This window comes from Rhipicephalus sanguineus, chromosome 2, assembly GCF_013339695.2.
Source record: "Rhipicephalus sanguineus isolate Rsan-2018 chromosome 2, BIME_Rsan_1.4, whole genome shotgun sequence".
NCBI classification, from domain to species: domain Eukaryota; kingdom Metazoa; phylum Arthropoda; class Arachnida; order Ixodida; family Ixodidae; genus Rhipicephalus; species Rhipicephalus sanguineus.
This window is the reverse complement of record NC_051177.1, coordinates 53188519-53260607: the sequence shown is the minus strand read 5'-3', so window position 1 is coordinate 53260607 and position 72089 is coordinate 53188519. Positions and strand designations below refer to the sequence as shown.

Below are 72089 nucleotides of genomic sequence, written 5' to 3'. Positions count from 1 at the left end.
ATGCTGGCGTCCGTTGCGGTACAGCACGCGAATATCGTAGTCCTGTAGGCGAAGTGCCCAGCGGGCGAGGCGGCCTGAGGGATCCTTCAATGACGACAACCAGCATAGTGCATGATGGTCGGTGATGACATCAAATGGGCGGCCATATAAATAGGGTCGGAACTTTGTAAGGGCCCATATGATCGCCAGGCATTCCTTTTCGGTGACGGTGTAATTGGTCTCGGCTTTAGTAAGCGTACGACTTGCATATGCCACGACATAATCAGGGAATCCTGGTTTGCGCTGCGCAAGGACAGCGCCAAGGCCAACACCGCTGGCGTCTGTGTGTACCTCTGTAGGGGCCGTAGGGTCATAGTGGCGTAGTATGGGAGGCGACGTCAACAAACGACGGAGCTTTGCGAAAGCGTCGTCGCACTCCGACGACCACGAATGGAGGGGCCCGTTACTTCCGAGGAGCTTCGTCAGCGGTGATATGATAGTCGCAAAGTTTCGAATGAAGCGCCGAAAGTAGGAACACAGCCCTACGAAACTGCGCAGTTCTTTGACTGACGTAGGTTTCGGGAACTCGGTCACGGCCCGAAGTTTGGCTGGATCGGGGAGAATTCCGTCCTTGGACACGACGTAGCCGAGTATTGTCAGCTGCCGTGCTGCAAATCGGCACTTCTTTAAATTCAGTGGCAGACCAGCGTCGCTCGAACGCGTCAACACATGCCGGAGGCGTTGAAGATGCGTGGCGAAGTCTGGAGCGAAAACGACGACGTCGTCGAGGTAGCACAAGCACGTGTGCCATTTCAGGTTGCGCAGAACAGTATCCATCATGCGCTCGAAGGTGGCGGGCGCATTACACAGCCCAAACGGCATGACGTTGAATTCGTACAAGCCGTCGGGCGTGACAAAGGCGGTCTTCGGTCGAGCGTCATCAGCCATAGGTACCTGCCAGTACCCTGAGCGCAAATCGATAGACGAAAAGAATTCGGCTCCTTGTAGGCTGTCGATCGCGTCGTCGATTCGCGGCAGCGGATAAACGTCCTTGCGAGTGATCTTATTGAGTCGTCGGTAGTCCACACAGAACCGCACAGAACCGTCCTTCTTCGCAACAAGTACGACAGGAGACGCCCAGGGGCTGTTAGATGGTCGAATAACATCGCGTCGAAGCATGTCGTCGACTTTCTCGTTGATTACGCGGCGTTCTGTGGGAGATACGCGATATGGACGTTGCCGCAGTGGTGGTTGGGCGCCAGTGTCGATGCGATGCGTAACGGTGGACGTGCGGCCGAGAGAAGTTTGAGCAATATCGAAAGAAGCGCGAAATTCTTCCAAGAGGTCTAGAAGCTGGGAACGCTGGTCTGGCGTAAGGTTGTCAGCAATGGAAGAAGCAAATACATCAGCGGGCGATGAACCAGACGTGGTAACAGAACTGAGCGTGCCGGAACTGGGGCTGTGCGTGCCATCTGGTTCGTCCATAACGTGTGCGTCTTCGAGGGGTTCCACGCTGCCGAGACATTCTCCTCGCACCAACGTAACACTGTACGGAGATGGGTTGATAACAAAAATTGACGTGCTGCCCTGAGTGACTTGCACGGTCGCGAAGGGCACCAGCAAGCCTTTCCTCGTGCAAACACGGTCGGATGGCGAGAGGAGGGCGACGGTGTCGGAGAGACTGGCGCAGTAGACGGACACGGCCGTTGACGAGTATGCAGGCAGTTTGGTGTCGTCTTTGACGAGTACCTTGCTCACAGACGATGGACTGTCAGCCGGCGTCAGATCAGAGAATGGTGAGAGCTCTATTTCGGCGGGTGCGCAATGAACCACGGCGTCGTGGTGGGAGAGAAAATCCCATCCTAGGATGACGTCGTGAGAGCATGCTGGAATTATAATCAATTCGACGGCGTACAGAGCATCCTCAATCATGACGCGGGCTGTGCACACCGCTGTAGGGTGAATACTTTGGGCGCTTGCTGTACGGAGGGAGAGCCCGGGAAGTGGCGTTGTCACTTTTCGCAGTAGTCGGCTAAGTTTGGCGTCAATAACGGATACGGCGGCTCCAGTGTCAATAAGGGCAGATGCGCGCACACCGTCCACAAACACGTCTAACACGTTTGATGGGCTTCGCTGAGGGCTTTCGCAGTTCGATAGCGTCGCAGCCCTTGCCTCGTGGACTGCGTCGACTAGTTTTCCTGGTCACGTGTGACCGGCCGTGGCCGCATCGGTGACAGTGATCGGCGTCGTGGTGACGGCGAACGGTGGGTAGATGGAGCTGGGCGAGACGACGGTGACATAGGCGGCGGTGAATCGTAATACGGGCGGCTTGACTGGCTGGGGATGGCTGAGGCTACACGAGGCGGCTGCACGCGATTGCAATAGCGGGCGACATGACCGGCGCAACCACACGCGAAGCAGATCGGGCGGTTGTCAGAAGTGCGCCATCGGTTCGCCGGAGTAGGTCCCATCCATGGAGCAGGACGCGGTGGACGAGGCGTCTGCTGATACGACTGCATGATGGGCTGCATCGGTGGCCTAGGTATGGCGTCGGCAAACGCAGCCGGCCCACTCGCTTCGAAGGCTTGAGGTCGGGCGACGGCTTCGGCGCAAGTAAGTGGGGCAGCCACAGGAATCGCTTGGGGTGGCCTGGCTACAACCTGCGCGTAACTGAGCGGCGCAGGTGCCGGAGGGGGCTGGTGGTATTCCGGCATGACCTCTGCGATTTCCTGCTGAATAGCGCGGCGTAAGGGAGCCAGCAGCGTGGTCGACGGCTGTTCAATATGCTGCGGGCGAGGGAAGGCCAGTAGGGAGAACTGGCGGGCAATTTCCTCGCGCACGAATGACTTGATCTCGGCGAGCAAGGCGGACTGATCAGAAATGGCCGACAAGCCTGCAAGATCGGCGTCGCGTGATGGAGGTCGACGGGTCAGCAGTCGCTGCCGGCGCAGCTCCTCGTAGCTTTGGCAGAGCGTAATCACCTCGGCCACAGTACGAGGGTTCTTGGCGAGCAGCATAGTGAAGGCATCGTCGTTGATGCCTTTCAGAACGTGGCGGATCTTGTCAGACTCAGGCATGGCCGCGTCAGCCTTCTTGCACAAGTCCAGGACGTCTTCAATGTAGCTCGTAAAGGACTCACCGGTCTGCTGAGCTCGTTCACGTAACCGTTGTTCGGCTTGCAGTTTACGAACGGCAGGGCGGCCAAACACATCGATGATGGCGGTCTTGAAAGCAGACCACGTGGGGAACTCGGTGGTGTGGTTGTTGTACCACAGGCCCGCCACACCCGCGAGGTAGAAAACCAGGTTGCTGAGTTTGCGTGCCTCGTCCCATTTGTTTGGTACGCTCACACGCTCGTACATCGCAAGCCAGTCCTCAACATCGGTTCCATCCGCGCCGGTGAAGATAGGAGGGTCGCGGATGCGGGGGACACCGGGGCATGCGGTCGTTGTGGAAGGAGACGTTTGCTGAGCAGCGTCTTGAGGCATGGTAGTTGGTAGGGTACGGGATCTCAGCTCCAGGGGCATCGAATAGGAGCACAGCACTCTCCACCAATTTGTTGAGGCGTTTATTGGACGGTAGTCGGCGACGATATGCGATGGCGACAGTCGAGACACAAACACGGACTCAAGAGCGCGAGCGCGAAGAGCCAAAGGCGACGACCCACTAGAAGGCTATAGATAGCGCAACCCATTACTCAATAAAGGCTTCGCTACAATATATATATATATATATATATATATATATATATATATATATATATATATATATATATATATATATATAGGGCGTTGGAGGTTTGCATTTCTTCCAAAATATGTTGCCCTTGCCGCTAGTGCAGGATTGTCTATGTGCAACGCAAGAAAAGACGAACCAAAAGCGCATCGTGACGATCCTTACTTTACGAGGTTCTCGACATGTCGTTTCCTGTGTAATGTTTATATGTCGCCACCTGCCGTGGTAGAGTGAAAGTCACATGCCAGGCATTGCTCGTCTGAACCGAATAACAGAGTCATGGTTCGGTGAAGTTCCACGATGGCTGACGTAAAAAAATAAAACCTTCATATATGTTATACACTGACATGAACCGATTATGGCGCGATGTAGATGTATAAACGATCTAACTCCGTTTGGCCGTCGCGTTGGCCTAGTGGTTACGGTGCTCGGCTGCTGAACCACAGGCGCGGGTTTGATCCCGGCCGCGTGATCTGTAGGACGTGTACTTTGCGATATCAGTGCACGTTGGAGAGCTCCGGGTGGCCGTAATTATCCAGAGCCCTCCATTACGGCCTCTGTCATAGCCCGAGCCGCTGTGGCGCGCGCGCGCGCGCGCGCGCACGCACACACACACACACACACACACACACACACACACACACACACACACACACACACACACACACACACACACACACACACACACACACACACACACACACACACACACACACACACACAAGTAATGCTGTTAAAATAAAGTTTATGATATTGCGCACCAAAGCCTCACGATATTACTGAGGCACGCAGTAATGTTGGACTCGGGAATAATCTCCGCCACATGGGGTCGCTTACGTGCGCCTAAATCTAATTTGGTTAGCTGATAAAATTTCTTATTTAATGTCCTGCGGTTTGGTGACCCATGCAGGGTCAGGTCTCCCACGTCGATACGTCCAAGCCTTCACTAGTCGTTCATTGGCGGCCCTGCTGGACGGCCCAGATTTGGTCGGCGAGCATGTACAGCTCAGAGCTGGCTTAAATCTTAGCGCAGAGATGTTTTAACACGAAAGTGGTTTATGCCGGGGTCCACCAAGACTTTGTCCACCATGACGTATTTCCGTCACGGAAATACGTCAGCAAAATGAACGCCATCAGATGACAAAGGAAAAAAAGACTAAGAAAAAATTGCGTCGACAGGAGTTGAACCCACGGCCTCTGTGTCGGCGACGATGGCTAGCGGGCGCTTAGCCCACTGAGCTACCACCGAACCCATTACAGAAGCTACGTGAACGCGCCTTTTATCTTTCACATATTCCTCTCACACTGCTCTTGGATGGATGGATGCTATAAGAGTCCCCTTTATAACGGGGCGGTCACATCTGTGCCACCAGGCACAAAAAAAATTGGCCGCGTATCTACGTGCTTCGCTGCAAATGTCGTGTAAAGACGATAGAAGAGGCGCTGTGTGAGATATGGACGCCATCTGGCAATACGTCGGGAAACATGAGTGCTGTGTTGCGTGCTGGTAGTCCCGGCGCAGCAGCAGGCGAAGACCGGCGGTGACCAACGCGACCGGCGGGGACGCCAGCCAACCAGAAAACGCGGTTTGGCGCGAAGCGCTGAAGCAGAGAAACGTCCGCACTCAACGAGTACTCTGCACACACTCTTTTATTTACACGTCGCCTGGGTAAAACAGGAACGCCAGAGCGGCGCCCACAACCGGCAGCCTGAAGGCCGCCCACAACGCTGCTTTTTCATTTTTTAAATATTTTTTTTTCACCTTCTTGGCCTTCTCAAAACTAAAGTTTTTCAACACCAACCCATGGCATTCGTACAGTGCAATGCAGAACCGAAACCGAAACACAACAATGAGCTCGTGCGAAGGGCACGGAGGAAGGCAAATTTCAGCGCAGTCGCATTTTCAGCTTTGTTGAAACAGCGCTCACTAGACGACGACGAAGTAAAAGAAGGCACAGGACAGGCAGCGCCTGTCCTGTGCCTTCTTTTACTTCGTCGTCGTCTAGTGAGCGCTGTTTCAACAAAGATGAACGCATACCAACTCGCTCAAGCTTCCATTCTTATGCATTTTCAGCGCAGCTTAAGAAAGTAGGGTCCTTAAAATTACGTATGTATGCATTTTCTATTAAAGGAACACGCCACCTAATACTTACCTAGTGATGTTGCACCTCAGATATGCATGATATTTACTTTTTGATCGACAACGTTCACAAGTATGAACAGCCGTACCAGTTCAAGACGGCTGGCCCTTGGGCAAGTGGTTCAACTTTGGCCTAGTGGCTGAATCGAGGGACGTGCCGACAAACAGAAAGACAGACAGAAAGACAGACCAAAATTTCTGCGTTTAAGTTCCCCAAGAAAGACTATCGTCTTTAAAAAAAAAACCCGCATTTCCCCGAAGGGGAGTATGAGGAAGTGCGAAGCACGGGGTGATGCTATGAGGGGGCGCGCGCGACTAAACTGCAGAGCCGAGCGAAGGAGACGGCAGCGAGAGAGCACGCGCCAGCCGACCCACGGAGGTCTGGCCGTTTTTAAGTGCAAAGCACTTTTACTGATGATGATGATCTGTCTTCCGAACTCGTTCCAAAGAACCCGCAACGCGTTCAACTTGTTGGCGGCGTTGCGCACGCCCGAGATGGGGCTCAGGTTGTTGTCGAACCACAGTCGATCGCACACCGCGCAGCTATATCCGAAGCTGCGGTCCAGGAAGTCTCGCTGGAAGCGCGCGTCCGGCCGATCGAATTCGAGGGCCCGCGCTCGCTCACGCATCGCGCGTCCCCGCGCCAGATCGGCTTCGGGGTGCTCGGCTCGCTTCGCACGCTTTCGTTCGGCGTCTCGCCGCCGGCCTTCATCACCACAGGCAATGTGCGGGGCGCGCGCAGTCACGGAGCGGAGGGCGGAGCGCGCGCAGTCACGTGGGGCGTGACGTCGCTGCGCCGTTGCTACTGACGCTCCTCCTCCTCTCCGCTCTCCGCGGCGTTGCTATGGGACGGCGGATTCAGGGTCGCTTATAAAGTGCATTCGCACTTAAAAAAGAACTTCGTTGCCTCCGCAGTTCGCTCCGGCAGCGCGCCGTTGCTACGTCGCGTTTCTAATGGGAGAAGTGTAATTTCGTCAACGCTTTAACACACCGCGATGTGGTGGCTTTAGCCCAAGCCTTGCTCATAGCATCCATCCATATCGAAAAACCACTAAGTGCATACTTATTAATGTGTATTGTTACACACACACGCACAGACACACACGCGCGCGCGCGCGAGAATGCTACATACATGTTTTTGATCTAAAGCAAGAGTCGCATAGCCTCCAAGATACACGCCGCGCGCTTGCCATCTCGGACGCCATGAAGAGTCTCACAATGCTTCACAGATGGCAGCACGTTATCTAGCGTTTGCTGTTTGCTTGATCAACGCCTCCTCTGGAAAGGCGACATTGGCTTGATATGTTTTCCGCTAGATGGACATAGCTGTCCATTTTCAGAGCAGTTTGAAAGTTCGTGTGTGTTTTTAGCGGCGATGGCCGCACTATCCCGGCCTTTTTCGACGTAGTTTGATGGCCTCCCAAATGCGCCTACAAATTGCCGAATGGGCTCGTTTTCGTCGTGACACCTGTCGAACAAAATGCGTTAAGGAGACTCCTTCCACTACATGGCATTTATGTAGTGTTTTTTTCCGAAGCAGCTGCAAGTAACATCATGGCTTTGTGGTAGGACACCTGCTTGCCACGCGAACGGCCCGGGTTCGATCCTCAGTGGGAGTGAAAACTTTGTTCTTCATTTTATTTGCTTCTTTCTCGATTTTTCGCTCACGGACGATTTTTCGATCACAACCAACGGTCCCGACGCCGACGACGGAATTTCTGCGACACGAGCTCTCTAACGCTATCGCGTTAAAATAGCTCTGTGACGCTTGCCTGGCTGTCGCGCCGCGTTCCCCTCTCGCCCTGCGAGGATTAACGGCCAGGCTAGAGGGAATACACGACGCTCGTCGCGTTTCTCTTCGCGTTTCACGACGCTTTAAAGGAGTGCATATCGAGGATCAGTGTTTACTACGTGCTTGTTTGTGCCATCTTTGCGCGGGATTCACCATATGCGGTGTCCAGATACGTAGTGACAACTTCAGCTACCGCAATTGTTAAGTCATGATCATGGGCGTTAGTCCTCGGGTACGGAGATGTGCCACTAGTCGTCAACGTGAATGCGTCCACATCAAGCGGTGCTATATCTGCCAAGCAACAATAGACATTGTACAATCTCTCATATACCTATGCACTACAAACACTCAACTACTTCTGTGACGACACGTTTCACTTTCGTGTTATACTGTCCGCATTTATTTTGCATTTCAACGTCACAGCTCTGGTCGGCCTGCGCATCACATAAGTACCTCGAGTGTCGCGGCTCCTGTCTGAGGCACGTGAAAGAAAGATATCTCGCTAATAACTCACTCCATTTGGGGGACGGTAATATCAGATGTGATCTTGCTTGCTGAGTTAGAAGAACTGCTTAACATGTCCATGACTTTAACCCCAACCTTTTTTTCACCTATTTGTGCTTTGAATCAGCGGGGCAGCGTATACGTATGAATTTTCTTATTACTAGAAGTCCTAAAAAAATATTGTATGCATGTTTCAACTCTGTCACGAAATAACTGCAACCACTAAGGGGGACTGCGTTTACAGCAAACTTACTGGGTAATTAGTTTAATTAGCGTTATGCGCTGGTAACTATTAAGCGTGTGAGTCAGTGGCGCAGCCAGAAATATTTTTCGTTGTGGGGAGGAGGTTAACCAACCTTTGTGTATGTTGATGCGTGTGTTTGTGTGCGTGTATGCAAACACATGCAAAATTGAAATATTTTGTTCGGGGGGGGGGGGGGGAGGGGTTAAACCCCCATACCCCCCCCCTTCCCCACTGGCTACGCCAGTGTCGTGGGTTAATAATGAATAAATAAATGTTTTGTAACTACCCTTTCCTGCCTATTTGAGGTGCTCTGTCAAGCGCTTAGTGTTTCGCCGCAACTGGGTAGTACGGGACTAGGTAGTACATACGCTGTTTATTTAGCTTGTTACTCGCATTGATTGACGTAGCAACTAACCCGCCCAGTTTTCAATATTGTTGCAATTTACACGGCACAGGCTAACTCAAGTATTTGAAGAATGTTTGTTATAAAAGCAGTTGATATAACTATTTACAACTGCGAACCACGTAGAAAGTTGGACAATTGTCCCGAAAGAATTCAACGCACTTCAAGCTACAATTTCGAGAGAATATGGGGAATACGATGGAAGATTTGGCGACACTTTCAGGAGTGTTAGCTAATCACAATATTTCGAGAGAGAAGCTTGACGGTGTTTTAAACCGTTATACGAGTTTGCGCGGTTATTATAGAGGATGCTTCTTAGAGCATCAGGTTAACTGTACGTAACATCAAAAGCGCATTCGATGTAAACAGGGTTATGTTAAGTAGGGTAAGGGGAGCAAGCTCCTGGCTGTAATATTTACGTCAGAAATAATTAATGAATACTAATTTGTTTCCCGTTGTCATGCGTAGGGAGGGGATTTAGCGTTGTAGGCTTTCCCTCAATTCGTCGGTCTAGTCCCTTTCATAACATATTATGGTAAGGTTTTTGGTTTACAAGGATAAGCTAGGGGTGTGCGAATAGTGAAATTTGGTCTCGAATCGAATAGCGCCGAATAGTGGCCAAAAATATCGAATATCGAATCGAATTTCGAATAGTACATTTACGTGAAATGTGCACCGCCAGTTACGGCAAGACAAAGGAAAAATCAGGGAGGCTACTGCTTGCCAGATTCAATACACACTTGTTCGAGAGTGGCTTTTGTTTCCACTTTTACGTGCGCGCAAGCATGTTGACACAAGAACAGCCATTCTAGTCAGCACCGCCACTCCTAACCTCCTAACGGCTATTAGAGGAGGTACGGCTACGGTAGGTAGCTTTCTTTGCCGTCTATGGTCGCGCAATACGGCTCATCTGACAACGGAAATGTTGTGCTTCATCACCATAGGTGCTCCGGGCCCAAAAATCTTCGGACACCCTTTCACAGCAGCGTTTTAAGTGCGCGCCGGAACGATGGGAGTTTCTGAACGAGCGGTGCGGTGCGGCAGTGGCGATGCCCAGCGTGAACACATTTTTATATGCAAGGCCAATCACCGAGGGTTTCACAGGCCAAAGTTAGGTCGTTTTATGGCGCTTGCGGCATATGCGACCGAACTACGCAAGAAGTCCGTGCCTTCGTTTCGGGAACGAAGTTGTGAAGGGCTTGACAGTTTTCCCATGTGTTTCTCTGCGTGCGGAAATGACATAATCTCCTTTAAGGTCAACATGCGCGCTCTTTTGAGTCAGGATGTCGGTGAAAGTTTAACGAAAGGCGAAGTAAGCGTTAGTTTTAGCCACCCCAGTTTAACCAAGTTGCACCATTGGCCTTTGGCGCGTTTTAAATATTCGTCCTATTGAATTATTCGAAACTTCGAATACATTATTTCTAGTGGGGTGTCCCTCATTTGCCAGTGGATACCTTCGCATGTGGGTATTGCTGGGAATGAAGAGGCCGATCACGTTGCTTCAAGTTGTGCCCACAACGAGTGCGACTGCCAAGAAATTTCATGCCTGATAGACAACGCTCGTCTGTTGATTCGCCGACATCTTTTAAAGCAGCACCCTGACCACCGTGTAGCAAGCCGCGGGTTGTTCCCTCCCCGTATTTGTGGTCGTGGATTGCCTCGTAGTGACAGAGCCCTCTTATATAAGCTAAGAGTTGGCTCTGTATTAGTGCGTGAGCGTTTATACCGACAAGGTCGTATAGACAATCCATCATGTACGTCGTGTGACTCCTGTGAGACACTAAAACACATAATTTTTGAGTGTCCCGCATTTGTTATGCAGCGAGCACTGCTCCTCAAGGAATATGGATTTATTTGTCTAAAGTGTACGAACCTTGATGATTGCCTGTTCCCGAGGGGTTGTGCTGCTCGGCGTGACCAGGCCGATCGAGCCCTACTTACTTTCTTAAAAAATACCGATTTGGCCTCGCGCGTATAGACATTTTTCCTTGTGACCACTTATTCGTGTTTACGTCTGTGTTATTTGTTTTTTTACCTACTTTCTTTCCTTTATAGCACACTGAAACGCGGTTCCGAAAACACAGCGCGGTTTATTATTGTATCTCCGCCATTGTTCCAACTACTTCTTCTTTCTCCACAGCAGACTACCCACTACTAGTTTATGTCCCAAGTGCGTCGTGCCAGAAGAAGAAGAAAAGTATGCCACAGATAGGCCCCCCCTGCAGACAAGTGGCCGTGGGCACTTGAAGAAAAAAGAATGGTCAGACTGAGCTTGTCAGAATGGGTGCCGGCTTGATCCTTTCAATGCTGACTGTGTCTTCATGCCCATTACGCAGGATTGTAAAATGATGTTCAGAACGCTTGATGACTGGGAAAGGACCGTCATAGCGAGGCTGAAGAGCACGGCGAGACGCATCGACACGAACAAAAACGTGTGAAGATGTCTGTAGGTTTGCCGGCAGAAAAACGTCGTTCTTAGTATGAGCTGAAGTTGGTGATGGGCGCAAGCTTTGCATGAAGACCCGCAGACGCTGGACGAAAGAAGATGGATCCGAAACACTCTGCGTAGTAACGGGGCTGACGAGGTCACCAGGCAAACGGAGTGTGCAGCCATAAACCATCTCGGCTACAGAGCAGGCAAGTTCTGGCCGAAGTGTTGAACGCAGGCCGAGAAGCACGATAGGGAGGTGTGATACCCAATCTTCGGCGTGAGGCTGCGAGGCGAGTGCTGCTTTTAGATGACGGTGGAGTCTCTCCACTAAGCCATTTGATGCTGGATGATACGCAGTTGTGCGAATACGCGCACAACCCAGTAGAGATGTGACAGAGGTGAAAAGCGCTGACTCAAACTGTCTGCCTCGATCGGTAGTCACCGTTGATGGTACACCGAAACGGCTAATCCAGGTAGCAAGAAAGGTACGAGCAACTGTTTCTGCCGTGATGTCAGGCATTGGAGCTGCTTCAGGCCACCTAGTGTACCTGTCAATACACGTAAGCAAATACGTATTTCCCCGACATGGAGGTAAAGGCCCGACAATGTCCAAATGAATGGTGTCGAAACGTGCATCAGGGAGAGGGAATTTTCCCCATGGAGGCTTGGTGTGCCGTTGTACCTTGATACGCTGACACGCTGTGCAAGTGCGAACCCAGTCACGAATGTTAGCGCGTATGCGCGGCCAGACATAGCGTTCAGTGACCAGGTGTTGCGTAGCTCTTACGCCTGGATGGCAGATGGAGTGGAGGGTGTCAAAAACAGCACGACGCAGCTGTGAAGGAACATAGATACGAGTGCAGTTGTGTGAAACATCGCACCAGAGCGTAACGTCGTCGTCGGGAAAGTTGACTTGTTCCAGTCGGAGGGAAGTAGAGTATCGGAGTCGTGGAAGCTCATCGTCTAATGCCTGTGCCTCCGCGAGCGAAGACAATGAAAGGTCGGTGGTGCCTGTCGTGGCATTGATGGTAATACGACTGAGAGCGTCCGCTGCACTGTTAAAACTGCCTTTTACATAACGTATGTCTGTGGTGAATTCGGCAATGAAAGCAAGGTGCCGAAGTTCTCTAGGAGTGTGCGTGGCACTGCAGGAACGTAAAGCCGAAACAAGTGGCTTGTGGTCGGTAAGAATGGCAAATTGTCGCCCTTCAAGGAAGTACCTGAAATGCTTCACCGCAAGGTAGGCTGCGAGGAGCTCCCGTCCGAAAGTACTGTATCGGCGCTCAGTGTCGCGTAACTTGCGGGAGAAGAAGGAAATTGGAGCCCATGCACCATTGATCCATTGATGAAGAGCGGCTCCAACTGCTTCTGAAGAAGCGTCCACCATGAGGCTAGTGGGAGCAGTTGGTGAAGGGTGATGCAGGAGGGTGGCCTGGGCGAGTTTGGTCTTAACGGCGGAAAAAGCTTGATCCGCGACCGTGTCCCAGGGAAGTGCGGCTGACTCGGCTTGCGAAGTCGAGAGTAGTGCTTCCAGAGGCTGCAGCAGTGTAGAGCATGAAGGGATGAAGCGGCGATAAAAATTGACGAGTCCGAGAAAACGTCGCAGACTACGTATGGACGTGGGAGGCGGGTACTCGAGGATAGCTTGAACCTTGTCAGGTAGAGGAGTGATGCCATCTTTAGTGATCTGATGTCCGAGGAATGCTATCTCCGAGACTCCAAACTGACACTTTTCTACATTGATGACAAGGTCGTAATCACGCAGTCGAGTGAAAAGCTCACGTAGATGTGCCTTGTGCGTTTCAGCGTCCTTGCTGGCAACGAGAAGATCGTCGATATAGGCGAATCAAAACGGCAAGCCTCTTGTGACTTCGTCTATAAAACGCTGAAATGTCTGAGCTGCGTTTCTCAAACCGAAGGGCATTCGTAAATACTCATAGAGCCCAAATGGGGTAATTATTGCAGTTTTGGGAATGTCAGAAGGCTCAACGGGGATCTGGTGATAAGCTTTCACGAGATCAATCTTCGAGTATACTGTTGTGCCGGTTAAAAAGGCAGTACAGTCCTGAATATTGGGTAACGGGTATCGATCTGGAACGGTGACTGCATTGAGAGCCCGATAATCACCACAGGGCCGCCAGTCATTGTTCTTCTTGGGAACCATGTGTAGCGCCGACGACCACGAGCTTGATGACGGACGAATGATCTGCAGCTGTAACATATGCTCAAACTCGTTGCGAGCAATGCGAAGTTTATCAGGGCCAAGTCGGCGAGGGCGGCAGTGAACCGGTGGGCCTGTGGTTACGATGCAGTGGGTCACAGTGTGCTTGGGGGTCTTATCCATTGGAGACTGCGTTGTAATCTCCGGAAACTCGTTGAGCAGAGCTGTATATGGTGACGTAGGCGGTTTCACGAAAGTGGGGTTTAGGGCCGTAGCGCGTGACAGAAAACCATTGACCGATAAGCCGGTATAGCTATCCACCAGGCGACAGCGGTTCATATCCACGAGCAGATGAAAATGCCTTAAGAAATCGGCGCCTAAGATTGCGTAGCGTACGTCTGCTATCCAAAATAACCACTGCAGTTTCCTTTTGAGACCGAGATCAAGGGTCAGAGACTTCTGTCCGTAAGTTGCGATGACCGAAGAATTGATCGCTTGTAAAGGAGTAGACTTCTCGCGGAGACGCCGGTCAGTTTTGGACGCTGGAATTATGCTGACTTCTGCTCCAGTGTCCACCAGCAAGCGAAGACCTGTGGTTCTGTCGGTGATGTGGAAGAGGCGGCTTGATGCTTGGCCTTGATCGCCCGCCGCTGTTACTGACGATCGGCCGGAGCGTTTCCCATGCGCCATGAGCAGGGTGGCACACATCTGCGAGCCGCGGCACGAAAACGCCGGTGATAGTAGCATGTGTTCTGCGGTGAAAAGCGGTGCTCGGGCTGGTGGAGGGGCCGTTGCGGAGCAGGCGACGTGAGAGATGGTCGGTGTGGACGAGGATGGTTATTTAAGTTATGAATGCTCAGCAATTGCAGACGCAAGTTAGCGACTTCAGCTGCGAGATCTTTTACCGTTTCTCGAAGGGAATCTCCCCCCTATCATCCTTTCCCCAATGTTTCCCCTTTCCTAAATGAGCAGGCAGGCGTTGTGCCCCTTTAGGTGGCAGTTGTCAGCCTGTTCCCTCCCCATTTCCTCTGTGTCTTCGTGTTTTCTGTGTACTCAAACCAAATAATAAATACTAGCTATTCGAAAGTCGAATCGAATTATTCCATTAGGAACTATTCGATTCGAATTCGAAACTCGAATATTCGCACACCCCTACTTTAAGCCTTATAAACCTACTACCTTACCATGATATTGTTACGGGGAAGAAACTATATACACAGGGTATATTTGACAACAAAAGCGTACAACGCTGTCGCAGTCCAAGCGCGTTCCGCCCAGCACTTCGTCGTAGTCATTCGCTGCCCTTCTCCGCCCGTGACATTACATTACCCGCCGGCGGCAGAAGCACCGTCCCGGTGCTATCAGTTCTCGGGGCGAGAGTGGTACGGTTTAAGTCGCGAGACATGAACTATATCGCTCGTGGCTGAAGCTGTCGCTGACGTAGGATTGAGTGGAGCGATCTCGTAGGTCACGCTAGTGACCTTTCGTATGACGCGGTAAGGGCCAAAACAACGGGACATCAGTTTTTCGCATAGACCAACACGTCGCGATGGTAACCACAGCAATACCAGCAACCCCGGAGAGTACTGCACATCGCGGTGTCGGCGTTCGTAACCACACTTTTGGTTATCCTGCGAGGCGCATAAACGATCCCGGGTAACCTGGCGGGCGATGTCAGCACGGGCCAGTGCATCACGAGCATAGGCAGTCGATGAGTCGGCGTCAGAATGCAACATGGTGTACATGCGTAAAGGCGAGTCGCAGCCAAACAACAGGTAAGAAGGTGAAAATCCAGCTGTGTCGTGACGCGAAGAGTTGTATGCGAAGGTTACAAAAGGTAGGTTGATGTCCCAATCGCGGTGGTCCTCAGAGACGTACATTCCAAGCATGTCTGTCAGGGTATGGTGAGGCCGTTCGTTTGTGGGTGGTACGCTGTAGTGAACTTGTGGTGGGTCGAGCAGGGTCGCAGGAGATCGTCGACTACTTTAGATAGGAAACAGCGGCCGCGGTCAGTGATCAACTGACGAGGAGCACCATGACGCAGAGTGATGTCATGAAGAATGAAATCGGCTACATCAGTAGCGCAGCTGGTGGGAAGTGCTCGTGTGACGCCATACCGCGTTGCGTAGTCGGTAGCGACGGCAATCCACCTGTTACCGGTGGCCGACACGGGAAAATGTCCTAGAAGGTCGAGGCCGACTGGAAAAAATGGCTCATCTGGGACTTCAATGGGTTGAAGACCGCCAGCGGGCAATAGCGCAGGTGTCTTGCGCCTCTGACAGAGGTCGCACGCCGCAACGTACTGTCGCAAAGAACGGTAGAGGCCAGGCCAAAAGAATCGCCGTCGAATGCGGTCATACGTGCGCGACACCCCTAGATGGCCGGCGGTGGGTGCATCATGAAGCTGGGCCAAAACATCCGAGCGGAGATGCGCAGAAACAACGAGCAAAAGCTCAGCACCGTCAGGGCGGGCGTTGTAGCGGTGCAAGATGTCGTTGCGAAGGACGAACATCTGTAGGGAACGGTCAGGCTGTGGAGATTGTAGACCATCTATAATAGGCCGCAGATATGAGTCGCGGCGTTGTTCAGCAGCTATGTTGACGAAGTCGGTAATGGAGAGAACGAGTGGTGTTTGTTCATGTTATAAACGAGATGCCTGCTACGTTATAGCCTTATAGCGTTCTAGCCTTATTACAGACTTATCAGGGCTAAGTTCCATGGGAGCAGAGGTTGTGGCCGTTGTGCAAGCATTGTTCGACATTGCGGTTTGGTGTAAAACATGATTTTATTGAAAGAAACACGCACCACTACGGTTTTTCACAGGTGCACATCTACACAGGAACAAACATCAGTTTTTAATGCGGTAGCTATTACGTTCAGGGCAGGCACATCTATCGGGGCACGAATCTGAGCTTGTAATGGTCAAGTTCCTCGATGACCGCATCGACGGAGTTAAGGCCTTTAATTTCGCCTTCTGGCAGAATGCGGTACTTCTGAAGTACGTTCGTGATGTACAGAAATATCTCCACGAAGGAAAGGCTCTCGCCAGGACACATGCGTTTGCCTGAAAAAAAGAAAGGAGAGACAGCCGACAATTTCAGTATCAGGGTAGCCTGCCAAATGTAATTTGAAGTAATCGTAAACAATACGAGTAAAGACTGGCATTGTTTACGCTCGGTGGCCTGTGGAGTTTATATATATATATATATATATATATATATATATATATATATATATATATATGGCGCTGTTAGGTGTCTGTGATCGCTCGCGCCTAATATAGCGTGGCTCCAGAGTTCAACGGCGCTATTTCAGATGCCTGATGAAGAAGACAACGTGCGGCGCGAGTCTTGGTGTAAAGCGTAGCGTCCAGCCTGCCAGTGGCCAGTGAGACAGGAGATGCTTGTTGATGTCGAATTAAAACCACCCGCTTCTGAGGGGCATTTACAGAACGGTTCCCAAGAGCCAAGAGTGTCAGATTTTTTAGCGTGTGCATATTCAGTCAGTTGTTTACGCTCTAGTCACACTGACATCGATTGTGAAGTTTACAACTAAGCGAAGTATTCGCAGTGTTCAACCGTCAGAGATGACAGGATGGCGATATCTGATGTCGTCCAGTCCACTCACTATTCGTCATGTTTCGAAATGTCGCCTCGGTTTTCGCGTTCGCGTAGCGAGTTTGTACCACCACTATGCGCCAAGAAAAACGATATTTGAGAAATAATAAATAAAATGGTTAGGACTGTTCACACACGCGCACTTGACACAAAGTGCACGTCTGCGAACTTAAGACTCACCTTATGTCACTAATGCTGTTAAAATGACAGGCAGTCCAAGACTCATCTTAACGTGTCTGTCAAGACAGATGCGAGCGTAGGGGCGCCTGTACGGAGCTCTTATTTTAGCACTGTTGCTTGACTGGGCAGGAACTTCATATTGCGACACGAACAGAAGAAAAGTCAGCTGAGGTAACTTATTACGCAAACAGCATGTCAGCCACCTCCTGTAGGTAGGTAATAAACTTTATTTAGAGTGCAACGAGGAATCACTGGCCCGGGCTAGGCCTCCAGGAGCCGTCGTCCGGGGAACATCGTGCGATGTCCTCGGCGATAGCCCTGGCTCACTGGACAGCCCAGATTTGGTCTATACTGTTTGATTAAATAGATGTCATTAACCCAATCTCGCGTGGTATTGGCTGTAACGTTTAATGAAGTGATGGAACAAGCGCGACGCACTGCAAATTCAAGATTTCCGAAAGTAAATAACAACAACAACAATCATAATGTTTTCCCTCAGTACAAATCCTTCTCCTTACGGAATGTTTCCTTACTTTCTGTTAACTTCTTATTGTGTTCGCGTTGTTCTTGACATGAGGTCGTTTTGGGACTTCACGGAATGTCAAAGGCGCCTCTCACTGGTGGATACTGCACCTTCAATGCCTTGACGCACTTGTCGTTCGTTAAGTACTATCCTATGCTGCAACTGGCAACTAAGCTTAATCTGTTTCCGAAAAACCCACTTGTCGTTCGTTAAAGGGGTCGTGAAAGGTTTCCCGAAAATTTTCAACTACGTGCGTATTCGGAATCTTGGCCGTCCATTCAATATTATGCCTCGACTCGTTTCATCGTCCGGGTACATTTAATAAGTATAAGATCACAATTACGAGTTCCCAGCTCACGTTCCCATCTACTGCACAGAGGACGTCACTTTAAGTCAACCAATGAAAAGTCTCTGTCATCGACAAAACATGGCGACGCAGCGATGTTTGCTGAGCCATAGTTGGCCGAGATTAGTAGTATCATACCGTCCCGATTGTTACGCCAGCAGCTTTTGTAAGCGAACGTTGTTTCCACTTTGATAAGTTGTACGGCACTGTCTGACGACGCACACGGTTGGCATAGCGAGGACTAAGCCACCCAAAACACACCGTAAAGCGCAACCTAACGCAACCAGAAAGAAAAAATACTGAGACGCTGCATCGTGCGAGCGAAGGCAAGAATGCACATATGACGGGTCCGGTTGTACTTGGAGCAAGCATATCAAGTGCTGTACCCACAGTATACGACTCAGAGCGCAAAAGTTGCTGTGTTATTTTTTTATTTTCTAGGTTCCTATCAATCTATTATTTTAGAGCAAAAGAAAGCTAACGCTGTGTTTATAACTTCCCTTAGCGTGACGTCACACGTTAGTGCTTATGGCGGCTGGAAGTGCCGCATAGTCGTTTAGGAGCCCAAGAAAACTGCGATATGAAACGGGCCTCATTAATTATAGACTGAATATAGCACCGAAATATCTCGGAATTCGCATGTCTAATACTTGTTGAAGCAGGGAAAATTGCAACCGGGCAGCTTGATTTTCTTTTCACGACCCCTTTAGGTACTATCCTATGCTGCAACTGGAAGCTATATAAGCTTATTCTGTTTCCGAAAAGTGGAGAACAGCGACCGGCCAGCGCCTTTTCGCAGAAGAGTTCGTCTCCGCTTTCTAATTAAGGAATTTAAGAGTTCTGTCAACAGTGCGCTCGGTCTTTTGTGAACATAGAACGTGAGAAGCTAACCCGCTGGAAAGTACCTTACGTAAAGCTTCAGCCGAGGGACGTCCGAAATCTTATTGACAAAGAGTGCTTATAAGGCAGACCGAACAGTGAGAAATAGCAGAAGATTGCCCTTTCGCAAGAGGTCACTAAGCGACGAAGTTGAAACCACTGCTAAACAGATCGATAAAACGCAGTAGTAGCATATTGAGCAACATGGCAGAAGAGCAGCACAGTTGGAGCTGTCTCATAATGAGCCAGGATACAGGCCGAAAAAAAATAAGCCTCAGGGAAGAGGTGCCTTCTTTTATGTGCAAGAAAGAGGATCAATCAATCAATCAATCAATCAATCAATCAATCAATCAATCAATCAATCAATCAATCAATCAATCAATCAATCAATCAATCAATCAATCAATCAATCAATCAATCAATCAATCAATCACCTCAGGAGTAACCTATAGTTGGATACCACTTAAAGGGACACTAAAGAGAAAAGCGATTTTTATTGCGTTAGTAAATTACTCTTTCGCAATACCAGAATCACCGCACCTGCCGCGAGAAACGCTTGGTAAGCGAGAAAACGCGCAAAAAGAAAATGTGGGCGGCGACGCCACCTTGAGACTCTCACACCAATCACCGTGACGTCATAGATTTTGACGGCGTCCACTAGGGCCTAATTTGTTCCTAATCGTTAAATATGAAGTACATGGTCGTCTGAAGGAGCCAGAGACTTAACATACTGAGTTTCAGGAAATTTAGTTGGGCGAATGTCGCCGATATACTAAACATAAACTTTAATGAAACCAACAGATAATGAATCCAAGGAAGGTATAAGGGACGTTAATTGTACTGTTTTAAGTGTAGTGCTCGTTTTCATTAAGGTTGTGTCAAAAAAAAAATGTGGCAGATCCCACGAACTGTGGGAATCGATGTAATGCGAAGCAGCCAGCAAAGAGCTGCATACATCGCCCTGTTTGTCTTTGAGCCAAATGAAATCATTCATGCCACGGCATCTAGTTCACCATATATCGCATGTTTGCCATGCACGCATGCATGCACAATCTACACACCATGCCAATGAAACGCATATTCTGGTATATACAATGCATGACCTCTCGTTTATGTTCATCACGCACTCGTGTCATGCCATACCAATTTTAGTATATATCCAGTTAACAAAACGGCCGGAAGCGCACCATGACAGTGGCATGTAAATCATACCGTACATGACATGCATAACATGATTCGCATGGTAAGACCTCCATTTATGTTCGTCATACAATCATATAGTCATATCGCGCAATACCAATTTTGGTGTATATCAAACGAACGAAATGGCCGCGAGTGCACCATGAGTATAGCATATAAATCATGCCATACATGACATGCATATCATGGTTTTTCATGTTACCACCTGTCACTAATGTTCTTCATACAGTCACATCGCGTAATAGCGATTTTGGTGTATATCAGTCTAGCGAAACGGCCATGAGTGCGCCATGAGCATGGCATGTAAATCACGTTGTACATGTCATGCATGTCATGATTTTCATGTTGCCACCTTTCATTTACGTAGGTCACACAGTCGCGCCGCGCAATACCAATTTTGGTATACATGAAGCTAGCGAAACGGCCGCGAATGCACCATGAGCGCGGCATGTAAATCATGACATACATGACATCATGTCACGGTTCTCATGTTACCACCTGTTATTCATATTCGTCATACAGTCGCGCCGCGCAATACCAATTTTGGCATATATCAAGCTAGGGAAACGGCCGCGAATGTATCATGAGCGTGGCATGTAAATCATGTCGTACATGACATGCGTGTCTAGCTTTTCATGTTACCACGTGTCAGTTATGTTCGTCATACAGAAATGTCTCGTCATACCAGTTTTCGTATATATACCTTCATTTAAACGGCCCCGAGCGCCCCGAGACCATGTCATGTAAATCATGCTGCACATGACATGCTCGTCATGATTTGCATGTTAGGACATGTTATTATGTTCGTCATGAACTCTTGTCACGCCGTACCAATTTTGGTATATATGAAATTAACGGAACGGCCGCAAGAGCCCAAAGGCCGTGGAATGTAAATAACGCTGTTCATGACATGCGTGTCATGATTTTCATGATGTGACCTGTCATTTATGTTCGTAATAAGGCCATGTTATGACACACCAATTTTGGTATACATTCGATTAACGAAACGGCCAGGAGAGCACGAAGTCGTAGGCGGCTAGATAGATAGATAGATAGATAGATAGATAGATAGATAGATAGATAGATAGATAGATAGATAGATAGATAGATAGATAGATAGATAGATAGATAGATAGATAGATAGATAGATACGCTCAAAATCGCAGAAGTTCGCTAAGAAATGCTTCGCATATTAAAAACGAGCTTCCGAAAATACCCTTCCTTCATTTAAATATACAACCTGAAATCCGCGATGTCACGCGCGGAAATTTCGGCGCGACATTTAAAAATGAAACTTTGACCGTGATTTTCCACACTATTAATAAACCTATGATGGTGAGATTAACGTCATCAGTGTCATCAATGTACAATTTACCAATATAAACAGATGCATTGTTTCACTTTAGAGTCCCTTTAAGAAGGCAAGAAACGCAGATGACTGGAGCGCAACCGCCGATTGCCTTCGCGACTAATGAAATACATACAAGTGGCACGCATAAGAGGTACGGTGGAGTCACCAACCGTCCGACTCATGTCGTCCCTCTAGAGTAGCGCTCCCATTGGTGCAGGCTCATAACCATCCGCCTTTGATGAGGAAATGGCGCTTACTTCTGAAGCTTTACCTGACTTCTGACAATAAGACATGAACGTGTACCCCCTGACAACTATTTCAAATCACTCGGAGGGCCGCTGCTTCACTTCTGAGGAAGCTGTAATTAAAAGCAGCATTCTGCGTTTTCGCAAGCTCTTACTTGTCAGCTGGCGAGCAAGTTGGTGGAGCAGCGACGTCACTGCGACACATCGTCATGAGGTCACATTTCAGTGATATTTAACGTGCCAGAGCCTCTATCTAAACAAGTTCAGCATTAATATCAGCCTTATGGCGGCTCACGTTTATACTCCCTTCGACTGACACATATTTCAAAGCACTAGTGTTCATACGCAAGCTCAATATTTATTGGTCAGATGCGTCAGTGGCAGGGGGGGGGGGGGGCAGGTGACACTCCCCCCAGCACCCCCCTCCGCAGACTCTTTCAAGGTAGTTATTGATAAAAATATCTCGTGTGAGCGATCTCGCTCAGTAAAAATGTCTTTACTGGATTGCACCCACGGATAACTCCTATTTGAAGGTAGGAGATCAAAAGGCGCCAAGTAGAGCACCGTTCATGGGAGATATTGGCGTTGACAACATGGTTGAAAAAGCTAATTATGCGCTAACGGACTCATGAGTCGATTCACTCTGACTCACTTACACTCAGATAGAGCCGTGAGTCTGAGTTTGAATGAGTCCGAGTGAGTAATATTTTGGTGAGTTTGAGTCCGAGTGAGTCCGCCTGAGAAACATTTTAATGAGTCTGAGTCTGAGTGAGTCCGGTTGAGGAAAATTTGGTTGAGTCTGAGTCCGAGTGAGCTCTAAGGGCAAAATATATTTCATGAGTGAGTCTGAGTGAGCTCCACAGTTTTTGCCGACCTATGGCCAGAAGTCACAAAATTTCCCCATATTTCATAAAAGTGAAACAAGAATTGTTTCCTTCAAATGTTCTAAAGATGCCTTCGCGAGGACTTGAAAAAGAGCCGAGGAAAAGAATTCGTGCGCTGGGAATCTGGGGTTCTGAGCGAATGAAAACAAAAAGTGCCGACAGACATTATATAGCTGAGCATTCCAGTCCCCCACATTTCTTGCTTTTTGGTTTTTGAAATAGTGCTTTTATAAAACAGCTCCGTCTGGTGTCCACGTCGTAAATAAAAGTATGCGCTAATTGACTTATCATTCTTTTGTCTAATTAAGGCACGTCACTTAATTCTTCGCCAAAAGTATCGACGCCCGCATAGTGAGCTGCAGACTGGAAAATATTGAGACAGAATGAAATCTAGGCGGTCCCGCCGCAGTACAGGTAAGTGTTCACGTGGGAGCAAGTTCATTAAGCATTGCTGCTTAATACAAAAAGCTTTTGGGTCACCTTTTCCCCGGCGCCGTGTACGTTTCACGGCCCTTAATATAGATTTCAATTAATGATGTGTTCGCCGAAGGTGCCTCGAAGGAAGTTCAGTTCTTATTTGCCGTCTATAAGGGTCTTCCGTTTCTTACCGGAAGTACATAGGCTGCACATAATGGAAAGAAAGCTGCCGTGGTGAAAGAGGCTGAAACGCTCCTGGAACGTTGAAACCAGAGATTGAACGACAGCTTATACCTGAATCTATGACTTGCAAATTTGCTATACCTTATTTAACTGGTGGTGCGCACGCGCGAAAAATGAAAGACATACAAAGAGAAGGTTTGCTTTTGTTTCGAGATTATAGAGAGAAAATCTCGGAGCTCCATTGAGGTATGTCGCCACCCTTCAAAAAGAGATCTTTTGTAATTGCGATAGCAATTATATGGACATTCTCGACTGTTTTTTTTGCCGTCGCCGTCATGTCCCGGATATGTACATGTATGTATGTATAAATAAAAGCCACAAAGAAAAATAAATCAGAAGAAAAAAATTTCCTTCGACACCTCGCTCCGCAGCGCGCTTCTTTAAACAACTCGGCCACGCGCGACCGGCTGTTTAGCACACCAACGGCGAGCTATTTATATACACCATTTAACACTAACGGCACGCAGAGCTCGGAGGTGCTTCGGTATGTGCAGTATCACCCGCGAGATTGACCGAAGGGCGCGCTTTAAAGCAACGCTCCTACATTTTCTTTCAGAGGCTCACTAGAAAGGGGCTCATTTCTGTACCCACTGACGATGTGGAACGCCGAATAAACGATGCGTCGAGCGCCACCGCGCGGCAGGAGACGCGGAAGGGCCACGCGCCGCAGTTTTAAAGAAAAAGAAGTCTAAGAGCGTTGGGTTGTAGCGCGCTGCTCAAACACGAAGTAACAACCGTAACAGTTCGTTCGCGCTCGTCCTATGTGTGTGCATGTGCGTTCTTTTTGAGTGTCATTCCTTGTGTTTGAGCAGTGCGCTGCAGGTTCGAGCTGTGACCATTGTTAGTTCGCAGTCATCCTGTGTGTGTTCTTTTCGCCAGTTCTTTGCGTTCGAGCGGCGCGTTGCAAGTATCAAGCTGCTTGCCGTTCTCTGTGTGACATTCTAATTTGTTGCTATCACATTCATTGCTTCGCCGTTGCGGGGGAACTGTGACTTCTTTTTTGAAAAACATCGTTTGTTTTTTTTTCTCCATTTTTGGGGTGCTTGTTTCTTCAAGATTATTTAGGATTGAGAAATATGTTTTTATCTTGAAGCCGTGCAAGCATCATCAGCGTTTTTCCAACACCTGCCGCCTACGCCTCCCTACCAACTTTCGCACGTACCAAAAACCGGAAATTAAAACTTCCAATTCAATAATGCGAATTAACTCATACATGGCGCCACGTGTGGATCTTATATAACGAAACTTTGTCGTAGTAAGGTATAAAATCTTAAAGGAGAATTATTTTAACACCTGATAGTAGTAGAGGGCATTGGGGTGGCCCAGCGTTCTGTTAAGGCTAGAAATGTGCATTGAGGCCAACCATTTAGCTTAAGATTTAGAATGGTGTAAAAAGTCCAGCGATGGAAGCAGGGACGTAGTTGGCATTTTGAAGTAGGCAGGTAATGAACCTGGCTACCACACGTCGGCATGTTAAACTTTTACAGGAAGGCTGCACTTCAATCAAACTGAGACGCTAAACATTCGACAAATAAGTGTTTTAACCCCCGTTCAACGAGACACGTGAACGAGAATCATTAATAAAAATTCAATAAAGAGAGGGATGAATGAAATAGCAAAAGAACGACCAGCTGAACAAAGCAACGAGTCGATAATTGAATGAATGATAAGAGGAAAAAATGAATGAATGAATGAATGAATGAATGAATGAATGAATGAATGAATGAATGAATGAATGAATGAACGAATGAATGAATGAATGACCCGCTGCGGTGGCCTTGCGGGATCGAATCCCGGCCGCGATGGCCGCATTTAGATGGAGGTGAAATGTTGGAGGGCCGTGTGCTTAGATTTAGGCTCGCGTTGAATAACCGACAACCGCTGGTGGTTGAAATTTCCGGAAACCTTCACTATGGTGTCTCTCATAATCATATTGATGTTGTGGGACGTCAAACCCAAACAATTATGAATGAATGAATGAGTGAATGAATGAATGAATGAATGAATGAATGAATGAACCAATTTTGCGTCCCATCTAGCGTCCTGCTGAAGCATTTCAAAGCACGTTGAGGTCGCTCTTACCGACTGAGAACGGGATGAGGTAGTCGGGCTTCGGTTGTGCCAGGGAGCCGTCCTCCTTGAGGAAGCGGTTCGGGTCGAACTTCCAGGGTTCCTTCCACAGGCCGGGGTGGTTGTGCACAGCCCACAGGTTGGGAATCACGGTAGTTCCCTTCGGGATGTAAAATTCGTCGAAAAGGGTGTCCTCGAGAACGCTGTAAACGAGGGTCGTGTAAGGAGAGCACCCAATATACCTAACAAAAAAAATCATGAGCCATTCCGCTCTGGGAGGGTGGATGGCCAGCGAAGCTGAGCAGCATAAGAATTTTCTTATTTCATTTGCAAAGTTATTTTTTTATGCATTTATTCATAATTTTTTGATTGAGCGTATGCTACTTTAAAACAATTGCACCTCGTACTTTCGTGGGCCAGAAGTGCAGCGCGCAGGTAACTTATTTATTTACATAATTGTTTATTTATTATTGCGATGGCAATTATATGGACAGCCTCGACAGGTTTTTGCCATCGCCGTCGCCGCCATGTCATTCCAGTATGAAGTCCAAATTGATAAGATCCCCCCGCGCATTGTTGTTCTGCCGCGGGTAAAAGCGCACGAGCGGGGGCGACGAACGCGGCCGAAGCAGAGATCAAACGAGCCGGCCCGTTACCGTCGCTCGGAGGGTGCATGCGATAACATCATCCCGCTCGGGAGGCCTGCCGTTGAAGCAGACAGGAAACACCCCGCCTGTCTTTAACGACCATGAAAAAAGACGCGAAGTGGGGAGCGGGGGGGGGGGGGCGGTATTTTCGCGCGAGCAGCACTACTTTAAACTTTGGATCTAAGGGCGCGCGCTGTCTCCCTGGAGCATCTCTCCCTGGAGCGGCCGTATTCTCTTACACCAGCGTTTTGTAGTTACGCGAGACCGGGTACAAAACAGTTAGCTGCCAGCCTCACTTCGTGTAACACTACAATGTGTTCCTTTGAGACCTTGTCGGTACTGCGGAATCCCGGAAGGTGTAGTAAGGGTTAAATAAGAGAAGTTGACAATCGCCGTTTGTAGTATGAGGCCACAAGGAAATCCATCTAGACTTCTCAGAAACAAGGCTGCTTAGATGCCGAAATATTCGTCCTGGTCCGGGTATCGAGCCCGGGACGTACGCCTTTCCTGGGCGGTCGCTTTACCTAGTATACCTACCACCTGGGTACACCTAGGGGCGACACAGTCTTCCAGCGGTTCATCTCCCAGATACAGGCCATGGTGTAGGGCATTCTCAGCCGATCGTCCCACGTGGGCTGGCGCTCCTTGCCCACCACTTCGTCGATCTCCCTGTGCACTGTGGCCTGCACCGTGTCCGGCTTGTCGGCGAAGTTGAGAAAGTGCCAGTGCAGAGTTACGCTCACCGTGCCTGAGCCACCGAAGAACAACGCCATGGCATTGCCGACGAGGCCGCGAGCTGCGAAAAGTAAGAAATAAGTGCACGCGCGCAATGCCTGCAATATTTCGTGATAGGCGTTTTTGCCGAGGATCATTGCACGTGATTCGAGAATTATTAATACAATTGTTGGAACGTAAAGCCCCAACAATTACGATATGGTTATGAGACACGCCTTAGTGCAGGGCTCCGGAAATTTCAACGTCTGGGTTTTTTTTAACGTGTACCTACATCTAAGCACACCGGTCTCTTGCATTTCGCTTCCACCGAAATACGGTCGCCGCGACCGGGATTCGATCCCGCGACTTTCAGGTCGATATTCGAGAACTTATTGTTCGGCAGCACGTAACGCTCACTGGAACACTCGAAGGCCAAAGCCTGCTTGGTTATGAAAAATACTTATTCGTACTTTGTGCATAGACAAGCGATACATTGCAGCGATGGGTCGTATTCAGATGAAATACAGGAAAAGATTTTGTTACGTGAAAAGCTGGTATACTACTGCTGATATAGCTTGGCGGCTATGGTGTTTCGATGCTGCCTAGAGGACGCGGGTTCGATTCCGGGCCATGGCGGATGCATTTCGAAGGGCGGAATACAATAATAAAAAAAAGATGTCTAGTGAGACTTGGCTGAACCCTGGGGTGTCTAGGTTGCCAGTCTGCAAAGAGAGGAATGGAAAGCCACACAAGAGAGACAAGAGGAAAATAAAAGAATGGAAGACTTGTTAGTCAAGACGAGCTCATCGGAGATCCATTGTATATAAACATTTGTAAGTCAAGATGAAGAGGAACCGTAGTATGTAATCTAGTGAATATTTCCCTTGGAGGTGGTTTCGCTAGATGGTGGGATCAAATTTTTACTCTTTTATTTTCTATATTTTCTTTTTTATTCGAAATTTTAGTACATTTTGTTCTTTTATCTAATTTATCGATGTTGGCCTGCGATACTTAGGTGGTGCAGGCAAGGCATAGTTTTTTAAAATTTACATTTCATTTATTTTCGCCCAAGTCCACTTTAATGTAATGTCTACGTCGTTTCTGAGTCTTCCTTTTGTCGTCGTTTGTTTGCGTCGCACATAGTTCATATTTATTTACTACTTATTTACATGATAGTGCAGGCCGTGTGGCCCAAGCAGGAGGGGCAAGGTATAACATAAGAAATACACGTAAAATGCGCGATTGAAAATGTGAAATAAAAGAAGGTAAACAAACAAACAGCACAAAAATGAGAATGTAACTTGGGGAATAGTGAAACCCGCCACGGTGGTCTGGTGGTTACGGTGCTCGACTGCTGACCCGCAGGTCGCGGGATTTTATCGTGGCCGTGGCGCCCGCATTTTCGATGGAAGCGAAAATGCTTGAACACCGTGTACTTAGATTTAGGTGCACGTTAAAGAGCCCCAGTTGGCCGAAATTTCTGGAGCCCTCCACTACGGCGTCCCTCATAATCGTGTCGTTGTTTTGGGACGTTAAACTCCAACAAGTATTACTCCTATTATTAGGAAATGGCGAGAGCATAATTCTAAATTTATTCAGACGAGTTCAGGTGATGGAAAGTTATGAGGTTCCATTCCTCAGTAAGTCGGGGGAAAGAAGAAAATTTAATGCGATTAATCCTGGCAGCATAAGGGGAGAGAGTGATGGGGAGGGTATGACGGGTTTTCCTGGTTTCAGAAAAGGCGATGTATGGTCTGGGATATATTAAAAAATTAGGACTTATTAAGGATGAAAGGAACTTAAGCCGTGATATTTTAAGCCGCATTTAAGATATATCAAACTCAAAATTGTTCCAAACAGCACCCTGCCACTTGTGTATCCCCCTTTTCTCCTTTCGTGTTTCTGTCGATGGCTGAAGCGATTGCGGTTTCCGTCCATTTTTCCTCTTTCCCTCCTTTCTAGCTTAAGCTACAAAATAAGCTTGCACGAGTGAATAAACAAGATAAGATTCTTTAATGAAATGCCCGGAGAGGTTAGCCTGGTTTGTCGCCTGGCTTGCTACTCCAGGTGTCGGGTGATTATGGTAAGTGAATAAACGTCCATTTTCCTAGCCATCGGTTGTCGGCGTATCCTGGCCGCGGTTTAGCCACCAGCTCTGTAACAAAAATAAGCCTGGATAGTTCTCCAGTACGGCGTGCCTCATAATCTCATTTTGGTTTCTCAAGCAACAGCTCTCAGAACTTAATTGCTTCGAATTGGTGCACGCTGACGTGCTTAAACTTCAGTGGGCGATCCGTCATGGCCCGTTGTGTTAAAAGACAGGGGCTTACTTGTGAAGTATGACGTGGGCTCCTTTTCGTGTTCCTTTATCTTTTTGAGATAGCCGTCGATGAAGTCCCGATTATAGTTGTTATCAAGGCTCTGCTTGTGCTCCTCGGCTTGTCGGCTGAAATCGATGCGGATAATATGAGTAGTTTAAGGGATATTGAACCAAAATGAAAAAAAAAAAAAAACTGACGAAAACATTGAAATTCTACTTGGAAGACGCGAGTGTTCGGACAAAAAGAGTTTATTTCACGTATTATTGAAAAGTTGGCTGTAATTTTGGTGGATGGGCAGCGCGCGGCGGCTGCACGCGAGCGCAAGCCGTGACGTCACATTCACCGAGGCGCATGTATGCCGCACGTGTCCCTGTCCTCCTCTTCCCTTTCTCCACCTCTCCTTTCTTCCCACTCTCCCCGTTCCACAAAAGCGCTGATGCTTTACCGCAGTCGGGAACATTCTTCGCTGCCGGCACTGTTCATAGCGCTTCTGGGAACCGTAGTCGGAGCTAGCTCAGCGGGCTGAGAGACGCCGGCGACGGCTGGCATTGTTGGCGCGCCCGTTTCCGGTGTATGAAGCGTCACCAAACGACACCTCCTCTAGTTCACGGCGCGGCCGCTAGACGCGGCACTTTGTGAAAAAGGCATTAAATTCATTATTTTCCGCTAGTTTCTGCCTGAAATGAAGGTCGTGTCTATTCATTTCCGCACCCAATTTTTCAATATGGCTGAAAATCTTGGCGGCAGGAATTTTGTTCAGTATCCCTTAAAGCGCACGCACGTTTGACTTCCTGGCCGTAAATTTTACTGAAGCGTACGCGGTAAGCCTCTAACTCAACCATAACGTGTGGATTCATTTCCTATTTCGTCCTACTCAAAGCTCTTCGCCTCTCTAACCCCACGTTTTTGTACCTCTTCTGGCTGTTAGAAAAGGGACGTGCAGCTTCTCTCACGTAATGTGAAGTTTCACAATTATGGGTTTCAACTTCAAATTGTCTGCAATGGCGCAGACAGGGGATTTGAGAAGAAGCGAATAAACACGCACTTTTTTTTTGTCTGCATTGAGCGCTACATTAAAATGCAAAGCCAGCTTGGAAGTTGGCCCCAGTGATTATCGTTAAAGACTCGAAAAACGCCTGTTTTATTACTGGCCAGAAAGTAGAAGTAAGGTTTAGGATGGGAAGACGGGCCGGATAAGTGTGACCCGAAGTTGCCGAAAATTATGTACAGGGAGCTTCGAGTGTTCTTATAGTGCTCCCAGAATTGATGATTTCAACTCCTACAAACTAGTTTTGAGCTGTTAGTACAGGAAAACTGAAAAAAAGAGAGAAAAGATGGTTAAACTTGAGTTAGGTTTAGGGAGAATGGTGCTCAGCTGCAATCAACGTAGATTTCAGGAAAAGCTAAACTCGTGTTTGGAGTTGGCTGAATAATTAGTGATTATTTACAGTTGTCAGGTGTAAAGCAAAAGCCAAGTGAAGAAATTTATACTTGTGCCAGCCAAATTTTAAAAGAATAAAGAAAAGAGAGAGAAAGAAAAGAATTTTTCTGACGTCCGTGATTTTCACGCAAACATACGCTTCGACATCTAATTGAACACAACTTCAGGCCCTCATGATTGTGAACAATAATAGTGAGTGACAGCTGAAAGACGTTGGAAGAATATTGAACCAGCCAAGGCTGAACACCTAACTTTGCGACAACGGGCCCTACACCGCGTTTTGCTGGGAATGGTTACATACTTCCGGTTCCTTCCGGTTATTTCTATAGGTCAAGTGTATCCGCACTAAAATCCCAGCTCTGCCTCCCCTCACTTTCTTCTCGCCGCAAGACTGCTCGTCTAATATTATTGTTTACGTTTTTCCATTCGCTGCCTCCAGGAAGCCAAATCATCATTCCTGCACATCATCGTTCCTCTCGCCACTCGCACCGAAATGCTGTGTATCCAACACGTGCACATGCGACCACCTATCAATGTTCAGTTTTCCTGCATACTGTCAGAGAATGGCACGCCCTTCCATCAGATATCTCCCTCATCACCGACATTGCTCAATTCAAAGCTGTCATTGAAGACCATCTTTGAAGACATGAAACATAACCTGACCCGCCAGTTTTTTCGTTCGCCCACCCCTCATGTAATGTCTCATGTGGGACTTTTGAGGTATTACGAATAAATGAATAAATGAATAAACACTTGTTATGTCAAAAAGCAAACCTGTCAAGTTGTGTTCATTGTTTCCGAATCTCTGTTATGTTTGTAACATCACATAAAATGTTCGGCCGTACTGCCGAACATTTTATATTTCATCAATTTTTTTTTACGAGAACGGATAACTGGGCTAGTTTGTGGGAACTCATGTTAAGGCAGGTAGCGCAAAGAGACACGGACACAAGCGAAGAATAAGTGCACAGGACAAGCGCCAAGCGCTTGTCCTGTGCACTTATTCTTCGCTTGTGTCCGTGTCTCTTTGCGCTACCTGCCTTAACATGAATTTTTTTTTACTGCGTAAGCTGTTATGAGATCACAAGGGCCGTTTTTGGCGCCGTAGTTGTCCGCCGCCGCCGCCGGTGTCCGTAACCACTATCGCGCGAAATAAAAAAAAAAACGAAATAAGAAAAAAATTCCAGGATAGAACGAGGTTCGCACCTGGGCCCTCTGCGTGGGAGCCCAGTATTCTACCTTAGAGCCATGCCGAGGCTTGGAACTGCGGTGCAAAAAGACCCTACACAGGCTTCATACCGGGAAGGAACCGCATTAACGTATGTAATGTAGTGTGGCAGAAGAGTAAAATAACAACCAGGCGTCACACAACGCGAATTCTGTAACCAGGTTTCATACAATGGGAATTGCGCAACGAGTGGGTTGTTGAATGCTTCTAACCCATTACAAAGGGCTCTGCCATAATTCTTCATCGTCATCAGCCACAGCATCAACTAAGTGCACATAATACCTTACAGGTGTTTAGCGGGTACCACGGTTCTCCTCAGAATGACGAAAAATTGCATAGCGGCTGCTTCCCTACTTGACGAAAAATTATAATGATTTATAGCATAGTGGGTTCCCCGCAAGTGGATTTCTGTTAGTTGCCAAGGAAGCCCTTAAGGCTTCCATGATCTCTTTCCTCGGGGTCTCAGTAATGTTCTGTCCCTGTCTCTCTCTTTCTTTGTCACGTTAACGTATGTTGTATAGCGTGGTGGGAGAGTAAAATAACGACCGCGCGTCACACGATGCGAATTATGTGACTAGTGGGTCGTTCAAAGCTTCCAACCCATTACAATTGGACCAGCCATAATTATTCATCGTCATCAACCGTCGCATCAACAAAGTGCACGTAATGCCTTACAGATGGTACCTCGCTTCTCCGCAGAATGACGAATAATATCATGGTGGGTGCTTCCCAACTTCACAAAAATTATGATTTGTGCCGTAGTGGGTACGTTGCTAATGTACTTGTATTAGTAGCCTCAAGAGAGCTTATAACGAGCTCTAGAGATGCCGCTCTTCCAGCTTTCACTGTGACTGTGCTGCGCTTTCCACGCAGGCCTGGCGTTTTTTCTTCACCCAACCGCTTTGAGCTTCCAATACTTTCCGTAACGCACTGAGTTCATTTCGTAGTTTTTGTATTTTTGCAAGCATCGCGACACGTTGGCAGCGAAACAGGCAGCCGTGGTACTGAAAAACTACTTAGTTTGAAAGATAACTTATCAAGTTCATTAAGTTTCAAACGTGAAAGCTATTCAAGCCGGACTGACAACAAAATTCCGACTCTCTTACGCTATCGCCAAGACAGGGTGAAAGCCTTAATGGCTAAATACTAAAATATGAAACGTCATGTCAGAATATGACGAGCCGTTTGTCTCGTTGCGTGTGATTTCACGCTTATCGAGCCTTTAATTAATTAATAATTAAAAATTATTAATTTACATTACGCGTTTCAGAGTGGGGCGGGCACTATTAACAGAAATGCGGGCACTATTAACAGAAAAACTAACAGAAAAATAGGACCTTAAATTTGAACAATTAACGAGACTACATGTTCGAACAATTATTAGTTATTAGAGGTTAAAAATGTAGTTCGTTAGTTTAGTCTTTAGCATCAATGCAGGTGATGAACGGGGGAAGGCGGTTCCATTCCGCACTGGTCATTGGCAGAAAGGAGTCTGAAAAAACATTAGTGCGGCTGAAAGGAATGAAAACTTAATACTGATGGTAAAGATGTGACGATATGTACGAAGGTTCTGAAGTGAGTTCCTGTTTAAGTGAGTTATTTTGGTAAATAATTTTTCGAAAAAGACAGAGCGAGCGAGCGAGGAACTTTATTGAAAAAGACCAAAGGGTTCGGGATCAGGGGTGGAAGCGAAGAGGCTCCATCTCTTCACCCGGTGGGGGCTTCGACGCCGCTAATTAATTAGTCCAAGGTATGATTTCATTAGTGAAGTGCTAGCTGTGCGGAAATAATTTGAGCTAATAATACGTGCTGACTGGTTTTCAACTGACTGAATGGTATCTGTTCATGTTTTTTTACCGGGGTCCAAACAGATGATGAATACTGTAGCTTGGATCTAATTAGTGTTTTATAGAGTAGCAATATTGAATGGCATGGGGCATGGCATGGCATGACATGGCAAGAACTTTATAATGGACCAGAGAAAGTATACGACCCGAGGACAAAGCCACCAGGCTAAGTCGGTGGCTCCGCCCGTGGAATTATAAAAAATTCTGCGTATGTAGCCGAGGAATCTGTTCGCATTGTTTGTGATGTATTTAAAGTGCTTGTGCCAAGAAAGGTTATTGGTTAGCTGAATTTCGAGATATTTACACGAAATTACGCGCTAAATATTGATTTTATTGATAACATAGCGAAAGGAGCGGGTGAGTAAGAGCGACGCGAGACAGACACAGTCCACTAGACCCTTCCATTGAGCGCCTTTTCCGCGTTATACGTCATAGCTGTCAGTAGGTGGAGTATCGCCAACGCCCACTTTCTTTGTTCTTTTAGTCACGCGAACGCCGCAAAGACGATGTGAACATGCAGCTCGTACTTGATAGTTCTCGTGGTATCTTCTTTAACATCGAAGCGGTTTAGCAAATCGTTCTTTGTGAGTCGATACAGAAAACTATCATCATAATAAACGGGTATGTGTCACATAAATTGGGTAAATCCCACTATACTCACCACTGGCGCACTAAAAATGAAGAAGGCAGCAGTTAGCCCAACAAATGGCTGCGAAGCGACGGCGGCGAGCTGAATACCCCGAGTCCGTACAACAAGATAATACTAGGGAACGGGAGAGGCAACGACGGCTGCGAGAAGACCCCGAAGCGATGGAAGGCCTACGCCAACGACGACGTGCCCGTAGATATATGAGAGGTGCGAACGCCTGGTTTCAGCGCGAGGTTCTGTCTCTGCAGTTAGGATATCCGTGTCGCGTCTGTGACAGTCTGGGGCTTAAGTCAAACATCTCTGCGCTGAGAATCAACGTAAAAACAACCTTACATCACCTAGCTAATAAAGCTAACAACAACCTAGAAGCAACCTAGAACCTGCATCACCTAGCTAAGGCCTAGAAACAACCTTCAAGCAACCAGATTAGTCTTCGGAATCGTCCAGTTTCACTGTTTCAAGCCTTGCGCGCCTTAGTGCAAGCTTCGCCAAGTTTTTTAAATAGCGTTTCGCGATCACGCCTGATTCTTCGTTTGATGAGGCATATAGGATATTCGCCTAAAAACACATTTTACAAGATACTTATTATGGAACTTGTTAACACTGTCGGATGGCCGATGAAAAAAAAAAGGGGCTTACTGTATGTACTGGATTAAATCCTTGACTCTGGATGCCATGGCGCTTCGGCGTGTGGACGGTAGCTTCCTGAGAAGCTTGCGCATAAACAGGGGCAGGAACTCGAGCATGCTGCCGCTTCCTATCGCCTCGAACACTTCCAGCAACGTATTATCCATGTAGAGTCTGTGAGGGTCGTCGTGACCGTGCCGGATGCCGTACACGAGCGATGCGATGTTGCTAGAGATGCTTGTGAGCAGGTGTTTGTCGATCAAGACGGGGGCGCCATTCGTCCTGCGTATTTTCTCTGTGAAACTGTTGCACTCGTCCTGCAAACGGAAGTGTCACGAGCGTGGAGCAGAAGGTTTGCTTTTAGAAGAGAGGATGAACGTTTCTTCAGAGTATTTATTTTAGTAACAGCCCATTTCCACGCAGATTAACTCATCCAACACCACATATCTCCGCCCGTACTGACAATGAACACAAGGTTTGCCCATTATTTTCTCCAACTAAAAAAAAATACATCTACACTCACCTGTTGATTTATCAATTAATTAGTGGAACGCCCTTGTGCAATCCATTGCCAATATTAAGGAATTAGCTTCCTTTCAGACGGCTCTACTAACGTGCCTGAACGTTTGTACCTGGCCAGCTGACCTGACATATTAGCTGATCTATTAACATCTGGTTGAGTTTTTGTCTCATAAGTGTGATTCATCGCTACTTTTTAATTTGGTCACGTTCTTTGTTGTATCCACTCTAATAGTTCTGAAGGTCGACCTTGTTTGATTACATTGTATAATAATTCCATTTTACTACCATCAATTGCACTCTTTCTTTGTAATTGTGAAATTATGGTGTCCTTTATTTATGTATTAATGTGCCTATTTCTCTCTTCCTTTTTACGTTTATTGCTGTTGTAACAAAATCATTGATAGTTATCCCCATAGTGATGCCCGATACTGGGCCTTCAGGGTAAATAAATGAAACGAAAATGAAAAAAAAAAGTGAAATGCAAACACTGGTTTGTTTACTTTTGTCGCCGAACAAACTGAACGGAACGAAATGTTTTATGCTGCTAGGTGACATTTACTGTCTACGTACCCGGTACCTGGTTCTCTGACGTTTAACTTAGCTCATCTGTTATTGTTATCTGATTTCTTAAGAGTCGAAGGATTCAAGTTCTGATAGAGACGCCACAGTTGCTACACGAAGGAAGAGCTTTCACCAGATAGAGGCTGCTTTATCGAGGCAGGCGTGAGCGCGATTGAACAGGATCATACCTTAATTCCCCTTCGACAATTTCGTGCTGAACGCTCCATGCCACATAATTTGGCACAACACAAAGATTTGGAGTTTGACATTTCTCTTGATAAATAAGCGCACATCGGTGGTTGTGCCGACTTCAGCTTGACAACACGTCCACTTCCAACTCTTAATGACGTTACCGACAAACCAATCGCGACGTTTCCTGACCTCGTAATTCTGTGAATATCACTCTAGCTGTGTGTGATGATTCCGATTATCATTGGCATTAGGATCTTGCACTATTGTGATAGAGATAATAATCTTTAATGAAAATTCCGCCTATTCCCCAACCCCAGTGCAGGGTAGCATACCGGATACAAACTTCTGGTTAACCTCCCTGCCTTCGTCTGCTCTTTCTCTCTCTCTCTCTCTCTCTCCGGAGAGGTTAGCCTGGTTTGTCGCCTGGCTTGCTACTCCGGGTGTCGGGTGACGACTATGGTATAAACAATGAATCACATATACACACAAACGGTGTGTACAGTCACATACGCACATATATACACAAAAGTGTCAGTCACAAAGTTTGGTTAGGTCCAGTTGTTCCTCAAGAACACCAACAGCGCTTTTGTGTTACGCATCGAACAACCGTTGTCTTGCCACGGGCCGAGAAGGTGCCGGAGTTCCAAGCTCGAGCCGCGTTGCAAATGAAGTTCTGCCTTCAGAATCTGTCGTTCGGCGTCGTAACGGGAAGAGTCGCAGAGTACGTGCTTTTAGTCTTCTCGAGTATTACATGTGGTGCACGTGGGTGAGTCCGACTGCCTGATCTTGTGCTTGAAGTATTTCGTATAGACAACGTCGAGTCTCAGCCGGTGAATGCACGTTTCATCTTGCCTGTTTAGTCCCTGTGGCATATCAAAGCTACTCGTCGGGTCTATCCTGTGCAGCGGTCTGTACTGGTTATTTGCCTCGCACCACATTGTTCGCTACAGATTGCGCGCGAACGCAAATACCAAAGTCGCTGCATCTTTCCTTGGAAAAGGTGGTTGATCCCTCTGCATAGGAATCGGTATAACACGAAAGTGAAACGTGTCGTCACAGAAGTAGTTGATTGCTTTAGTGCATTGGTATATCAGAATTTGTATGATGTCTACTGTTGTTTGGCAGATGTAGCACCGCCTGATGTGTACTAGAGTGACTGGACTCTAATGTGTACGCACTCACGCTGACGCCTAGTGGCAGATCTCCGTACCGACGACTAACGGCCATGATCATCATTTAACCCTTGCGGTAGCTGAAGTTCTTAAAATATACGTGGACACCGCATATGGGGGGGGGGGGGGGTGAATCCTGAGGAAATATGGCATCAACAAGCACATAATAAACATTGATACTCGATATGCACTCCTCCAAAGCGTCGTGGAACGCGAAGAGAAACGCTACGCGCGTCGTGTCTTCCCTCTAGCATGACAGTTAATGGTGCATTCAGACGACGGACCGAATCCGGATGTGGCAGGACGGACGGCGCGTCACGTGACCTCACATCAGCGATTCCCCTCGTCTGCGTGGCTCGCGGAGGGATGACCCCAACCTGTTTTTCACATCGGGATTCTGGCGGCGGAACACCGCAGCTTTAGCTGACAAACAGGCTGGCAACCAGTACACTTTTCTTCTGCTCGAGCTCTACGGCTGTCCTCGCAGTTGATTTCAGCTCTGTTGGCACGTAGTTCAGTTTATTTCTGAGGCCGTATGCTAAGGCGATCACCTTTGAGACATCTATCGCTTTTAATGCGCGCTGATTGGCAGGTTGGAGAGTAGTGGTTAAGTTGTCGATTTAATTGCACACGCATTGCACACGCAGGATTCTTCGGCAGGCAAAGTGGCGCTGTTGCCGAAAGCGGTTGTCTCAGAACACGGCCCATGTTTGAACACTGATTACAAGGTCAAGATGCGAACAGAGAGAAGGAAACAATGTGCAGCAGTGCAATGTGCACTCTCGGTACCTCTTATCCACAAAAGAAAAAAAAAAGCTGCCGATATCGGCGCATCACTGTATCCTCCCTTCGTATATATGCGGGACCCCACGCGTGACAGCAGCGAGGTCAGTATCCAGCAGCTCCCTGTAAAGCAGATTCTTCTTTTCATTCAGCCATTCCGCCAACAACACCGTTTTCACCGAAATAAATTGCAGTCCTCGACAGTACTCGACCAAGCTCGGCGAGATCCGCATTCTGTCGGCTTCCTTGTTGTTGAATACTCTCAAACCAATCTGCTGCCAGCGGGCGCAGGTGAGCGCAGAGTCTGCCGTCGAAAGTAATCCGGCTGTTCTCTCCTAGGACACCGTCCGTTGTGTGGATGCGCCTGAAGGCGGATTATCCGCGAATTTGCCGTCCGCGTTCACGACAAATCCGGATTCGGTCCGTCGTCTGAATGCACCATAATCATCACGGGGTGAGCAGGGAACGCGGTGTGACAGCCAGGCGAGCGTCGGAGAGCATGTCGGAGAGCTATTTTTTAGATGCGAAGTATCTTAAGGTCGAGCTCAATCCGGCGGTGGTGGTGGTGGTGGTGTGCGGCGTGACCACCCTTACTGCGCATGCGCATACCCTCTCGACACACCTCCTCTCCACTCACCCTCTCCCCTTCCCCTCCCCACTTTCCCTCTCCCTTCCCCCTCTCCCATGCCCCTCTCCCCTCCCCATTTCCACTCTTCCTCTGAAACGCGGGCTAGACATGCCGAAATTCTCTCCTGCGCAACGCCGCGATGAGCTCGAGCGCATGCGCGTCCCCTCCCCTTCTCTCTGCTCTCCTACGCTGCCCCCCTCTCGCTCGCCTGTCGACCGCGTTCCCCGCTCGCCCTGTGAGAATTAACGGCCAGGCTAGACGGAAGATACGACGCGCGTAGCGTCCGTCTTCGCGTTCCACGACGCGAGGTTGGTAGCATGCCCAACGAACGCCAACGGAACGCGATCGTGCAAGTGCTCCGGCTTCGCGTCGCCTCATGGTCCCCTTTAGCGGGAGATGGTGTAGTTTTAGATGCGAAGTATCTTATAGCGGAGTTCAATCCGGTGGTGGTGGTGGTGGTGGTGGTGGTGTGCGGCGTGACCGCCCTTACTGCGCATGCGCATCCCCTCTCCCCCCCTCTCCACATCCCATCTCCCCTCCCCCTCTCCCCTTTCCCCCTCTTCCATCCCCTCTCCCCTTTCCCCCTCTCCCCTCCCCTCTCCCTTCCCCTCTCCACTTCCCCTCTCCCCTCCCCCTTTCCGCTGTTCCTCTGAAACGCGCGGGCTAGACATGCTGAAATTCTCTCCTGCGCAACGCCGCGATGAGCACCAGCGCATGCGCGTCCCCTCCCCCTCTCTCTCCTCTCCTACGCTGCCCCCCTCTCGCACGCCTGCCAACTGCGTTCCTCGCTCGCCCTGTGAGAATTAACGGCCACGCTAAGGGAAGACAAGACGCACGTAGCGTTCCTCTTCGCGTTCCACGACGCGAGGTCGGTAGCATGCCCAAAGAACGCCAACGGAACGCGATCGTGCAAGTGCTCCGGCTTCGCATCGCCTCATGGTCCCCTTTAGCGGGAAATGGTGTAATTTTTTTATATGGATGGATGCTATGAGCGAGGCTTGAGCTAAAGCTACCATCTCGCGGTGTGTTAAGCGAACAAAAAAATTACACCATCTCCCACTAAAGGGAACCATGTGTGGATGCGAAGCAGCGGGGAGATGGTCCGCTTGAGCGGGAGATGGTGTAATTTTTTTAGGAGCTGGCTCGCCAGGTTCTTAAAGGGCCCCTTACCAGGCCACATAGTAAATTTTAGTTAGACGCTGGAAGTTGTTGTGTGCCGAATGAAGAGCCGTATGCCGCAAGAATTTTTCAAACCAGTTCATTACGAGCTGAGAAAACGAATAATTTGTAGCGGCGCGAAACCATGACGCGAGGAGGCGAGTTTCAAACCCTTGCCACTCGCCCCGTGTAGCCTTCGCAAGCCAAATTCCTTCCCTGCCCTCTTCACTTGACACATACGCATGAACACGTCATGCGCATGTACGGTCACGTGCGAATGACGTGCCCGAGCCAGCCCGAGCACGCGAGCGGCGTTGCACGGCCGCTACCTTTTTTTTATGTAGCGGCGATGGGCGTTTTGTCGGCGTTCTCTGTGGTGTACTGCCTATTTCTGCGGGACGGGCATGAAAGTTGAGACACTTGTACGGGCATGAGAATGGCGGTATCGTGAGCCAGTGCCGCATTAACGTTTACTTGGACGCGGTAGAATAAACGAGCATAATGAGTGCTCGAACGCACCAGAACATTACTTTCGTTTCGGCTGGCGTCTGCTCGATGCGCTAACCGCAGGGACACGAACGCATGGGAAAGGGAGGCACATTAGCCCCGCATCTCGCTGCAATTCACGAAAAAAAAATGAAAAGGACGCACACGTTCCCTTTGTGTGTGTCATTATTTCTCTCAAGTTTTATTATTCTATTCAAGCAACAAATTACACAAACTACACATGTCGTGTCAAATAATTATCGCAGTAGGAGAACTTGCGTTTGGCCTAGTTGGTGCTTACTGTTTGACATTTTGACCGCACAAAAAAGACGAGGACAGAGGGAGGTACGACGACAAAATGAGTTGAAAGTTTACCGCCCGTGTCGTCGTACCTCCCTCTGTCCTCGTCTTTTTTGTGCGGTCAAAATGTCAAACAATTATCGCAGTGTCACGTGCTACTGTTGGCGACGTCAGAGCACAGTCGTCTACGTAGAGGAGCGACGTCACAGCACTACCATCTACGCAGGGCCATTTTCTCATGTACGTCATCCCGTCATTCTCTAAAGCGCGCGCACGCGAGAGGAAGGGCAAGCAGCGTTCACCTTGAAATTTGACCCATTTCCGCGGCTCGTAGCGTTGCAAATTTTGGCAGACGTGATCGTGAACGCCCAGTGTATGCATTGCGCTCGTTAGCTCAAAATTGTCAAACCTGGTGAGGGGCCCTTTAAGCTGGGGCGAAGTCCCGCGCCGTAAGCTGCATCCATCCATTCAAAGCGTCGTGGAAGGCGAAGAGGAACGCTACGCGCGTCGTGTCTTCCCTCTAGCCTGGCCAATAATGCTCACAGGGCGAGCGGGGAACGCGGTCGACAGGCGCGCGAGAGTGGGGGGGGGGAGCGTAGGAGAGGAGAGAGAGGGGAAGGGTACGCGCATGCTCTGCTGCTCATAGCGGCGTTGCGCAGGAGAGAATGAGGTGCGAGAGAGGGAGGAGAGCGTAGGAGAGGAGGGGGAGGAGGAAGCGCATGCTCAGTAAGGGTGGTAAGGCGCACACAGGATTGAACTCTGCCATAAGCTGCTTTGCATCTAAAACATTTCTATTGGAAACGTGCCGAATGGGACGGCCGCAGCAACGGCGCATTTTTTTTTCGAGCCTGGTAGCACACATGTCACCTTCCCGTTATAAAGGGGATGCTCATAGCATCCATCCATCCATCCATCCATCCAAAAGCACTGTGAAAGGAAAGTGCGAAAGATAAAAGGCGCGTTCATGCACCCTCCGTTATAGGTTTGGCGGTAGCTCAGTGGGCTAAACGCCCGCCAGCCATTGTCGCGGACCAAGAGGTCATGGGTTCGACTCCTGTCAGCGGAACTTTTTCTTTATAGTTTTCTCTTTGTCATTTGATGGCGTTCATTTTGCTGACGTATTTCCGCGACGGAAATACGTCAGCTGACGATTCTCGGCAGCGGCGGATGCATTTGACGCAGACGCATGCCATTTGACGTAGACGATACGCAAACTACACCCGTGTACTTAGGTGTAAATTTCCTGATGAAAATCTTGGTGGACCCCAGCGTAAAACAGTTTCGTGTTAAAAGGAATGTCGATTTTCTCAGATGCCGTCTCATGTGCAGGTCTGGCAGAGGAGTCAGCACGAAGATTCCCTTTTATGCCGCAATGAGCTGGTAGCCACGGCAGTACTACGTCGTGGTGTAGCTCATGAGCATTATTGCCCAGGCGCCTGGTGTCCAGGACTAGTTGATCTTGCGCTTGCATATATCAAAGATCTGAGACCCGACTCTTGGGTGATATTCTCCGACGCACGAGCCGCACTGCAGTCTATAAAAGCAATATTGTGGTCGTCGCAGTTACTGACTGTGAAACAATACTCGCTGAACACGCGCATAAAGGAACTCATATAGTACAGCCATGGTTGCGTGAGTTCGTGTGCAGTGCGCCAGATCTAGAATTTTCATTTACGACACGCGAGTTCCCAGCATGTTCTTCAGAGCCAACGTTTCTACTAGCGGACTTCGTCACGGCACAATCTAACTACAGGGGAGTTCCATCTGACAACTACAGAGGAGTTTAATCAGAAAGCAGGGAAGAGTGGAGAAACGGCCGTCACGTTTTCAGTCCTGAGCTTTTTCTAGGCGGAAAGTTGGGGGTCTCTAAATAAGCCGCGCTCATGAAACAAACGGACACAGTAGACGCCGTCGTGCAAACGAGCACGTCTACGTTTATTGAACGCTTTTACAACGGCGAGCTCGCCAGCCGAATCTAATACATAACTAGTAACACGCTAAATAACCAGATACATGATGCCATTACATCACGCAGACAACGTAACGCACACAGAACAACATAACACATACAATGTACCGCGAATGAGGCGTCGCCGGCTATCCACGAGGAGCCCGTGGGACCGAGCCGCGGATACGTCCCCGCGGGCTCGCGCGCGGCAGGCGACCGTCCATGGCCGCTGCCAAACCTCAAAGAGACTCGCTGCTGTTCCCTGTGCTCCCGCCTATCCTCGCCGACAGGGTGGCGCCACCACGCGCCCACAGAGCCATCTTTCGCTCGACGGTGAAACTAACCACGCTAAGAACAAATAAAGTAACAGCGCGAATGAAACAAGGACGACAAAGGAACGAAGACCACGGGACAAGCGCTGACTGCCAACTGAATGTTTATTTCAAGAAAAACCAGCCTTTTATACATTCTCAGAATGAACATGCGCACAACAAACACTAACTAATCACACTCTCAATCTTTCTTTCAAGAAGTTTATTTCTCTCTCCGAGAGTAGAAGAGAGGGCGAACTGATACACTTATCACCTTCGTTATGGATCCAAAAGGCCTCTAAAATTTCCCTTTCCTTCTTAGATTTCCCATTTCCTATAAATTTCGTTTTTTCAAACATGGGAACACATGCGCACTTCTTACAATGGTCAACTAAATGACTGCCATATCCATTTTTTACATTATTGCAGTGCTGACGCGCGCGATCGTTGAAACATTGTCCAGTCTGACCTATATAAACTTTTCCACAACTCATGGGAATCAGATAAACCACATCACTCGTGCATTCACTGAAGCGGGTTCTGTGTTTAGTGGAGCATGCGGGAGGCTTGTTTCTTGGTTTCATGCGTGCACATATCGAGGACAGCTTGCAAGGCGCACTGAAAAGCAAGTTAACATTGTGCCTATTTGATACTTTCTTAAGATTGTGTGACAACTTGTGCAAGTATGGAACTATCGTTCCACCTGAGATCAACGCCCTTTTTGGTTTCGTGGAACCTTCTTGGGGACACGCAAGAAGGATATGCAAGGTTTTGAAGTCTGAAAAATGGCGCCAGATTCGACTCTACAATGACTGGCTGAAAGTACTTGTAGAAGAAGGAAAGGACCCATGCCGAAAGGACCAAACGCTGTGCGCCTACAGAAGACTAGCAGGGCAGTCCACCGAGTTTCTATGGCAACGCACCAGGCTCTTTTTACCGAAGCCGCCAGCCAAGACCACCACCACAAACGTGGTAACCACGCTTGGGGATGCGGAAATTCCAGACCATGTCAAGAAGATCCTGGAAAAAGGCCCAAAGTACAGTTTTGAGCCCCGATTGACTGCTCCGCAGGTTCTTGCCATGGGCAGGAGCATAGGAGACAGAGCGGACGACCAAGACCGCGAGCGAGTTATCGGCGAGGCAGTGGACTGTGTTCTCAAGCATGCCCCCAGAAAGAGCTCAGGAACAGCGCCCCTGAGGAGCGCTGTTACTTGCCTAAAGAACGACGCACTGCAAGTGATACAGGCAGACAAAGAAGGCGGATTCGTCGTTTTGCCCGAAACATTAATGAAAGAAAAATCTAGGAACGCCGTTTCCAAGAATTTCAAGGAAGTTTCTTTCGAACCGAAGAAACAAAAGAAAGCCGCCCTGAAGCTACTCAAGAACATGGACCTGAACTCGTTGAGGCAGCTCGTCAACACCGCCGACGCAGAGTTCCTGGAAGTTTTCTTCACATGCAAGACCCACAAGCCGGATTACCCTCTTAGGGTAATTGTCTCCGAGAAGACGTCTTGGCAGTGCCATCTAGGGAAGTTTCTGCAGACTCATCTCAAAAAGCTGCCGATAAAGGACCCTTTCCTGGTAAGAAGCTCTGAATAAGTTATTTTGGCTATTAACGAAGCTCAAGGAACTGATCAAACTGCATTCTCAATAGATATCGAGGACTTGTATTATTCTGTGCCGCATGTCGGTCTTATGTCAGCTGTGCGTGAAAAAATGGAAGAGTTTGGCGAAGTGAATTTTCAGAATTCTGTGGGTCTTAGCAGCAACAACTTTTTAACGCTTTTAGAATTTTATCTTCATTCAACGGCCATTGAGTTTGACAGCCATTTTTACATTCAGCGAACCGGAATCTGCATAGGTTCAGCCATAGCTCCTATTTTATGCGACATATTTTTATCATCTCTTGACAATGTTATCGCAGATAAGTTAGTAGACACGCCTGTAACACAAGTGTTCAGGTACGTAGACGATTACTTAATTGTTATGAAGAACAGCGATTGCTCTCATATACGTCACCAAGTCGATAACATATTAGACATTTTCATCAAGTCATCGGGAGGACTCAAGTTCACGCACGAATTGCCGATCAGTAACCGAATTCAATTCCTTGACATCAACCTGTGTTTTTCATCGTGTAACCATGTATGCTGGGCCTATCAGCCTAGATCAAAGAAAACATTGATGCCTTATGACAGCGCACAGACCAAATTGATTAAGAGGGGCATAGCCACGACCTGTATTAAGGCGGCATTAAATAAGTCATGTGAGCACGAATGCGAGCGTAGCCTGAGGATTCAGCTAGGACGGTTACGAGACGCAGGCTTTCCCCATTCGGTCATCACGTCCGTGTGCGAAACAATCCTGCAGAGAGCGAAAACAGAACCACGCAAAAAAGAAAAAGGGCAAGACAAGAGACCAGTGCACGTAGTTCCATACTTGCACAAGTTGTCACACAATCTTAAGAAAGTATCAAATAGGCACAATGTTAACTTGCTTTTCAGTGCGCCTTGCAAGCTGTCCTCGATATGTGCACGCATGAAACCAAGAAACAAGCCTCCCGCATGCTCCACTAAACACAGAACCCGCTTCAGTGAATGCACGAGTGATGTGGTTTATCTGATTCCCATGAGTTGTGGAAAAGTTTATATAGGTCAGACTGGACAATGTTTCAACGATCGCGCGCGTCAGCACTGCAATAATGTAAAAAATGGATATGGCAGTCATTTAGTTGACCATTGTAAGAAGTGCGCATGTGTTCCCATGTTTGAAAAAACGAAATTTATAGGAAATGGGAAATCTAAGAAGGAAAGGGAAATTTTAGAGGCCTTTTGGATCCATAACGAAGGTGATAAGTGTATCAGTTCGCCCTCTCTTCTACTCTCGGAGAGAGAAATAAACTTCTTGAAAGAAAGATTGAGAGCGTGATTAGTTAGTGTTTGTTGTGCGCATGTTCATTCTGAGAATGTATAAAAGGCTGGTTTTTCTTGAAATAAACATTCAGTTGGCAGTCAGCGCTTGTCCCGTGGTCTTCGTTCCTTTGTCGTCCTTGTTTCATTCGCGCTGTTACTTTATTTGTCCTAAGTATGAACCAACTAGCCCACATCAAGTAGTTACTATAACCACGCTAACTACGACTAATCCGCCAGACGCGCGTGCCATGCGGTGAAAATTACTTTACAGGGGGGGATAGCATCCCCACAAAGCATAGGCGGGAAACAGACGCATTACCTTGATGTGTTCCTCCATAGATGTCTTGCCGTAACCAAGGTCCCTCAAAACTTGCATGCAGAATTTTCGATTCTCGTCCCACTCGTCGCCATTGAACGTAGCCAAACCTGTAGTGAGCAATGACATAAAAGTTAAGCTCGCTTCAAGAAAATCTTGTTCTATACACTCAAAGCTTTAGAGTAAAGCTCTGAATGACACTTCATGTGGCAAGTTCCAACAAGATTTAAGCTCGAAATTTTTAGGAAAATGAGATACGTTTACGGATGTCTCTTTCGGCAGCGTAAACTTATGTAATCCTCCTCCTCCTCATCATTATAGTACTGCAGGGCAAAGGCCTCACTCATCTTTCGCCAATAAAGCTTGTCCTCCGCCGCACGCCCTTTACTTCTCTTGGAATTCACTCTATTACTCTTAATGACCAGCGGTTATCTTGCCTTCGCGCTACATGCTCTGCCCATACCCATTTCTTCGTCTTGATATACGCGTCTTGAATTGGCAAAGAAAAAAAGAAGATTCTCCTAGGGAATCTTGATAAGATAAATCTAGGTAGGAAGGCACGCAATATGGTCGCTTGGTTGCGTAGGCACTGGTGTTTGCATCTCCCGTTAACTGTGTAAGCTAAACATACTATAGCACATGTCCAGTGAATATTGAACGTTTCTTGCGGTTTTCGTCTTATAGCAACATTAGTGGTTGTTCTGGTCTAACCAACCACCGAAGGGTCGACTATTTGAAGCTTTCAAACAAACAAAGAAATACGTGTGGCTTGGAAACGTAAAAAAAAAAAATATTAAGGCACATCATCATCATTTCGAGCATCATTATCATCATCATTTCGTTTAATTTATTTATTCACTCTGGTCACTGACAAGAGTGAATCTGCATGACCCCTACTACTACTACTACTACTACTACTACTACTACTACTACTACTACTACTACTACTACTACTACTACTACTACTACTACTATTACTACTACTACTACTACTAGAGCACTGCACGGGCCGTGATTTTCGGCCCGTACCCGGCCCGTGCCCGGCCCGTGCCCGGAACTCGTTCTAGTTTACCCGCCCGAGCCCGGCCCGGTAATTCAATGCGCGACCCGGGCCCGGCCCGAACCCGAGAAAAATTTCGCCTACCCGGCCCGGCCCTGCCCGACGGCAGATGAGGCCCGACAGAGGCCCGATCCATTAACATAGGTGGTGTTGCCAGAACATAGAATCTACAGCAAAGTGTTAAGTAGCAAACATCTACGCTTTGATGGCGAATGTTTGGTTAACAATTCTACTTTAACCTACGATAATTTCGTGTAAAAGGGGCTGACGGTGGAAACAGCTGAGTGGACATACTGGGTACAATGAATGTTTGCTCGGCAGTGGTATACTATAACTGTTTTTCTTTTTTTTGCAAATGAATGGGGATCATCAAGAGCGTTTTGCAGCATATATTACAGCAAGGAAAGTGATTTGTAGCATGAGTTCAGTTTCGACAGCAAGTGCAATAAAAACAGAGGAGACAGAGAACAGAACGCTCTCTTCAATATGTTTTTATTGAACTCTTTATTGAAACGTAAAACATGCTCCAACGTTAAATGCAATCGTGCACCCGGCTTCTGGATATGTAACACCTGTCTTCAGCATTGTAGCACCTTGCCACAGAAAGATAGAGGAAGAAAGCCAAGTTTATTACCTCGTTGTAAATACACTAACCTAGATAAAATTATAACGAACGGTGTGCACCACGTGTACTTTTAGAAATACGTATAGGCAGCTGAAAGGACGAAAAAAGTATTTGTGGTAGAATTCTTTTCATATATCACACCACTGCTACTGTATACAGTCCATAAGTCTTTTTTTTGCATATTTTATAGTTTATTTCTTCACGTGTTATTGTGCAAAAAATCAAATTATCTAGAGATTCCGGCTTTAAGCACGCCATGCACCGTTGCATCACATATCCTGACCCGATAAAATTTCTCGCACTGCATGCGCTTGCCGCAGGGATACACATCTGCCTTGCGAATTGTGAAGGTGTCGGCAGTCGTTGCTCTTAACTTCCACAACAGGAGCAAATTTAGGGTGTATTTGTGGACCTCTGCAGAATGAACGTAGCTGTGCAGCTTATCCCTTCATTTCTATCGTTCCCGAACGTCGCGGCACTGTTCAGTATCGCCTATAAAATTCCTCTTTGAAGGCTTCTCCTGGCAGTTTTCAGCAGTGTATGTTATGCACGGCTTGCGCCCCGCTCTTTTTTTGTTATAATGCTCTATGCCTTCCTAACGATGTCGTACTGGTAGAAGCTGATCACTGGAATACGCGGTCAGAATTGGCAGGAGGTGGACGAAGTGATTTCGATCTATTTTCGGTGTTCGTTACAGTTTGGTAATAAAGGCTTAAATAAGCTTCTCGGCGCTTACTGATTGGATGCATATATTTCGAGGTAAAGGACATCACCCGGCACGGAATTCGTAATTGCCTTTTTTTCAAGCGTGATATTTCGTCAAGCAAATATGTTTTGCCTGACGCCTTATGCTGTTTGAACCTATGCTATTCCTGCACATTCCAACGGTGTTGCAGCAGTATCATGTAGCTCTCACACTATACCTGTATAGCGCAGGGGACCCAAATACGCAGCCCGTGGGCCTCTCCCTAGAGGCCCGCGGCCCGCACATGACTGTCTTGGTCAGTTTTTTTATTTTCTTGATAAGTATGTTTTTAAAGGGGTACTGACACGAACATTTTCAGTTGTCCATTTTTTTTGCGTCAATTGAAAGGTCAAGTCCTCAAGAGCCTAGAAAAGGTAGTGCTGAGCGCGAGTGCGCTCTGAAAAATTAATTACATTATGTTTTCGAAAGCTAGTTTCGGTGCCTACTGTACCCTGACGTCACAGCACGATAGGAGCTTCTCGTCACGTGCTCGCACAATATATAGTGACGTTTCCACGGCCGCTCCGCACCGAGGCTCCATTGGTGACGCACAAGCGGCCATTTTGGAAGTTTTGATGACGCCCAAGCGGCCATCTTGGAAGTTTTGGTACCTAACGTCATCACAACTAGCCAGACTGCTGCGTGAAGTCACCAGAATTTGTACCGTAGCCTGACGTCAAACTATTGTCGATGTCAGTAGGTGCGCCATGGAAAAATTGACTTCAATATCAAAATAAAATATCTTATCAGCATTTGCTGACTTTCACACTTGCTCAGAGCCGTCTCTGCACACAGGAGATTTGTATGGCAGAGTAAACTCGCCTTCGAAAAAAGGTGTCAGTACCCGTGTAAGCGACACAGGCATGACAGGTCTAAAGCTTTGCTGTCGTGAGGCATCCCCCGCGGCTACCATGTGTTGATACCTAACCGTGAAACAAAACTCCATATTTCAAAATCTTCGTCGATTTTAGTCATGTTCAAGATAGGTATCGATATGTTGTTGGAATCCTGCCGCCAAATACCCTTCAGAAACGACCCATATGTGAGATATCGGAAAGCTCTTCTTTTAAATGGCAACGTTATCTGACATTTGATACGACCTAACACCTCCGCGCATTAGCATTTTGGATATAAAATGATAACGAATGCAAATAAAACACAGAATAACGACATGTTAATTATATAAGCGCCTGGTAAATCTACTTTTAGCTCACCCGTTTAAGCTAAATCAAGTAGCCCCATATGCAAGGAGCGAAACAAGTTCAGTACTTGTCCCTAATAAAATTTCTCCAAATAGCTTGCCCCACATAAAAAAAAGCATTTTTTCGAGAGAAAATGTGAAACATATATGTATGCACAACGTATATATGCGGAACAAACTTGAAGGGGCACTAGAAAGAAAAACAATTTTTCTATTATCAGTAAATTACTATTTTGCAATTTCTAAATCACCACGCTCGCCGGGACAAGACTCTTGGTAAGTGAGAAAACGCGTAAAAAGATAAATGCGGTTGGCGACGCCCCCTTGAAATTCGCGCAGCAGACGCCGTGACATCTCAGATTCCGACGGCGCCTAATGAGGCCTACGTAGTTCCTAATCACTAAAAATGAAGGTACATTGGCCTCTGAGGGGGCCATACACTTAACATACCGAGTGTCAGGAAATTTTGTAGAGCCAATATGCCCCAAATACGACAAATACAGTTTGAAATCTGTGACGTCATGCTCGGAGTTTCGGCGCGAAATTTAAAAAGATGGAATTTCGACCTTCACTTTCTCGTCTGATAATAAAGTTATAATGGGGAAACTAATGACATTCCAGTTCTTAGAGTACACTTTATCAGTCTAAAACGATTCAGTGCTTCACTATAGTGTCCATTTGAGAACCGAACAAAGTCCAAGCCCGGCCCGACCCGAGCCCGCCACCACAAACCCGAGCCCAGCCCTAAGCCCGGAGCTTCAGGCCCGAGCCCGACCCGGGCCCGCAGTGAAAGCTACTTTACCCGGCCCAGCCCGGCCCGTGGGCCGGGCTGGGCCCGGGTTTTAGGGTAGGCCCGAGCCCGTGCAGTGCTCTAACTACTCCTACTACTACTACTACTACTACTACTACTACTTCGACGGCACAAAGCACACTAAGTCAGCTTCGCTGTAGAAAAAATCCGTGAACACCTATGCACTTCATATGAGTTGTGAATGCGAAAGCATCATGTCCAATTGAACGCTGTGGCCAACAAGCGTCGTGCTACCCGAGTCAGCAAACAGCAGCCTGGCAGCAAACAGCAGCAAACTGCCAGTCAGCAGCCTGTGGTGCTTACACCGCATGCCACCAATTGTGGTGTGCAACGAGAGACCGAGAAGCGGCCACTAAGGACGACTGGCGCACGCTGCAGTATCCCAATGAGTGTGTAAGAGGGCGATACGGAACGCGTGCAACGCATTCAAGATTCATCATGAAGGATGCTAAGCTCGAGGGCGTGTATTCGATTCCCGGCAGCGGCGCCCGCATTTTGACGTAGACGATACGCAAACGGCACCCGTGTACTTAGGTGTTAAATTTAGGTGCACGTTAAGAAAATCGAGGTGGTCGCGAATAATCTGGAGTCCCCCGTTTCGGCGTGCCTCATACTCATGTCGTGTTTTTGGCACGTGAAACCCCAGCAGCTATTATCATCATCATGAAAGAGGGCATAGGCGCGCTGACACTAACACAGGATGTGTATCATCTTTCATGGTGAACGCCTACCAACTATTGTTCAAGATTCTGCCGTTCTAAGCTTCCTAGATAGCTGGCTTGTGCGCTCTGCTTCATTACGTCATGCTGCTTAGACCGAAAGCACCATCGCCTAGCCCGGTGTGATGAAAGCGCCAACGACATAATTTCGGTCCGAATAGCATGATGTCAAAAAGCATGGCTGATATACAAGGCACCTTCCGGTATGGTAGGTTTTAAGCCCGGTATTCGGTGGAACGGACTCCGGTTTATTTTAAGTTTTTCTATTTCGGAGACATACTGAAGCACAGTGGGCGCTGGATCGTAGGTTCGAAATTCGCTACCACCAACGTTTTCATGCAAAGCTTGCCATGAGTTACAGACTTCGGTGGCCGCGGCGACGGCGTTGCACGCGAAAAACCGATCGCCTGCGAGCGTACAGAAATACGGCTCTCGAAGATGCGCCGGTCACATGCGTACGTATTTGTGTGCGCCGTTTTCCAATAACTGATGCTCTCTCGATCGTAGCCATCAGCCTTTCTGATGTGGCAGCCTGATCTTTTATCGAGGTGTCTTGTCATTTCACGTTGCCGTATTTCATTGTTGTCTGGATATGAACTCATGGATGTCGTTGTTGCCTGTAGCAACTGAAATGTTGCGCTGCTACGCATGCGAAAGAACGCCCCATTCCCAGCATCGGGGAAGGAAACAGTTAGGAGGGAACATCACGCAATGCGAAAGAAAGAAGAAAGAAAGAAAGAAGAAAGAAAGAAAGAAGAAAGAAAGAAAGAAAGAAAGAAAGAAAGAAAGAAGAATAGTACGCCAGGCACGCACACGCGAAGCTTCGCTTGTCTCCATTTTTTCGGTACGGGAAGGGCTCCTGAATTTCTTTTTTCTTTCGAATTTGTTCACTTTCTTAAGCATCAATTATTTTTAGTTACGATTACTGAGGTCGGAGCTTGTACTCCAGCGGCAGCTTGCGCGGACCTGGAACGCGCGGATAACACAAGGTTGCGACAGTCAGAGACAGTGTGACGGGGTGCGGCGGCGATGACCCCCACCCCGGTGCGTCAGCAAGAGTTCGCTTTTCCTCGCACTGCTACATTGAAGCGCGCACGTGACTGACGTGCAGTCGCAGCCACAGAGGTTTAGGTGGGGACAGACGCCGGTCTTTTCGCTTAGTGGGCTTAAAAAGAATTTCACTTAAAAAGAATTCCAAAGCAGTGATAACAATAAATTTTGGGGTTTTACTTCCAAAACCACATGATTATGAGGGACGCCGTAGTGGAGGGCTCCGGAAATTTAGACTACTGGGTGTTCTTTAACGTGCACCTAAATCTAAATACACGGGCCTCTAGCATTTCGCCTCCATCGAGATGTGGTCGCCGCGGCCGGAATTCGAACCCGCGACCTCCGGATCAGCAGTCGAGCACCATAACCACTAGATCATCGCTGCGGATGGCCGTAGGAGAGAGTTTAGATGCAGTGACGAATGTAGTTTTGCATCGCTTAGCTCGTAAATCCAATTGATTGTTTGCTTGACCAAATCAGTTAAGTAAGCGCATCGCTTAGCTGCTAATTTATAGCACGTATGCTTTTCTAATATCACGTGTAAATGTGCAATACGCGTCTCAAACCACGTGAATGCTAAGCGACCGGTAGCAATACTTGCGATCAAACTTTAGTCACCTATGTTTGCGAGACTCTGAAGCTATTCGCAAATGTGCTTAAAAAATTTATTATGTCACAGACAGTTAACATTAATAACAATTCAACATAACATTGGCTTGCTAGACATACGTTTACGCGAATAACAAAACATGGGGCTAAAAAAAGTCGTAAACACTGTTATATGAAGATCTACAGCAAGCGCTTACCGCCGTATTCTCCTTCTTTGAAGAACCAGTTCTGTGGCCGGTTCATGAGCTCCTTTCTAGGAAGGTACTTTTTTATTAGTTGGAAATCGCTGATTATCACCACGTCTGTTGAGCCAGTTTTGATCCTGTGTCGGTGTTTTATAAACAAGAAATCGTTTTCTCTTAGAAACACATATCAACAGCCCTAATTACTGTCATGTAAAATATGTCTCGGTAGAATTAAAGTATAAAATAGCTAATAAGCAGGGGAATGACATCGAAGAGACATGTAAACGATTTGTGTTGTATCAGGGGCTACAATGACGAAAGAAAAGACTCATGTGCTTATTTGGTGGTGGCGTTTTTTTTTATTGATACGATGTGGGGAGACGTTGGCGCACAGATAAGGCGCCGGCTACTTGTAAGATCTTGAAAGGATCGAGCATACATCGCACAAATCTCCCAGTAGCAGAAGGAACAACAGAACACGGCAATTAATAACTGGCATCTCACTGTAAATCCAGGACATGGGAAAAAAACGAAGAAACCACACATACACACACAAATACACACACAAACGCACACACATACACACACACACACACACACACACACACACACACACACACACACACACACACACACACACACACACACACACACACACACACACACACACACACACACACACACACACACACGCCATTCTCACAGTAACATCAAAACATAAATGATGCGTTGCACATAAAATAGAAAAAAATAATTAACGCCATGATAATGTAAATAAAAATGTCCGTAATGTCCTACTAGAATGTCCTAATAATATAGCTCTAGTCGGCATTGAGATGAATCCTCACATGGGGTGTTTCATTGTCCGCATTCTGTTTTGACCGTTATCGGATTAGAATACCAGGGGATTGACCAATAGTTAACGAGAGGTGGAGGAAATGGCGTCGTAAACGTGGATATTTAAAACTGGGTCTCAGCCGGTGCGAATGGTTTAGATGACACATTATTCTAGTCACGGAGGTGGTTAAATGTGTGTTGGTCTTTCCTGCCAGATGCAGATAATGCCGACGCTATCGAGGAGACGTTATGAGAGAGATACACCGAAAGGTGTGGATAGACACGTGTAATTTATCACTGGTGCTATTTTCTGTCCCTATAGGATACGTAGGCTATGGGAAACGCTGAAACAAAGGGAAATTTTAATTGCGTCTGCATTCTAATTGGGTAGTATAGTTTTAAGCAAAGGGTGCATTCGTGTTCTGCCTTGAACGGAACGGAGCTGGAACCGTGCCTATTATTTAAAGCTGATAAAATATGACGCCGCACCTTCGGAACCACCATCACGTTTTCAGTGCGATGACTTAAAGTTTGATCGATCGGCGATTTTATTGAGTGGAGGCGCAATTATGCAGTAGGACACCTAGTAGAGGTATCAGTTGACAATCCTTCGAGTGCCCTTCGGTTAGTGCTAGGACCACATTCGGGAGATGCCGTGCAACCACCGAATTAAGAAGTCTCTTATGCATTTTGAAGATTTTCACCTTCCTGTAGAGAACGCAGTTGAAAGCAGGGCTGGGCAGAGATACCCGGAAAAGTATTCCGAAATACAGGTATCGAAATACATGGACTGGAAGCCCAAAATACAGATACTGAGATATATTTACTTTTGACGTAACGGGATATTTCACAGAAAAGACGAAAAAAGTATCCCGGAATACAAATACAGCAATACAGATACTGCAATACTTTTTTGTGAATTTTGGCGATGCTCATACACCGCGAAGACAATTATTAAGTGCAGCACAATGTAAATAAAGTTGCAGCGCATTGAATGTTGTAGTTTATTTGTTTATCACAGTATTCTCAGCGTCATTAAGATATTACAGAGGGGGGGGGGGGGATTGAGTGTTACAAAGTACATAATTGGTAATATTGAAATATTTATAGGTTTCAATTGAAAAAAAAAGTACACCGTATCATAGCACGAGTAACAACCATTGGACACTGAAATGCATACTTGGTAACAACTAAATGAACTATGCTAAAAATGGTGTAGTACAATAAAATCACCCTAATCACCGACGAACACCAGTAAATTGAGAAAAAGTATACATTTATTTTGTACATAATATCTGTTTCGCTGAGAAGGCTGCACAGAAGCAACAGGAGGCTTTCAAATAGGCTGTCTTCTAGACAGCGTCGGTTTGGCCTCAACACAAGAATCGCGAAAAATAAATGTCTCTCTACTGCTACAGACGAGCACAAATTCGTGTTGTAGTGAGAAATAGCGCCTTCACAGCCGGACAGTCCTGCAGCATGGCGATATCTCTTCTCGGGTCACCTATAGGCACCGAAACACTCCCGCCCTCGCGGGGATCTGTTCAGACTATTCAGAAGACAAGTAGGTCCTCATTTTCGGCATCCTCAGCCATCTGGCCTGGCGCCGAACGGGCCAAACGGCTGAAAATGTCTCTGTTCATGTAGGCTGGCCATAATTACCTACACGCAAGGGTGCCCATATGTAAAAACTGCAGATTTGAAACATTGGCTTCTCAAAATCACGGCTTTTTGTCTTTCTTTTGTGTGTGTGTGTGGGGGGGGGGGGGGGTTAGAGGGTTTAAGCTCTCCCAGGTCGCTCCTGCCAGCTCTCTAAACAGACGTGCAAACAGGCACAGCTGCTCAGAATGCCAGATCAGAGACTACAGCAAGCACTCGTCGCCTGGGCCGGGAGGGTCACTCTTCAATAAAGCTCACACCACCATTTCAGCAAGCCGCAACAGGCGAAGTCTGCTCCGGCGATGGGGGAGCCTAGTACCACAAAAGAGCGTTTCACGCTCGTAAATCAATTAGGAATGCACCCTGACACACTGGAGGGAGGGATGGAAGCGCGACAAAAATGGCCATCTTCTTGTCACTTCCGCCCAGTTCCGTCGCGACTACGGAAACTACTTTTGGAAGTGCCGCCGCTTTGAGAACTGAGCGCACGGAAAACGTTGCAAAGCCTCTGCTTCAAGGCGGTATCCGCGCGGGTGGTCACGAAGTAGTCTTGCCGCCCGAAAATAACTACGCGTGCTGCACCGGCTTTGAGAGACAGCGACTTTTGCCGGCACAGGCCGACAACAATGCCGTCGCGATTCTGCAGGCAGCGGCGTCGCGCACTTTACCACATAAGATACCACATGGGCCTTCTATTGTTCAGTGGAAACCATCGCCGCCCCTCCTATGTCACCGACCGGCGGCGCGCCTTTGCTCGTCTTCGCACAAAAAAAGTGAAAAAGCCCCTTCATTCATTCTTTGGAAACATGCCTCACTCATTTCCGACAAACAGACAAAAAAAATGTAACTAGATACCAGCTTCCTGCGTAGTATTGCGATACAATCGATACATCTTAAAGGTATTTCACTACTGAGACACAAATATATTTTTCAAATGTATCTCGATACAGAAATACAGATACTCAAAAGTATCTCTGAGATACTATCGCGGTGCTCTTGTATCGCGATACTGCCCAGCCTTGGTTGAAAGAGAGGAAGAATAAGGATTTGGTCACGAGCTGAAGTTTAAAAGCCAAGCTAGTCCAAATAATTTCGTAGCTGTTGCAAAAACTTCAAGAGCAGCCAAGGCGTAGTTATGAGATGCCACACTCAAGCAATTATTATATCTAATGCGAAGCTTCAGTCTCGTGCTATCTCCATTGCGTTTGTTGCGTCATCGAGTGTATCGTCAAGTGAATTCGGCTGCTTCTTTAGGCTGGTGTAATGGAACCAAGAAAGATTCATCAAAATGAATCTAGAACTGAATCTAGAATCTAGAATCTAGAACAAAATGAATCTAGAATGAACCCTAGAACTGTTTATGATGAACAATCATTGTCCTACAGGCTGCCTTCCCTACTAAACTTCTTAAAGCACAAAGATTTTGATCCTTCGTCTAATCAAAACTGTCACATTAAACGCTTCGCCCATCGTATTGATTTTCGGAATAATACATATCTCGGAATTTTCGCCATTCCTATTATTGTTGCTTTTCATGTTCATGCCACTTCATGACTATACATATGAACTATTCTCTCTATTTTCAGTGATTTGTATAGTGATTTTTGTATTACTTGACGCCATGTTAAACTTAAGTGTATTCTGTATTTTGCATTCATGATTGTGCGCCATCCTGCTGCATTGCCAACTTGTAACGGGGTCGGGACCTCGTCAAGCTCTCGAGCTTTTAGTCCTGTACTCCTCCTATTGAAAGGAAATAAATTGATTGAATGATTAATAAAATCGGGGCATTAAAGATTGGGACTTGATGGGTCAATCATGAAAGCACTACGACGTGCCATCGCCAGGGTTTCTAATGTGGTATATTAAGTGTGCCCACCTTCAAGGCAATATAATTGAAGGCGTTGACGAGACCCATTTTGATAATGCCGTCACATTACAGTCGCTCGGGTACGGTGTGTGGAATTAGCTTCATTGTCCCTTCCTCAATATATGGCATTGGTGTCTCGCCTAGTACACGTAGTGGGTGCTCTTCACGCAATACGGCGAGAGGAGGGTTGAGAAAGATGCACGAATGCAGAAAGCAGGGTGTCGGAACGAAATGTTTTTCGTTTCGGTTTTAGTTTCGTTCCACCGCAAAAAGTTCCGTTCTATTTCTGTTCCGGAACGAAAAAAAAAAAAATGTTCCGTAACGGTTCGTAACGTTTTTTTTCTATACAAAACATTCAAGTTAAGGTAATAATAAAAAAGATTATTTGGCTAGAAATGTGTTTCTCATTTCATTTTAAATGCGGACAGAGAGAGACAGAAATAGATGAATAGCAACAGGCAGGGAGGTTAACCTGGTAGTAACAACCGGTTTGCTACCCTGCACAGGGGTGGGGAATTAGGGGTCGGAAAGAGGACAGATAGAGAGTGAGATAAATAAAAATTTGGCAGATATCAGGCAGTGTGGGAATCGATGTAATGCGAAGCAGCCAGCAAAGAGCTGCATACATCGTCTTGTTTGTGATTGAGGCTTATGAAGTCATTCATGTCGTGACATCTAGTTTGCTATATATCGCGAAATTGTCATACATGCATGCGTGTATAATCTGGTATATGCCATGCTAATGAAACATACACTCTAATCACGGTAACGTTTACGACAGCATAAAAAGACATGTAACTTATAATTTATAAGTTACGTGGCTGTTACAGCAATTTTATCTTTGTGTTTTCTTTATTTCCCTCTCTCATAAAGGTTACATCGACAGTAGCGTGCCAAGTTAAAAGCTAAAGCACCGGGATGAGCATTGTAACCTTTATATTGTAACTTATAAAAGCGCAATGACTCATCCGTCAGGGGACCTACACTATGGAGTGGAAGTTTATTCATCGATGTGTCACATCGCTATCTGTCTTGTTCAAGGCTGGCTTCATCAATTGAACAGCGGATGATTTACACACAGAACGGGTCTTGACAGCAGAAAAGCAAATCACAGAAGCAGCGATTTTACATTGCGGCATACTGAGGCAAGCGATGGTGGGGTATGAACTAAAACTGGAGTTCACTAAGGTGAGCCCGCTTCCAAAACCTGTGATTTATGAAGTGACATAATCTGCACAGACATCGGCAGAAGCACAAGAACGAAAAACTATCGTATGTTGGTCAAATGTTTGTGCCAAATAATTTATTAAGTAGCTCTTATATCTATTTTCCTTTTAAGCCGCATAAGTAATTAATTTGCCTCCGGGAAGCTTCGCATACGGCGACAAGATAACGTACTGTGAGCACACGACAACCGACCAAATTAAACTGACGATGCGATCGAAGAACCATCCCGTGGCGCGAGAAAAATATTTTTCCGAGACTCGCAATACAATTTATTCGACTTTCGCTGTCGTGTTTTCTAGTTCGTTTCTTTTTTTTCGCGTTATAATTAACGGATCGTAAAGTGCAGCAAACGTCACGGGACAACATAGCACCAAACACGCTTAACCGTCATCAATTCGCCAACACGGGAGAAAAAGATGCCGCTGAGTTCACAAAACAGCGTGGGACGACCGCTCCAGTAGAGAGGCCGCGTAGAGAGATGTATGAGCTCGCTGTGAGTAACAAATGTGGCGTCCTCAAGGCGCCGCTTCAACTTTATCGAACCAGGGACGGCGTCATTCCTCCTAGGCTTTGCACAGCTTGAGGTGTATGCCGGGAAGAGAATTCGAATGCGAGGCGGTTGGTGCGGTTCTTGAAGCCCCGTTTGTGCAGTGCTGCTCTTTGTTTCATCGATTTAACCAGGTTTTATGCTCCGCGCTTTGTTGACGTGCGTGGTCTAATCGTGTTGTGTACGTGAGTGGCGTGTAACTAGTGATATAGCACGCAAGGACAGTCATTAACGTGCGCGATCCGCCGCAAGTCAGCCACGACGCATTGCAACGGGCACGTTCGGTGGGCTGCGCGGCCGTTGCGACGAGCTGCATTGCTGATTCTTCGCTTGCCTGAGACTGGCAATTGTCGAGCGGGTTGCATCCGTTGTTACGTTGCCCGAAGACAGTAGTAAATGTGATTTGCAGGTAAGCAATATTCTCTCTTCAGTACGTTGTTTGCTTGTGTATATGTACTTATGTCTCGTGTTTAGCTGAATTCATGCTCATGCTTACGCTACTGTACGAGATGGGTCGTGTGATACTTTTATGTAATCGTGTCATACTTTTATGTTTTAAATAAATCGTGTCATACTTTTATGTAATGCACTGTTATTGGCAGTATTTGCTCTGCGTTTCACATTACAAGATGAGTTTTTGGGCGTATATTATCAAACATCCGACTAAGATCATTCGTTATCATACACGTTTATGTGAGAAGAGATGAAGGACAGAAGTTTAACCCTTCTTGCTGTCGCCGTCTTGGTACCTTCAACACGCTCGATGAAGGCTGCAATCACTGTGTGAAATAGTGTAGGCGGCATAAACAAACTGCCCCAGATCAGCTTTGCCCAGACGAGCTCTGCGTGCGCAGTAACTCGCTCCTGTCAATGGCAGTCTGGGCTGTTTGTCATGTCCTTATCACCGGTACATGATATTTCGTGGCGTCTATACGCAACGTGTCGGCTAATTCAACTTTTCGCCATGCTTCAAACTCTGCTGCGGTTATTTTAGGTGGACGAGTGAGGGTTTAAGGCGGTAATGCGGGCTAGTTGGTTGTGATCACTGGTGTTCATTTCGGTAGCGCAAAGAAAATTAGACACATAAAAAAAAAAGCCCTCGTAGAGTGATGTAGCGCGTCGCGCCTGTGCAACGGGTTTTTGTGTGTTTCCTTGCAGTAAAGTCAGTTGATGTTTAGCGCCCGTCCTGTCTACGTGTTCTTCTCTCTTGTCTTTAATTGTTTTGCGCTACCGAAATGAATAAAGCTTTAAGTACACGAAAGACAATGAAATGGCGTTAAGAGTGCGTTTTAAGTGTAGTTTTAAGTGTCTTAAAGGAAATCACAGCATCCTTCCGTGTGTAGCTGAATGTAGCAAACCCGAGGCACTGCGCCGACCGAATTAAACATTTAATACACACACACACACACACACACACACACAAAAGGACGTTTATGACGTGAAAAAATAAATTGTTAAATCCAGTGCTTTGGCTGAGCACGTTTCAGGGGACACGTAATCGACTGGGGGAAGGCACGTGCTCGCGCTTGAGAAAAATGACTGTCACGACGTCTTTATCTCGAGTCGCTCTTGATACCGACCACTCCGTGTGTGTGCGTGCGTACGTGTGTGTGTGTGTGCTCGTGCGCGTGTGTGTGCTCGCGCGTGCGTGCGTGTGCTCGCGTGTGCGTATGTGCTCGCGTGTGTGTGTGCTCGCGTGTGCGTATGTGCTCGCGCGTGCGTGTGTGTGTGTGTGTGTGTGTGTGTGTGTGCTCGCGCGTGTGCGTGTGTGCTCGCGTGTGTTTGCGCTCGCGTGTGTGTGTGTGTGTGCTCGCGCGCGCGTGTGTGCTCGCGCGTGCGTGTGTGTGTGTGCTCGCGCGTGTGTGCTCGCGCGTGTGTGCTCGTGTGTGTCGTGCGCGTATGTGCTCGCGCGTGCATGTGTGTGTGTGTGTGTGTGTGCTCGCGCGTGTGCGTGTGTGCTCGCGTGTGTTTGCGCTCGCGTGTGTGTGTGTGTGTGTTTGCTCGCGTGTGTGCTCGCCGCGTGTGTGTGTGTGTGCGCGCGCGAGTGTGCTCGTGTGTGTCGTGCGCGTGTGTGCTCGCGTGCGTGTGTGTGTGTGCTCGCGCGTGTGTGTATGTGCGTGCGCGCGCGAGTGTGCTCGTGTGTGTCGTGCGCGTGTGTGCTCGCGCGCGCGCGCGCGTGTGTGTGTGTGTGTGCGCGCGCGAGTGTGCTCGTGTGTGTCGTGCGCGTGTGTGCTCGCGTGCGTGTGTGTTTGCTCGCGTGTGTGCTCGCGCGTGCATGCGTGTGTGTGAGTGCGCGCGCGCGTGTGTGTGCGTGCGTGTGTGTGTGTGTGTGTGTGTGCTCGCGCGTGCGTGTGTGCTCGCGCGTGCGTGTGTGCGCTCGCGTGTGTGTGTGTGCGCTCGCGCGTGCGTGTGTGTGCGCGCGTGTGTGTATGTGTGTGTGTGTGCGCACGCGTGTGTGTCGAGTGCGTGTGTGTGTATGTGTGTGTGTGCTTTTTGCTTTAGTCGGCTCAGTGCCTCGGGTTTTCAACGTCACCACGTATCAACCCAACCAGACGGGCTTCCGTCAGACTTCAAACTTCTGCGTCTTGACCTAACTTGAAACCTTACCAATATGTTGAAGTCATCTTCATTCCATAGTTGCACTCATACAGACCATAATGTGCGGCATTCAAAATTCAGATAATTCATGCTCATGCTTACGCTGCTGTAAGAGTTGGGTCGAGTCAGAAAAATAAATTGTCATGCTTTTACGCATTGTTGCCGGCAGTACTTGCTCTGCGTCGCTCGATTACGTCTAACTGCGTCGCTGTCGAAACGGGGCAGTTGAGAATATGTTACGCGATAAGCGATACGCTGTGGCTTAATGATTTTTCAGATAGCACGAATGCCAGCAATGGTGCAACGTAGGAGTTCAAAGGGGGACATGGTCAGTGTGGTTGGTATGTCTTTCGATCTCCTTAGTTCCTTGGCGATAAAAATTTGTTGTCTGGCACTGAGATAACTTTTTTTTTGTGTTCTCGTTCTGTTCTATAGGGTGCAAGCAACGTGTCATTGTGGTTATAAAAAATGAATCAGTATACATGTGATTTAACTGTCAAAGCTGGAATGTTTAAATGTACGTAGACAACACAAATGATTTTTTTTCCCGCCATATTAAATGTGTTGCGTTGGAACTGTTTACAGCATACATCCCGCCCAAGGCATGCTGGGATGATCTCCTATCAGGCAGCTTGGAAACTTCCAGACGCCGATATGCCTTACGTTCGGTGCATGCAGCCGAGGTTATGAACTGTCAAGTGGAATATGCCCCTTAAAGAAAACGAGCATATTCAAGCTCCACGCGAAATGCAAAGTATGGTCATTGAAAAATGTAAATTGTAATGTTTCTCTTTCTAATCACCTGCTGTCGTGTTTCTGCTACTAAACTGTCACTTACATTATTGTATTGCTGACTCTTGTGCTAAACAGATGTAAATTGCATTTGGGATTAACGTGCGTTTTCAAATAAGATTTTTGTTTTCCGATAAACGTATTGCACAGGATTTGAGGAACGCTTATGTATTGGTCAAGTAACACCCTTTTTTTTGGGGGGGGGGGGGGGGTTGGAGTATGTGTCTCACATTACATGTTATCGGCAGTTGTGTGCAAAGTGGCAGTAACCGTTGGAACAGTGTAAAATAACGGTCCTCTTCTTTTAGGATCGACTGTCCAGCGAGGAGATTGCGGAATCAGCAATTGACATACTGACTGATGAAACATGATGGTGCGTGCAGCAAGAGAGGGTTTGACAGCAGATCCTGACCACCTGCTCCTGTAAATTTGTACCAACCACAGGCGAAAACAAGGAGAAACGCTTTGAATACCTGCGGTCTTCTATCAGCTAGACAAGTCCCTGAAGCTTTAAATCAATAAACTTTGATGTATTCTGCTTTGGAGGTATAAAGCAATGAAATATGAATTCTTTTCGAATGGTGCATGTTTTTTTCTTCAGAAAATTTCTTGTGAGCACGCACAACCCGAGCAACAAAAGTAAAGGACTGACAATCACCCTCCTTTTGGCTGCCCTCTGGGTTTCAGCTGCCCTGCTTATGTGCAAAATACCAGCAGTTATGGTATGCCGCACACATTAGTGTACTTAAGGAGAAGCACGACGCTGATCACGTATTATTTGCAGGGGGATCCACTCAGTATGACCGCTCTACCCGTGGTCCACCGACCCAGGTGTCGCCTAACAAAGGGTATGTGCCTCTTTTTTCTTTCGATCTTCTTTCTGCGACACATTTCGGACCACTCGCTACGCGCATGATCGGCCCAGCCAAGTGTCGTCTAGCAAGAGAAGCGTGGCTCTTCCTTTAGGGCTTCTTTCTGTGCACGCCTAATCTTTCGTACTTCTTCCTGCGGCTTTATTATGCAGCGTACAAATATGTACACAGAGTAATGAGAACTTTCACGGCGGTGTCATATGGCCTACCCTTTCCTGAATACACACGCTGGAGCTTTGCAATAATTCTGGTACATGCATGTCTGCTTAGAGCACGGCAATTTCGGTGTCCGTGGCAAGAGATGTACGCTTCCCTAATCGCAAGAAAAAACACAAAACAATTTCCTTTGGAGTTGGCTTAGAGCTTGCATGCATCATAACGTCACACCTTCGCCCACAAGCATCGCGTCGTTCAAATGCGGTCGGCCACTAAAACGATAATTAAGAAGAGCAGGTGATTGACAGATATTCTTAATCATGAGTTGTGCCATGTGTATCAGACAAGTATCCTCTCTTGATCCAATTACGTAGATGCTTAAGCATTACAATTTGCATCTCTCGAGAAAACCGCGTTCCGGCTCTTGATATGCGCTCTTGGTATTATTGTATGTTTTGCGTACGCATACATTTACATTTACTGCGTGTTTTTCTGATAATATCATTCAGCATTCGTATGTAATTTGCACAAACGTACCAGCCAGCTACTTATTACGCGATGATTTCAGACATTTCTTTGGGTTTTGCGAGAAGTACGTAAAACTGACTTAACGTGGCGTATGGTGAGTGGTCTGTATATCAATTTTGAATATACTCTACGCCGTGAGGAGCAGTGTTAATTCTCCGCGCACTTCTTTACCGCCTTCAGCAGCTTCCCTGCTTCGTAAACTTTGAAGGTGAACAAAATGGCAAATAGCCCTATAACAAATAGACGGCTGGTATTTATTATCAGATAACACATAGTTTGATAAGCACGAATCACACAGTCAAAATGAAATTGCACCGACAGCAAAAAATAATTGATGTGTTATAATCAGGCCAACCTGCTTAAACTGCATAGAATTTGGACCAAGAGAGGATTGCCTGACACTTATATCATGGTACTGTTATAAAATCTCCGGTCGTCACTGATATTGACGGGCCGACAACATTTTAATAATAATCGCGGCTGATCATTACTGTAGTGCATTCTAACTCCAAATCGCCTCGAATATGCGAATGTTTTGTTAGCTGCCTCTTCTAATGAGCGAAGGCAACGCGTTTGGCCTCGGTCACCGCAATTATCACGTTCTATAAGCAGTCATGCATTTGAATTATTACAATGCGCCATCGCGTGTGTTCCGAGAAGCACCTTCCATGTGACGCCTTCCGCAAAGGTTCGCATTTCTTAGCGTACGTATCTAGACGGTGTATTAAAACCGCATAAGCAAGCGCGGAAAAAACACGAGGCATGCGCAGCACGAAGTGCGAAAGAGTGGAAGGCTGTGCTTCCGTTGCTGTGGCACAACTGGCTGATCCAAGCATGTGATGAGCGTAACCTCCTGGAATGCGTCGAAGAAAGAAGAGCGAAGGAAAGAAGAGGCGCAGAGCGGTGGCCGTATAAAATCTCCTGCAAGCCGTTTTGTGTAAACACTATACCGTGTACTGTACAACGTAACCTCTATTTTTACGTGATGTGGCCGCATAAAATCTCCTGCAAGCCGTTTTGTGTAAACAGTATACCGTGTACTGTACAACGTAACCTCTATTTTTACGTGAGAATGCTCGATACTATGAACGGGTACTAAAGGTTACTAGATAACTTCTATTTTATAAGTACACAAATTTGTGAAAATGTGCACCTTTAGTAAACGTTACCGTGCTTAGAGTGTACATTCTGCTACATATAAGCGATGCGTGACCTGCTATTTATCTTCGTCACGCACTCTTGTCATTCCATACCAGTTTAGGTATATATCCAGCAAACAAAATGGCCGGGAGTGTACCATGAGAGTGGCATCTAAATCATACCCTACATGACATGCATATCATGATTTTCGTGTTACCACCTGTTATTTATGTTCGTCACACAGTCACGTCGTGAGACACCAATTTTGGTGTATATCAAGCTAGCGTAACGGCCGCCAGCGCACCATGAGCGTGGCACGCAAGTCATGGTGTACATGGCATGAGTGTCATGATTTTCATATTAACTCCTGTTATTTATATTCTTCACACAGTCACGTCACGCGATACCAATAGCGGTGTATATCAAGCTAGCGAAACGGCCGCCAGCGCGCCATGAGCGTGACATGTAAGTCATGCTGTGCATGATATGCGTGTCATTATTTTCGTGTTAACTCCTGTTATTTGTGTTTGTCACACAGTCACGTCGCGCGATACAAATTTTGGTGTATATCAAGCTAGCGAAACGGCCGCCAGCGCTCCATGAGTCTGGCACATAAGTATTGTTGTGCATGACATGCGTGTCATGATTTTCATGTTACTACCTTTTATTTGTGTTCATCACACAGTGAGGTCGTGTGATACCAATTTTGGTGTATATCAAGCTAGCGAAACGGCCGCCAGTGCACCATGAGCATGGCCCCTAAGTCATACTGTGCATGACATGCGTGTCATGATTTTCATGTTACTACCTGTTATTTGTGTTCGTCACACAGTCACGTCGCGCCATACCAATTTCGGTGTATATCAAGCTAGCGAAACGGCCGCCAGTGCGCCATGAGCGTGACATGTAAGTCATGCTGTGCATGATATGCGTGTCATTATTTTCGTGTTAACTCCTGTTATTTGTGTTTGTCACACAGTCACGTCGCGCGATACAAATTTTGCTGTATATCAAGCTAGCGAAACGGCCGCCAGTGCGTCATGAGCGTGGCACGTAAGTCATACTGTGCATGACATGCGTGTCATGATTTTCATGTTACTACCTTTTATTTGTGTTCATCACACAGTGAGGTCGTGTGATACCAATTTCGGTGTATATCAAGCTAGCGAAACGGCCGCCAGTGCGCCATGAGCGTGACATGTAAGTCATGCTGTGCATGATATGCGTGTCATTATTTTCGTGTTAACTCCTGTTATTTGTGTTTGTCACACAGTCACGTCACGCGATACCAATTTTGGTGTATATCAAGCTAGCGAAACGGCCGCCAGTGCGTCATGAGCATGGCCCCTAAGTCATACTGTCGATGACATGCGTGTCATGATTTTCATGTTACTACCTTTTATTTGTGTTCACCACACAGTGAGGTCGTGTGATACCAATTTTGGTGTATATCAAGCTAGCGAAACGGCCGCCACTGCACCATCAGCATGGCCCCTAAGTCCTACTGTGCATGACATGCGTGTCATGATTTTCATGTTACTACCTGTTATTTGTGTTCGTCACACAGTCACGTCGCGCCATACCAATTTTGGTGTATATCAAGCTAGCGAAACGGCCGCCACTGCACCACCAGCATGGCCCCTAAGTCATACTGTGCATGACATGCTTTTCATGATTTTCACGGTACCACCTGTTATTTGTTTTCGCCACACAGTCACGGCACGCGATACCAATTTTGGTGTATATCAAGCTAGCGAAACGGCCGCCAGTGCGTCATGAGCATGGCACCTAAGTCATACTGTGCATGACATGCGTGTCATGATTTTCATGTTACTACATTTTATTTGTGTTCATCACACAGTGAGGTCGTGTGATACCAATTTTGGTGTATATCAAGCTAGCGAAACGGCCACCACTGCACCATCAGCATGGCCCCTAAGTCATACTGTGCAAGACATGCGTGTCATGATTTTCACGGTACCACCTGTTATTTGTTTTCACCACACAGTCACGGCACGCGATACCAATTTTGGTGTATATCAAGCTAGCGAAACGGCCGCCAGAGCGTCATGAGCTTGGCACGTATGTCATGCTGTGCATGACATGCGTGTCATGATTTTCATGTTACTACCTTTTATTTGTGTTCATCACACAGTGAGGTCGTGTGATAGTAATTTTGGTGTATATCAAGCTAGCGAAACGGCCGCCACTGCACCATCAGCATGGCCCCTCAGTCATACTGTGCATGACATGCGTGTCATGATTTTCACGGTACCACCTGTTATTTGTTTTCGCCACACAGTCACGTCTCGCCATACCAATTTCGGCGTATATCAAGCTAGCGAAACGGCCGCCAGCGTGCCATGAGCGTGGCACGTAAGTCGTACTGTGCATGACATGCGTTTCATAATTTTCATGTTACTACCTGTTATTTCTTTTCGTCGCACAGTCACGTCGCGCGATACCAATTTGGGTGTATATCAAGCTAGCGAAACGGCCGCGGGCGCACCATGAGCGTGGAATGTAAATCATGCTGTGCATGATATGCGTGTCATGATTTTCATGTTAACTCCTGTTATTTATGTTCGTCACAGAGTCACGCCGCGCGATACCAATTTTGGTGTATATCAAGCTAGCGAAGCGGCCGCCAGCGCACCATGAGCGTGGAATGTAAATCATGCTGTACATGATATGCGTGTTATGATTTGCACGTTAGGACCTCTCACTTGTGTTCGTCATACACTATTGTCACGGCATAACAATTTTGGTATATATCAAACTAACGAAACGGCCGCAAGAGCACCAAAACAGTGGCCTGTAAATCATGTCGTTCATGACATGGATATTATGTTATGACCTGTCACTTATGTTCGTCATGAAATTACGTTACGCCATACCAATTTTGGTGTATATCCTATTAACGAAACGGCTAGGAGAGCCCAAAGTCGTAGGCGGCTGATAGATAGATAGATAGATAGATAGATAGATAGATAGATAGATAGATAGATAGATAGATAGATAGATAGATAGATAGATAGATAGATAGATAGATAGATAGATAGATACGCTAAAACTTGCAGAAGTTCGCCAAGAAATGCTTCGCATTTAAAAACGTACCAAAAAATGCACACATGCACACACATGCAGGATGTTCCTATCATAGCCGTTCTGATAGAACGGATTGAACGCAGAAAGCGCATTGGCGCCTGCACAGCCTTCTTATGTGACGTTAAGTCCTGTCGGTGGCGCAGGATTCTTTCTTCCGAAAGAGTTGGGTTTTTTTCTAAGCAAACCCAAGGCAGTCTGAGCGTTTATATCTATCTATCTAGCCGCCTACGTCTGGCTGCTCTCGATCTTGATCGCCTCCATAGCTTGGTGTAGACCAAAATTGGCATGGAAAGGTAAGAGGGTTTCGCGAATATGACTGTCTGGTCATGACATGAATAACGTGAAAATCCTGTCGCGTACGTCGTGAAACCCTTTCCTCCAGACACGTGTGGTACATAACCGTATGCCACGGGCAACGGTAAGCGGGTATCCGCCATAGGTGATTGACAGTTTATATCTTCCCAAGAACAGCGAGAAGAGAAATTGGTAATTTAAATGCGAGACCGTAAAGAAAAACCGACATCGGAAGCGTTGACCCGACGAATGCAAAAAAAGAAAATCGGGATCCCAGCAGGAATCGAACCCAAGTATTCTACCTGACAGTCAGGTATTCTACCACAGAGCCACGCCACTGCTTAAAACTGCTTTGGAAAAAGACCCTATGCAGGCGTTATGTCCGTGCAGCGACAATTGTGGTTGCATTGCTGGCTATCTAATTTTATAACAAAGCAACAAACATTGTATATGTACTGCTATGATACAGGCGTCATGCCGGGTTAACGTCAGTTGTGGTTACAGTGTTGGCTCCGCTTTTATAGCAGTCTAATAAACATTACATTTGCATCCCTATGATTCAGCAAATATATTCAAGCGTTTCTCGACCCCGGAGCAATACCCTACCGAAAGTTACGTATGATATCCACATCATCGCACCGTAAAGTACCCTTCGTTTCGATAATGCTCACGTCTGTGCTCCTTACGTTGCCCTCTAAACGCCTGTGTAATTGACGTGCCTGGTAATGCCACGATGTGCACACAACTACCACGGTTTCAAAAACACGTCGATACACCTCGAAACGCTTGGATCAAAGCCCAAAAATGGAGCATGGACAATTAGTCGCCGATTGCTTCGCATGAAACCTAATGAAACCCATTCCCACAAGGCGTGGAATATACGATGTGAGGGTGATCAACTGGGCGTGTTGGTATTGCATGATTCGGAATATTAGGCGCGAAGTGGACACGGACAGAAAGGGAGACACACACACAGGGCGCCACACAGGGCGCCAATCTGCCGATATTTTTTTTTATTTCGCGCGACAGCCGTTGCGGACATCCGCGGCGGCGGACAACTATGGCGCCCATATCGGCTGTTGTGATCTCATAAGAGCTTTCGCTGTAACAGATTCAACGCCGACAATGTCCTCCCCACGCTGGTCTGTGTGACAGGCGCGCCGAAGTCCACTTGCGTTAATATAAACATCTCTGTTTGCCACTGTTTTTGTTGTTGGCAGAATTTCAACATATCTTTGCTTTGGAATTCCTGCCTAAGGTACGCGCTAATACTGTAACCTGAGATATGCATAACTGCTCGCGTTTCATGACCTCCGTTGTTCCGGATTGCCAAGATTTCTCGTGAACCGAAAAACGACTGAAAAAAATTTCGGTTTCACTCCGGAACGAAATAATAAATAACGTTTCAATTACGTTTTCGTTCCGGTCAAAAATATCGTTTTTTTCGTTTTTCGTTTTTGGTTTTCGTTCCGACACTGGCAGAAAGCTTGAAGGTTAATCACAAAGGCGTCTGGTTTCCTGCCCTACGCTTTGTCAATGGGACTAGAAAAGTGAGAGGCGGAGAGTATAAGGTCAAGATTAGCGCTGACATTATCCTAGACTGCAGCGGTGGTCAAGTAGTCAGAGCACCCGTCTCCCCTGTGCGAGGTGCTAGGTTCGATTCCCAGTGCCGCCTGACACGCACCGGTTTTTCTAAAAGGTTGAGAGGTGCTCCGACATGGCGCTGGGTAGTGCGAACTTTGAGCTCGGGAAGGTGACCTCTTCTTTCTGCTCTCTTCGATTCCTCACTTCCCTTTCCCATACATTCTCACGATGCGCCGTGCTCCTACATAGATTGTTGAAATAACCGTCTTTTGTAGCCTCAAACAACTATATTTACGGTGGACCCGTTTGGAAAGAAAACGCTTGCGTGGTAGCACTGGTTCATGTCACAAATAGTGTCGTACGCAGTTTGGTGTATCTCGGTAATTGTCCACAAAAGGACAATTGCCGACGTACACAAAATAATTTAAACGTCGGTAAATCTCCATGAAAGAACGCTTACTGGTGTCGGTATTAGAAGGCGACAATCATCCGGTCATTGCAACGGTGAAGAGGAGCTTAACGAAAAGCATTAGATTTGGTACTTCTTATCATTTCATAAACACGCATTTGTGATTCTAGAATGACTGAAAGCTGCGTTGACTGGTACGGATTCGTGATAAGAGACGGATGTCGTTCAAACACGGACACAAAAGAGAAGTTAGCACAACACAAACGCGTTTGTGTTTTCCTGACCTCTCTCTTGTGTCCCTGTTCGCACGCATACCGCCCTTCTCTTTTTTTGTAGTTTTACTTACACTGGGAAACCAGCGGCGTTTAGGCATTTATACGGCAGCGAAAGCTGTTGAAAAGTTTCGCGTACGTGCATTACCATATGTCAAGCGATTCGCATATAAACTATCATAAAAGGGTATACTTGCAAGGCCTGAGTAGAACGCTATCGCCAGCTAGCATGAATATTCACTTTGTATGAGACCGGCGCCTTAACAGGGTAACACAAAAGGCCACATGAGAACTTAAGGCCATATGCATTATTCATGCAAAGGCGGTGCCGCACATGCGGTCTGGGAATAGTCAGCAGAAAATCTTCAACTGCGCACCTGTAGACGGGGCCGTACTGCTTCGCCCATTTTATGGCTTGGTTGCAGTGGAAGTCCTTGGATGCGAACTGCAGATGTCCCACCAGAGGAAATCCCGGGGGGCCAGGAGGAAGTCGTTTTCCTGGCGGCACACGCTTCTTGTGCAGCCATCGCTGCACTAGCAGGTATAAAAGCGGTGCTACCAACAAGCTGCCCACGAGAGTCCACCAATCCATGATGGCAGTCTGTGCAAGCTTCCGCTTAGATGTAACTAGCTGACAAGTGAAGCAGTCGTCCTCACAAATGAGGCAGCATGCATCCACTATTCTGAAATAGGAGATTAAAGTTGGTCGTTTCCTAGTCACTTAGATATCAGCAAAGTTCTGCCTACCTCCTTCTGAAGTTATTGTAGATTAATATACTTTTTAAGTGACATGCTATCCCGCGTACTGCGCATATAACTTGGACATAAATGTGTTCTTGTGAATATATTGTGAACGCTTTCACGTTGTTTTCTGTTTTTGTTTCAGTTGGCTTTTCGATTCCTTTGCTTGTACTTTTATTTTAGGGTACCCATTCTCCGTTTTTTTTTCGTTCCAGAACATTCAGGAAATGGAGTATACCTGAATCTCACCTCAACAAGCAAGTTAAAACAGAACAGAACAACGTTTTTTCATTTTTTTGTGATAGCGTATTTATTCCATGCGCGCATGTTGTATCCATTTCCA

At 47.2% G+C, this 72089-nt stretch overlaps 1 protein-coding gene across 1 annotated transcript; it reads right to left on the bottom strand.

Moving 5' to 3' along the window:
- Positions 1-16167: 16167 nt before the first annotated feature.
- Positions 16168-71817, bottom strand: LOC119382954 (cytochrome P450 2A4-like). The gene is made up of 8 exons (XM_037650890.2): positions 71383-71817; positions 53125-53249; positions 46111-46217; positions 34831-35135; positions 29036-29151; positions 26529-26787; positions 25357-25547; positions 16168-16453 (listed from the first exon to the last, which is right to left on the bottom strand). Exons 1-8 carry the CDS (start codon positions 71595-71597, stop codon positions 16281-16283), a joined length of 1491 nt encoding a protein of 496 aa, XP_037506818.1. The 5' UTR covers positions 71598-71817; the 3' UTR covers positions 16168-16280.
- Between the last annotated feature and the right edge of the window lie 272 nt (positions 71818-72089).

What these genes read in the sequence shown, in the direction of transcription:
- LOC119382954 (XM_037650890.2), bottom strand. Translation starts at nt 71,597, where the DNA reads ATGGATTGGTGGACTCTCGTGGGCAGCTTGTTGGTAGCACCGCTTTTA. An exon ending in CAAAGAAGGAGAATACGGCG is followed by an intron (nt 46,218 to 53,124) that starts GTAAGCGCTTGC and finishes TGCTCACTACAG; the next exon opens with GTTTGGCTACGTTCAATGGC. An exon ending in CTATGGAGGAACACATCAAG is followed by an intron (nt 35,136 to 46,110) that starts GTAATGCGTCTG and finishes TTCCGTTTGCAG; the next exon opens with GACGAGTGCAACAGTTTCAC.